This window comes from Macaca fascicularis, chromosome 7, assembly GCF_037993035.2.
Source record: "Macaca fascicularis isolate 582-1 chromosome 7, T2T-MFA8v1.1".
Classification (NCBI taxonomy): Eukaryota; Metazoa; Chordata; class Mammalia; order Primates; family Cercopithecidae; genus Macaca; species Macaca fascicularis.
The window spans coordinates 165761515-165833603 of NC_088381.1; positions in this window are offsets into that span (position 1 = coordinate 165761515).

Genomic DNA, 72089 nt, shown 5'->3' on the forward strand with positions numbered 1-72089 from the left:
CTCTCAGGCTTGGGTGATATGACTACATCTACCTTCCTATAATATTCAAGTATGGATCTCGACACGTGGCCTGCAGTAATGAAGTTCAACTATGCATGCTGGTACATTCTACTGTCTGCAGTGGAGGAGATATGACAAGTAAACGAGAAGGTAAAACACAGGGTAACAAGGCCATGCTAGAAGGAACCTAGGGAGCTTTGGGAGCTCAGGGAAAGGGTGACTTAGCCAGGTGTGGGCACCAGGAAATGCTCCTGAGAGAAGAGGCTTAAAGGATGAGTAGAAAGATAAAGAGATTGGAAAAGGTCTTCTAAGAAAAGAAAACACTATGTGCAAAAGCTTAACACTGAGAAAAAACATGGTGTGAGGTTAAGAGGATTGTATCAGTTAGCTTTTGCTGAGTAACAAGTCACCCTGACACCTAATGATGTAAAAAATAAAAACCACTTACTTGGCTCACAGTTTTGCAGGTCAGCAACCTGAGATGAGCTCAGATTTGGAATGGGTCGTTCTGCTAATTTGAGCCGGACTTAGCTGATGTTGGCCGGGCCTCACTCATGCATCTGAAGATAGACACTAGGTTTTCTGGAAACTGGCTGCTCTCAGCTGTGGTGCCTCTTATCTTCTCAGCATGGCAACCAATCATCCAGCAGTTTATCCCAGGCTTTTTTATTCTGACTTGTCAGGGTTGTAAAAGAGAGATCAGAGCCTATATGGTTTTTTTTTTTTTTTTTTGAGATCTGGACTCAGAATCTGTCCAGCACCAAGTTTTGTTACACTGTACTAGGCAAAGCAAGTATCCCAGAGTCCAAGTAGAAAATATTGACTGTGTGCCCATATTTTCTGTGTGTCTTCTGCAGAGAATTCCATCCCATGCAGAACGGTCATCTTTTTGCAATCTTCTTTGGGGTGTAATCCTGGAGAAGCAATCCACAACCATATTATGAGAGGATTTATGAAGTCTACTGAAGTTTGGATTTTCCTTCAGGATAAAGGGAAAAATTGTAAGTATTTTTAATGAGGAGTGACAGACATCAACATGTACGTGATTTGGAAGTTGCTCCCTGGGTACTCTTCTGTTGGTGTGAAAAAGACTACTACTTACCTAAGTAGACCCAGAAAACCCATCTGCCTCTGGATTCCCAGGGCTGCAATTCACCAACCCTTGGTCTAAACACAGCTAGTATGCATGTGAAGAATTTATTAAGCACCAGCATGAATGTAGGCAAAGAGATCCATAGAACTGAGATGAAAATCCAGAAATGGACACTTGCATTTGCAGTCAATTGATTATTGGCATCAAGACCAGCCAATGGGGAAAGAAGAGTCTCTTTAACAAATAGTGCTGGGACAATGGGCCATCTGCATGCAAAAGAATGAAGTTGGACTCAGTGGCATGCTTTACACAAATATTAACTCAAAATGGAAAGAAACATAAATACAAGAGTAACATTACAAAATGCTTAGAAGAAAACAAAAGCATAGTTCCTCATGACCATACACTGGGCAACAGTGCCTTCAATATGGTATGGAAAGCACAAGTAAGCAAAGAAAAAAAGGATAAACTGGACTCATTAAAATGGAAAACTTTTGTGCCACTAAGTGAAGATGAAAAAAGTGAAAGATTAACCCACAGAATGAGAGAAACTATTTGCTAAGAGATACTTGAAAATATTGACAAGAGTCTTATATCCACAATATATAAAGAACTCTTACAACTCAACAATAGAAAGAAAGACAAATACCCCAGTTTAAAAAACGGGCAGAATATTTAAATAGAAATTTCTCCTAAGGAGATCGATCAATAACCAATAAGCACAGAGCAGCTGTTCAACACCACTAGTCTTTAGGAAAACGCAAATTAAAACCATAAGAACCACTTCACACCCATGAGGATGGCTAGAATAAAAAAGACAGTAGCCTCTGTTGGTAAGGGTATGGAGACATTGCTGGTGTGAATGCAAAATGTCACGCCTACTTTAGGAAATAGTTTGGCAGTTTCTCAAAAAGGTAAACATAGAGTTACCATGAGTCTGCAACTCTACTCCTAGGTATTCCCAAGAAAAGTAAAAACAAACGTCCACAGAAAATCTTATATGAGAATGTTCATGGCAGCATTACCCATAATAACTCCCAAATGGAAACAACACAAATATATGGATATATTAAATGTTACGTAGTCAAATAAGTGGAATATAATTTGGCAATAAAAAGGAATGAAATATGACATGATATGGATGAACTGTGAAAACATCATGCTAAGTAAAAGAAGCTATATATCTCATTATTCTGTTTATATGAAATGATCAGAATTGGCAAATTTATAGAGATAGGAGGTAGATCAGTGGTGTGTAGGGCTGGGGTGAGGGTGGAGAAATGGGGGAAATGGGAATTGACTGCTAATACATTTGGGAGAACTTCTTTCAGTGGGGGAAAACATTCTAAAATTAGATGTGGCAATGATTACACAAACTTGTGAACATACTAAAAACCACTGAATTGCATACTTTAAATAAGGTGAGTTATGTGGTAAATAAATTATATGTTAATAAATCTTTAAAAAATTACTCATCACTAAATTAAGACATATTAAAGAAATTGTAACCGAAGCAATGGGGATGCCTTCCTAAATATGAAAGGGGTGTTGAGAAAAAGGAAAAGAAAGTATTTGCAGAGGTGCCCAGGTCTCAGTTAAGGACATCTGAAGGTTGGTGGTGACAGGTACATAGACCAGAAGGCTTGTTGTAGATTATTTGCTTCCCTGCTTCTGGGATGACTCACAGTGCCAAAGTCCTCATATGATCCTAAGGTCTCCTGAGTAACTTTTCTTCATAATCACGTTACAGAGAGATTCCTGGCAGATCCCGATCAGGCTGCTGTGAACCTGCGTGCAGGTTGCACACTGTGTGACTTGAGTGGCTCAGTTTCATCACAGCCCTGCAAAGTCAGGCCCCTGAGGACTCAGAGCATCCAGCCTGCCCGGCCATTTGCTGTGGCCCGGGCTGTGCATCCATCTGTAGATCAGTAACTTCGTTGATATCCACCTGATTGTCAGAGGTTGCTCATAAGAGGGATTTCTCTCAGGTCTCAAAAAGAGCAAAAAAGTATCTGCTTTTCCTGGTTTAGTCTGTTCTTAACTGGTAAACACTTAGAGTATTTAACTGATTATGCTTGTTTGGTCCCCTGAAAAGGCTACAAGTTAAATTTGCAGTTTTCTTTTAGTAATTTTCTAAAACTTTGGACAATGGTTCTCAAACCATAGTGTAAATTGTCTGGAAATTGAAACATTAAAATATGCTGTTTGCCTATTTGCCCTCAACTATGACCATTTAGCAGGTCTAGAAAGGGGCTAAGAATCTGTGTTTTGGCCAGATAGCAGGTGATTCCGATGCAGGGCGTAAATAGACAACACATTTAGAGCCCTCCCTCATGATAAGCCCTTCTATCATTTAATTCTTCCTTGTTCTATCTTGTATATATTTTTTTATCATTGTTCCTTTCTACAGATGTGTGTGTGTGTGTGTGTGTGTGTGTGTATGCTTACTTATAATTTGTTATTTTCATTTTAAATCAAGTTGTTTTTGTAAATAATGCAGGCTATGAACTTATCAATTAATTAATTAGTATATAAAATGTGCACAGGATATTACAGTTTCAAGGTGCTTGGGCATGCATAATTTTCTTTCCTGTGACCCTCACAGCAGCCTCCTGAAGTCTGTATTGTTATTCTAGTCTAACACATAAAAAAAAAAAAAAAAAAAAAAAAAAAAAAAAAAACCCTGAGGTTTAGTGAAGTAACTTACAGGAACAAGCACGTACTAACTTAAAAAACGCAAACAACTTAAAGGACTACCGGTGTGGCATGCCCAGTATGGGCACTAGGTCATGATGCTGCGAAGATAGAGTTACAGGCATTTGCAGAAATGGGTTGAGTTTCCATCTCAGAAGGGAAGTGATCTTTCTAAAATTTACCCATGGGAAAAAGCAGCCGATCTCAGCTCTGGTTTCAGACCGGAGATCAACAACCCTTGTTCGGGTTGTTCAGGTGACCTCTCTTGGTCCAGCCTTGTTTCAACCCATCTCCGGCATCTGAAACCACATCAGTTATCCTCTCCCCTACCTCCTGGGCTCTGACCACAGTGGGAGCCTTACCGAATATCAGGGTGCTGAATGCTCACAGCCAACCATGCGCATGTCTCTATGGGGAGAGGGCCTCCCCATGCCCAGGCCTCCTGGAGCTGCCGGGCTCAGAGTTCAGATGGTGGATAGAAAGGGAAGGCACAGGGAAGCAGTGATTAGATCTGGTGCCTGGGAGACATGCTAGGGAGCTGCAAAGTTCAGTGGGAAAAGCTAGGAAGCTCTTGGTCTAGATTCCAGCTTGGTTTCTCACTGGTTGCATTCTCTTAATGCAACTGATTTAATGTCTATAGAGCTTTAGATTCCTCACCTATAAAATACAGTTTCTGATACCCACATCTAAGGTTCAAGTGACAAGCACACAAAGCAAAATGTGTCGTCTGCCCCAGGTGTATCAGGTCTCACAGTAAACTAGGTCATCTTTCTTTCCCTCCCTGTGTTTATTTAATTGGCTCTATGATTTGTTTCCCATTCCTGCTGTAACAAGTTAGCACGAACTTAGAAGCTTAAAATAACACAAATTTATGATCTTGCAGTCTGGAAGTTAGAAGCCCCAAATCAGGGTGCCAACAGGCTGGCGTTCCTTCTGGAAGCTCTAGGGCAGAGATTGTTTCCTTATCTTTTCTACCTTCTAGAGGCTGCTTGCATTCCTTGGCTCATGGCCACTTCCTTTATCTTCAAAGGACATCACTTTATCCTCTGCTTCTGTGGTCATCTTCTTCTCTGACTCTGACCTTCCTGCTTTCCTCTTATAAGGACCCTTGTGATTACATTGGGCTTATTCGGATAATCCAGGATAATCTCCCATCCCAAGACGCTTAATTTAATAATATATGGAAAATTATCTTTTGCCTGGTAGGGTGACATATTCACATGTTCCAGTCATTAGAATGTGAGCATCTTTGGGGGTCATTATTGAGTCTATTACGAAGGAAGGTCCAGAAGATGCCATCATAAAAACATGTCCTGAAGCCATGGCTAAGAAGATGATGGTGGAACATGAAACATGTTTGCTACAATAATTTAAGCCACATCTAAGAGAGATGTGGAGCCACAGGGCACTATAAGAGCTTCCTACATCCTCATAGGGTGTTCTAAAGTAGAATACACTCAAATCTTTTCCTTCAAGCACTAACCCATGAAAATCCCTCTGAAAACTCCACCGCCATTTGTTCTTCAGTCTCTGCCAAGCTCCTCCAGTGATGACAATCCCCAGGCTTCCTAAGTCCAGCTTTACCTGTAAGAAATTCTTTCTAGATATGGAAAAGATCTCTCTGAAACCCACTTAGGCTCTTTCATTCTGTCCCTGGAGCCACAACGAAGAAAAACCCAGCCCCTTTGCCTTCAGAGATCTTTTGCTTTTGCAGACGGTGAGTGATTGTGAACGCCTCTTCCTGTTTACACTCTGGTAAGAGTTTACATCTCCAGAATAAATATTCTAATTTTCTTAACGATTTCTTGTACAAAACAGTTCGGAATTCCCCTTTCATCTTGATTACTCTCCTCTGATGTATTCTATTTGTTAATGACTTATTGAAAAATTTTAAAAAATCAGACTGTAAAAATAATTTACATTCCCTTTTGAAACTTGGAAAAACAAAGAAGGAAATCAGTTACCCCTAAATCCATCACCCAGTGAGAACCACTGAGTGTGTATTTTTCCAGTCCTGGGATAGGCCTGGATTCTAATCTAACTGCTCTCACAGAGCCATTGTGTGACCATGGGCAGGTCCCTCTCTCCTCCAACCCTCACTTTATTCATCTCCAAGCTAAGATGCTGGCTTTGAATTCTTTTCCCCTTTATATATCTGTGAAAGTCATTTGTTTCAAATATTCACACTGGATTCTGGCTAGAATAGAAGAGCCTCGCTTATTATTAACTTTTTAAAAAGAATATTACTTCTGAAGGCCCAACTTATAAGGAAACGTATGATTCGTCCGTGGCGATGTCAGCCTGCATTCTGCTGAGTCATCTTATTACAGTTGCACAGTCCTGGGTCTCAGTGTCACCCCATTGAGTGGATCTCGTTCCAATCCTTAGCACTGGGGTCTCCAATAGCCTCAGAGTTCGTTTTCTGCCTTGTATCCATTTCCTCACAATTGCACCTCCCCAGAGCAACTCCATGTTTATTAGACAATCATGAGGAGATGGAGGCATTCTCTGAGGAACAGAGAAGTAGGGGTTCAAATCTGGAACTCTGAGTGGCATGTGATGCCAACCTTTTCTTGGTGGTAAACAGCCTGTGAGAAATCAGACTTTACAAAGTCCTTTAATATACATCTCATTTGAACCTCACAACAACCCATTAGGTTGTATCTTTATATAACCTTTTTAATAGAAAGCAAAGAAAGAAATCTAAACTTTCAGAGAGATTCAGAGAAGTGAATTTAAAGTTTTTCAACCTTAATGCATAGTAAGATATGCATTTAACTACAATCCAGTCCAAATATGTGTATGGAATGATAGACAGACAACAAACTAGGTACAGACACATAAACAGATAGAGAAATAGCCAGATATATATACAGGCAAAGTGAGAAACAGAAGTTTTACAAAACATATTTACAGCTAGCTAGCTATGTGACAGATAAACTAAACAAAAGTTGCCCAAAACAACATTTCTTCCAAATGTGGGTGTTTAAATCTGATATTTTCTATTTTATAATATTCCGCTTCATTGTTTTAAAATGCTAGTTGTACTCAGTTGATTTCATGAACCTCCAGCAGGTCGTGACCATAGTGTGAAAACACTGGTGTTGAAACCCCTAGTGGTACTCAGTTGATTTCATGAATCTCCAGCAGGTCATGACCATAGTGTGAAAACACTGGTGTTGAAACCCTAACCAAGAGTGCACAGCCAGTGTGCAGCAGAATGAGCCTCCAGTCACCAGCCCAGAGCTCTCAGACAGAATTGAGTTCCCATACAGTAGGACTTTCCACTCATGTCTGCGGTCTAGGAGGAGACTGGGTTGAGCATCCACCAGGCACGATGGAGCAACAATTAACCCTGGAGTTGTGGAGGCAGGTGAGGTGTCTGGAAAAAAGCAGGGAGGCTGGAATGCCACAGAGGTGGGGTTCTGACCCGCAGAGGCCGGCTTCTCTGTTCAGGTCATCACTTCCTGCTCAGTCTCAGGCCCTAGTAAATGAAATGTCTGCTCAGTAGCATTGTTGGAAGAATTAAATAAATGGAGTGGTTTACATGAAGCTTATGACCAGCACTGTGAGCTTCACTGATCTTAGCCTCCTTTTTCTAAGGACATTCCACATGCAGCATATTGCTGTAGTGGGGTGCTCTGAGGCAGAGCCCCGATATTTCTGAATTTCGGGGATTTGAAACATGGAAACATATATTTCTTTTGGGTAGAGAGTGTTTGTTCCAGGTGAAATCACATTGGAGATCCAGTTAAACATGCATTACATAAGGTCAATATCTACCAAAGTTGTGTATGGGGGAAGCGATGTAACCTTGGGAAAAATTCAGAATCTATGAAATTATTCAAGTGCTTAATGTTTCCACTAGGATGTTTAACATCTGCTGAGTGAAATGAAAGTCTACCTTCTCAGGTCTCTAAGGACCACGTAGGGTCTGGCTGAGACTTGACATCAGGGCAGAGCTGGCTCTTCATAGGGAAATGACCACAGCTCCTCAGGCCATGGTAGGTTGAGAATGAAGGAGGAGGAGCATAGGGACCCTTGTGGGGGCACGAGGTTTCTGGGTAGAAGGAGCAGCGCTAAGTCGCTATTGAGGTTGAGCTGCTTCTTCTTTGGGTGGTAGATTCACTCTGCCCTTCCCACTCCCTCAGTGGGATCTGCAACCACAGCAGACCCATGAGGGAAGGAGCAGAGCTCAGTGTGTACATGTGTAATGTTCACACATGTGTGTGAACATTAAAGTGGGCAGGAGATGGTATCGTGGTACAGAGACGTCGCAAGAGAACCAGAGGAGAAGGATGGAGAAGGTCAAGCATGAGGTCAAGGTATGAGAGAGGCAAACAACCAGAATGTCTGAGAAGGCAGAAGGATGGGTTTCAGTGAATCCTGTGGCATGAAGCGTTAGATTATTAACATGGGGATATGTCAAAGATGGTGCAGCGACAGCGCAGGAGTGAGTTTATGATTCCATGCTTCTGAGACCTGAGCATCCTGCTATGTTCCAGCACCATGTCAACTCTCTCAGTCATTCATTTATGCTCCAGAATGAGCCTGTAGGCGTGGTACTATCGTTATGCCTATTTTACAGTAAACAGAGACACAGAGATGAAGAAACTGGACCATGTTAGTAAGTGACAAAAGGCAGAAATGAACCCAACAGGGTTGGCTCTGCAGCTTGTCGTTGTACCTGCGATGCCCGGGCGCTTGCCTCTGCTCCGTGTTTCTACTCCACTGCCACTCAACAGGCAAACTGCAAAGACTCCAGTGGCTGTTAAAGTGCAGATACTCTTTTTAAAACTAATCACTTCCCTTTTGCTTTTGACTGAAACTCATTGTAGGACCACAAGCCGAGAGAGGGCAGCAGTGGAAACCCAGCCAAACTATTAATGGAAGGCTGGGTCCCATTCTTTATTATCCTTCTGTGGTCTCATCACCAGCGGGGTGAGCCAAAGCCGAGGGCAAGAACACGCTGGGTGACCTTCCACACCCCAAATGCAAGATCAAGTGCTGTGGAGAAGGTGGTAAGCCATGGCTCTTCATTAAAGCAAATATCATTAGACATATGTTCAAGATAACAGAGTGTTTTGACCCCAGCAAGCATTTGAACTGCAGTGAAAATTCATTTTCCTTCTCTAGGGGAGAGGAAGCAGAGAATTTTTCTAGGACTAAAGCCACCATTGTGAATATGTATTCCTCAATAATAAAACCTGTATTAATAAATAGGCATATGTACTTATATGATTACTAATTCAACAAATATTTTGGCAGGCCTACCATGTTTTTGGTTGTGTGTGTGTGTGTGTGTGTTGTGTGTGTGCATGCACACCTGCATAGAAAGTCCTTATGATTTGCTTCTCATCACGTTTTTTCTAGTAACTGCCCACCTTGACTGTCCATATCTTTACTGTTATTTTAAAATCCACTTTAGTGGTAGAATGTTACTTTGTTGCCTGGCTATTTTATTGGTCTTGTGTTGGTCATCCAACCCCAAATAAGCCAATCTAAGGCTTATCCGGAAATGTTGAGACAGAAACTGGGAAATGGGGTACAGTTTTGTTGAGGAAGTCTGGAAGAGCGAAGGGATATGTGAAGACTTTGGCTGAAGTGTTGGCTACCACATTTCTTATCAAGTGGACATGAAAAACAAAAGGAGAGAGGGAAGGGGGCATAAAAGGATGGCGGGAGGGAAGGAGAGAGAGAGCAAGCGAGAAGAAGGGATATGGGCAAAAGTTGAGAGGGCCTGAAAACACCTGACATGAGGATCTTTTCCTCTATCCATTCCTGAAGACTACCAGTGTTCCTTCCTTAAGCTCCTTGTGATGTCTCATTATCTTTAGGATAAACTTCCTTTTTTGCTTCATTTATCTAAGTGGAGTTATCAATGCTGCTTCTTCGACCTGGCCACCAAAGTTGTACCCTAGCAAGTCCTCATTAATCCCCACCCATATGCCACTGGCATGCTGGGCACTGAGAATGCCCAGAACTCAGATCCTGCTCCCAAAGTTTCCTAGTCTTCAGAAGGTGATGTTGTTCAGGGATATTAGTTAGCACATGGGGAAAGGATACTCTACTGGAAGACCTCCAGGAAGAGAAGAATGAATCTTGAGCTGGGCCAGAGTCTGGAGGTCCCTCCCAGACATCATTTTTTCAGAACTGTGTCTTAGAGGATGTGTCCGTTGCCAGCTCAAATAATCAGTGGAGGCCCAGAGGTGCAAAATAGGAAGGAACAAGTCAGTGAGCATGGCTTGGTTTGGTTGTATTGGGGAAATAATGGATTAAGAATGGGTTAGGGCAGGAAGGGAGGCTGGAAGGGAAGTTAGGAGCAGAGTAGGAAGGACCTTGTAGGCCAGTTTAAAGAGTGTGGGCTGGACCTTGGTGAAGGTTGTTAAGCGGTGATGATCCCGTCCCATAGCAGACATTCCTGGAGATAAGGGAAGTCCACTGTAGAACAGCATATATATTTTCTATTGCCCCAGCTGGAATGATTTTTTGATTTGTACATTTTCTAAAAGGTTCATCTTGAAAAACTTATATAAATATGCTCTTCCTTCTTCTGCATTTGATAAACCAGAAATCTTCAAATTGAATGATTCCTTATATTTTTTTCAAACAAGTATAAACAGGAGAAAAAGCGCTGGGTATAAGAATCCACAAAAGGTGATGTAAGAATAAATTAGGAGTGAATAGTAATAGTAGCAGCAACAACGATGGCTGAGTGTTGAGTGTCTGCCACAAGCCAGGTACAGCGCCAAGGGCTGTCTTCAAGAGACAGGCACCGTAACAAAACCAACTGATGGGGACTGCGATGGGAGGGGTGGACAGAGGCTGCCCGGATGCACATCCTGACTCTGCCACTTGCTGACAATGTGGGCTTGCATATGTCACATTAGATGGGGACGGCTGTAACAATTTCTTCATAGGCTGTCAGGAGGATTCAGTGCAATAATTCAAGTTCAGTGCTGGGAACACTGTTAGTGCTCAGCAAGTGTAAATTATTTGTTCCTTGAAATTAAGAAAAAGAGAAATGATTGATAGATAGGACAGAGATAGCTAGAGAGAGAGAGATAAACATTGATATATTTAAAAATACATCTCTCCACCATATTCCAATGCAACTGCAATTCTACACATTTCTTTCACTGCAAAATTCAGTATGTTTATATGACATAAAATATCAGTTGTATACCACCTGAGGGGAAACCAAGAAAGAGAAAAGCTGACAGTGACTCTTCCTGACTGATATTAAGTCTAAAAATGCTGTGATTTATTGACTATTCTTAGTGAGTACAGATGGCTTTGATAAAATGATTTGTATTTTAATTTATTACTTCAATAAATACATATTGGATAACATTTGGAAAAATAAAATGATTTTAAAATCTGCTTCTCACGTTAATATTTTAGGTATTTTTCTTCTCATTTCATTTCATACAGTCATTGTACAAAGGATTGTGAATGCACACACAATTGTGTACCTTTCAATTCTATTTCATTGTTTGATAACTATTTTAAAACTTTATATACTTTTGTAATAATGTTTCAAATATCTACATATTATGACTTTATACGGATGATAAATGATTTACCTAACCTTTGCTCTGCATTGGATATTTCTGTTCTTTCTAAACGGTAATGATTTTGAATAGACACATGTTCATGCCATTAAGAATAACAGGAGATTGAGGTTAACCTACCCCAGTACCTTTACAAACACTCAAACCCAGTCCTGGTATCACCAACATCAAAATTTGTATTACCTGAAGACAATTTTAGGGACAGCTGCAAACACCATAGCAATCCTTGTTTCTATCCTCCTGAAAGAAGAAAGTACCTAGGCTCTAAGCCACACACATACAGGTTCAGAATCTGCTACCTTCTAGCTGTAGCCTTGGGCCACTGCTTGACCTCTCTAAGCATTTACTTTCTCAGCCATAAAACTATAAAATGTGAGTAATATTGCAACTCTCATCAGGTGATTGTAAAGATTAAATCACATTCCTTTGATCCCTATGCATACCAAATCCCACATACATGATATTCATTGTACTAATCAGGTGTGAGAGCTATGAGCCCAAATCTGATCTCTTTCTGCAGACAGAAAACCTTACGCAGGCAGGAGTGATGTCTCCTTCGCTGCTTTAGTGCTTAGCATGGCGACTGTCACGTAACAGGCACTCGGGGAGCAGTTACTAAACAAATGACTGAGTATCCCTCAATATGAAAACTTGAAAAAATGTAGTAATCATTTGACCTTCCAGGGAATGATGTGAACTTCATTTTCTATGTCCAACACTACAATTATGCACACGACTGAACTTCTATCGCAGAATATTTTCCACTGGGATGTAACTGTATTTATGGAAATGATAATATATCTTCAGCAAAACAAACTTCGATTCCATTGTCCTACGTGGAAAAAGTCTAGAGAACAATAGACTTTCCTAGCGGAATGCCCCCTCCCAGACATTGCTACAAAATCACAAAGAAAAGGAAAAAAAGGGAAAGTGATTTTCCAAACAAAGCATCTCTACATGTGGGTGGTCAATGATGTTTACCTAAAATGGATTTGTGGCTGAAGAGAAAATTCTTATTTCCCGAAAGGTGAATCTCACTGATGTTGATTACAGAAATAAGTTGTACTGCTTGATGTAAAGAGAGGAAAAAGTAACTTTTTAATTTATCTCTGCCCTATACAAACAAGGGCCAGGAAAGATTACATGTTTGCCTGTGATTCAGTTCTAGAGAGGCAAGAGACTCTATCAATATTGAAGCTGTAAATACCGGAACATTCGATTTGCTTTCTGCCCATGAAAAGCAGATTTTGTTGCTTTTCTCTTCTCTCTGCCGACAACATGCATAAACAGTGGTCCAAAGTGTGATTATTCCCTGTGGATGCCCAGGTCCTTCCTGTTGCCTCCCCTCCACAGTTTGGGGGAAGGACTGTCAATCCCGGTGAGACACCGCAACCTGGAAGCAGCTTCTTGTTAATACTTTCCCCATGAAACTTTGAGCATTTAGGCAAAACCAACACAATCACTTTTTCCCTCCAGATAAATAATTAGATCTCTAAGGCTGCTTATTATCAGATGCCCGTTATGTAAGGAGCAGAATGATGGTTCTTTCATCACGTCGCGTGAGTGGCTGTGACACACACTGGGCACACGTGCGTCCTGACCTGGGCTACAACAGCATCTGTGGCAGGTATTCCTAGGGTTCCAGAAATAGACTCTGCAGACAAGCAGAATAGGGCGCGGGAAGCATCTTCGTCTCTTCGGGGCCATGGTCTCCTAGTCTGCAAACACCTACCATGTGACCCTCATCACTGCCTTTTTGTGGGGCCTCAGTGCCATCGGCTGGGCTGTGAAGACCCTTTTTCTAATCACACAACTCTGTACTGACTATTTTCAAACCAAAGAATTGGCAAACATTGTTGGTAAAGGCTGAGACCACAGAGCACTCTCTTGAAATGGAAGTTCATGTTCTCATCAGGAATTTAGTAATTCACAAGCAAAGGAAAGTCAGTAGATAATAGAGAAGCAACTATTAGCCTCTTTCTATGCATTTTTTCTTTTTACTCTTCATCAAAGGGCTTTGACTTATGTGCTAGTATCTTTCATACTTAAGCTTCATCATGGCTCAAAACTTTTATCTCTTTCACCTGTTAAAAGGAAACAGTATCCTTTGTAATTTAAGTGATGTAATTTATGTGGAATTGCCAAGCAATGTTGGGAGCATAGTGGGTGCTTAAGAAATAGCAAGGAAAGTTGAATCTGAACATCTATTAATCTAAATGTCCCTTCAGACTACAAGGTTCTGGAGGGCAGAGACATTCCTGGACATGACTTACCAGGAAAGGAAGATGATAAAAGTCTTTCATCACAGCTGCGTTCCAATGAGATTCTGGGTACTTTCTACACGTTAACTTAGCTCACCCTCTCAACCTCCCAGCAAAGGAGGTTTTTATACCCCCAACTAAGGGGAAAACAAAATCAGAAAAGTTTCAAACTTGACCAAAGCCGTGGAGCTAAGGAAGGGGATATAGCTGGGTTTAGAACTCAAGTTTGTCTGTCTTCAAAGCTTGTGTCTTCCCCCAATAGGTTAATAAAGCAAACATAAGGTGGGACTCTTAGCCCAAAGTTGGGACCTTGTGGTGAAAAGACTAACCAATGAATCATACCTCCAGGTTGGAGCCTAGCCCCACCATTTACTCCCTCTGTGACTCAGTTCCTCTCTATAAAATTGGGATAACATCACCATTACGCTGCATTGCCTGTGATGTGCCAGGTGCCGTTCTAAGTGCTTACGTGTTCTGACTCATTTACTCCTCACCAAAACTCTAGGAGGTACATAGTGTGATTATTCCCATTTTATACATAAGGAAGCTGAGTCACAATCGACATTAAAAGTAAGTGTCCTACAGGTAAAAGATAGTATGTGTCTGAGCTTGGTTTGAAATCCAGGTAGTAGGTCTTGTAGTCTACACTCAACTGCGCGATTGTTTTTAGTAGCTGCCCTCACAGGATTGGCGTCTGGCTAAAGTAATATGATGCTTAAAACCGCTTAGAACAATATATTGTCCATAGAGTCATTTGCTTAACGTAAACAATTATTTAGTATTGTTGCTACTATCATGATTGCTATGTCTGGAATATCCAATCCCTATAAAGCTCAAAGTAACTTCAGCAAAGCAAGTTCAAGATAGATGGGCCAGGAGGTGCTGACTGTCAGTAAGTGAAGAAAAAACATGACCCACAACGCTGCCAGAATGCTTCCAGGGATCAGTGTGAAATTTTTCTGCATTTTTAAATACATTTTTGAAATTCAACCATTTCAAACAATTCCATAAAAAGAATGTGTATAATTTCATTTTCAACTCTTAGGCAGAAAAGAATATGAGTAAAGCTGTGGTCTAAAAATTAGAAATCTGGCTACTCAATTTCAGATAATTGCAACAAAAAATAAAGTTAATCAGTGTTTAAAGAAACAAGAAATGGCTGGGCGCGTTGGCTCAAGCCTGTAATCCCAGCACTTTTGGGGCTGAAGTGGGTGAATCGCTTGAGCCTACGAGTTTGAGACCAGCCTGGGCAATACGATTAAACCCCATCTTTACAAAAATAAATACAAAAATTAGCCAGTGGTGGTGCACACCGGTAGTCTCAACTACTCAGGGGGCTGAGGTGGGAGGATCACCTGAGCCCAGGAGGTCAAGGCCGCAATGAGCCATGATCATGCCACTGCACTTTAGGCTGGATGACAGAGTGTGACCCTATCAGAAAGAAAGGAAGAGGGAGAAAGAGAGGGAAAGGGGGGGGGAGAGAGAGAGAGAGAGAGAGAGAGAGAGAGAGAGAGACCGAGTAAGAAAGCTGCATAGGTAACTCTCTAATAGGCTCAGATATTTATAATAACTTTTTCCCTTAAAATGTGTCAAGTAAAACTATTCCTTACATGTGCTTAAAAAGTCAAAGAATATAACAATTTATGATACAAATCATCAGTCTCCAGGCTCCACTCCTACCCTAATCCCCTAAATAAATCACTTTTACTGCTTTTTATTGTTGAATTGTTAAAGTAATGGGATTATTATACTCTTATTTCTCACTTTACCAATATCAGATATTTATTGATTTTGTAACACGATAAAACACAATTTAGGTCACTTACATTACTTCCAATGTACTTATATTATATTACATTACATTGTTTTAAAACTCAATGATTTTAACTCAGTGAATTTTATTGGTTAATTTTATTTTACTATTTTAGCTTATCTGTTGCTTCCCATCGTAATTTTTTAAAGTGGACTCTTTTTTTTTTTTGAGAGAAGTTTTAGGTTCACAACAAATATGTGCAAAAAATACAGAGCGCTCCCTCATAGCCCCTGTCCCCACACATGCACAGTCTGCCCCGCTATCAACATTCACACAGAGTGGCACATCCGGTAACAACCAATGAACTTGAAATGGTACATCATCATTATCCAGAATTCATAGGACTGAACATTAGGGTTCACTCTTTGAGTTGTAAATTCAATGAATTTTGACAAATGTATAAAGAATGACATTGATCCACCATTACAGTGTTATACATAACAGTTTCACTGTCCTAAAAATCCTCAGCTTGGCCGGGTGTGGTGGCTCACCGCCTGTAATCCCAGCACTTTGGGAGGCTGAGGCGGGCAGATCACGAGGTCAGGTGTTCGAGACCAGCCTGGCCAACATGGCGAAACTCCGTCTCTACTAAAAATACAAAAATTAGCCAGGCATGGTGGCGCATGTCTGTAATCCCAGCAACTCAGGAGGCTGAGGCAGGAGAATCGCTTGAACCAGGAAGGCGGAGGTTGCAGTGAGCTGGGATCATGCCACTGCATTCCAGCATGGGCAACAGACCAAGACTCCGTCTCAAAAAAAAAAAAAAAAAAAAAAAAAAAAAAAAAAAAAAAAAAAAAAAATCCGTGGCTCTGCCTAGTCATCCTTCTCTTTCTCTAACTCCTGACAGCAACAAATCTTTTTATTATTTATTGCCTTTTCCAGAATGTCATATAGTTAGAATTATACAACACATATTCTCTCAAATTGGGTTTTTAAAAGTAAAATGCACTTAAGTCCTTAATGTCTTCGCATAGTTTCATCTCTCATTTGTTTTTAGTACTGAATAATATTCCATTGTCTGGATATACTACAATTTAGTTACTTGTTTGCCTTTTCCTATTGAAAGACATTTGGATTGTTTCCAACTTATAAATAAAGCTACTAAAAATATTCATGCATACATTTTTGTGTGGCCATTAGTTTTCAACTCATTTGGGTAAATATCTAAGAACGCAACTGCTGGATATTATTAATATGTTAGGAATATGTTTAGTTTTGTCGGAAACTACCGAACTGTCTTCCAAAGTGGTTGCACTACTTTGCAATTCTACCAGCAATGAATGAGAGTTCCTGTTGCTTCACATCCTCACTAGCATTCCGTGTTGTCAGTGTTTTTATAGATACCGGCCATTTTAACAGGTATACTTTGGTATCTCCTTGTTGTTTTAATATGCATTTTCCCGATCACATAAAATGTGAAAAATCTTTTCATATGCTTATTTGCCATTTGAATATTTTTTTGGACTACGTATCTGTTTAGATCTTTTGCCTGTCTTTTCACATGGTTGTTCATTTTCTTATTGTTGAGTTTTAAGAGCTCTTTGGATATTTTGGACAACATATTTTATCAGATAAGTATTTTCTAAATATTTTCTTCTATGGCTTGTCTTCTCATTATGTTGATGGTATCTTTTGCTGAGAACAAGTTTTTAAGGTAATAAAGATCAACGTATCAGTTATTCTTTATATGGATTATGCCTTTGATGTTGTATCTTGTATCTGAAGACTCATCTTCAAACCAGGGGTAATCCACATTTTCTCCTATGTTTTCCTCTAGTAGTTCCACAGTTTTGTGTTTTATATTTAGATAAATATTTTAGGTGCATTTTGAGTTGATTTCTGGGAAGAGTGCAAGAACTGTGTCGCATATATATGTACATATTTTTGGCAAATAGATATTCAGTTTTTCCAGCACCATGTGTTGAAAAACTATCTCCTCTCCATTGTATTTCCTTTGCTTCTGTTATAGATCTGTTGACTGTAATTGTTATAGATCAGTTGACTGTAATTGTACAGGTCTAGTTTTGGGCTTTCTATTCGGTTTCATCAATCTATTTGTCTATTCTCTCACTAATACCACACTGGTTTGATTACTGTATCATTATAGTATGTCTTGAAGTTAAGTAATGTTAGTCTTGCAAATTTATTTTTCTTTAATACTGTGTTTACTATACTGTGTCTTTTGCCTCTCCATATATACTTCAGAATCAGTTTGTCAACATTCACAAAATAACTTGCTGGTTTTTTTTTTTTTTTTTTTTTTGAGGTGGAGTTTCGCTCTTGTTGCCCCGGCTAGAGTGCAATGGCGTGATCTCGGCTCACTGCAACCCCTGCCTCCCTGGTTCAAGTGATCCTGCCTCAGCCTCCTGACTAGCTGGGATTACACGCACTCACCTCCATGCCCAGCTAATTTTTTGTATTTTTAATAGAAATGGAGTTTCACCATATTGGCCAGGCTGGTCTCCAACTCCTAACCTCAGGTGATCTGCCCACCTTGGCCTCCCAAAGTGCTAAGAATACAGGTATGAGCCACCATGCCCGGCCAACTCATTGAGATTTTTATAGAGAGTATTTTAAAACTATAGATCAAGTTATGAAAAACCTACATCTTGACAATATTGAGTCTTCTTACCTATGAACATGAACTCTCTCTCAATTTATTCAGTTATTGGATTTCTTTCATCAGATTTTATATATTTTTCTCATAGATCTTGTTTTGTTAGCTTTATATCTAAGTATTTCATTTGGGAAATACTAATGTAAATGTTATTATACTTTAAATTTCAAATTTCAATTGTTCATTGCTGGTATATAAGGAAGCAATTGATTTTTGTATATTAACTTGATATCCTACAACTTTGCTCTAATTACTTATTAATTCTAGGAGTACCAGTGTCATTTTAATGAAATATTTATCATATATTTCTATTTTATAAATTTAGTAGTGCTTTCCTACCCGTTATCTTCCCCTATCTACCCCCCCTTCTTGCCTCTGCTTTTCTGTTGGTTGTAATATCCCTGTAATCTTATCAGGTGGATCCCACTGATTTTCTGTTCTTTCACCTCACATATCTCTTTCTTGGATTTTTTCTTTTTTGGTTGACTTTATAAGTTAAAACCAATACATGTACTTATCTTGTTATAAAACATCTCCTTACATGTATTCTTGAGGCTCGCTGATTTCCTCCTATACTCAGTTGGACATACTGTAGAGTTACCATCTTGATTTGTGTTTTTGTACAATGGCACCCTGGAGTGGATCTTTTTCTCTTCTATGTTCTCTCTTTTTTTCTCTATGATTCACTTATTTGGTTAGAGTGTGTTTTCCAGAAACTTTTCAAGATGGGAGATTTTGGAGGTAAAATTTTGTGTCTTTGAAAGTAAAAACAAAAATAAACCAAAGGTAAAAAAGCATTATTATATCTTCACACTTGAGTTATTTCTACAAAACACTTAGAAGACCTTGTTTCCTGGTTCTCTGTCATTTCTATTCATGGTTGTCAAATTTTAATTTTTGATAGGTAATACATTTTCTATGTTTCCTTTTGTAATAATTTGATTCTTCTCTTCATCATTGAAGTTGTGATGTATACAAATAAAGATAAGTGGATTTTGGATGATTGAATTTTTATCTCCAAAAAACATTGGTTAAAGAAATAATACTAACGCAGGAAGACAACCATCTATTTTGTTCCATCCAACTGCATCCCCCTTGTTCCCTTGTTGGAGGACTTGATTGAAGACATATAAACATGAAAATCAAATCTGAGACAGCATAAAGGGACACCATGAATGATAACATCATGATATACAGGGTCTAGATAGATTTTAATACACTGAGTTATCTCTAATAAGTAGCAATGTGAACACAAACAGGTAGACCATCTGTGAGAGCTGCAAAACGATTGCATATATGCATTTCACATTTTCCCAAATCTTACACACTTTGTAATCTCTGGTGTCATAATCTCCAATTTAAAAGCCTATGAAAACATTCACGTATGGCCAAGGAGTGCCATTTCCCTCTCTGCTGATGGGCCCCTGCTCTGTTTTCACACTTTCTCTTTTCTCTCGGACATTGTCTTTTTCTGTCTTTCACTATCAGTTGATTCCCATCCCACCCACCTGAGGAGAGGCCAGGAGATCTCACTTTTTCTCCTCTCCTTTCTTTCTTCTACAAACATATTTGAATGCTACACACTATAGATGCAGAGTAAGCATAAGCCATGTCTTCACAGAGATTAGAGTTGAACTAGAAATAGAAGCATGAGACACAATGTTATTGGGAAGTACAGGACACCATGGGTCAGAGAACAGGGTGGCCTAATGCATGCCTGGTGGGTTGGAGGCTAATCCAAGATTTCTCTGAGTCAATGATCTTGAATGGAGACAGGACAAACAAGTTGGGTTTACTTACCTCTTGAATAGTTTCTCTGCAGTTTTTCTTCCTGTTTAATCTTGGCACTTCAAAGCTAGCATTTTACCATGAAAAATCTGGATTCTTAGAAGAGACTTTGCTGAAACAAAGTATCAGAGACTGGATGGCTTATAAACAACAGACATTTATGTCTCTCAATTTGGAAATTAGAAGTCTGAGGTCAGAGTGCCAGTACGATTGGGTTCTGATTGAGGGAGCTCCTCCAGGTTGCAGATGGCCAGCTTCTCACTGTATCTGCACATGGCAGGAGAGAGCTCTCTGCATTCCCTTTCATAAAGGCATTTATCCTACTCGTAAGGGCTCCAACCTCAAGTCCTAATTCTCTACCAAAAGCCCCACCTCCTCATACTTCACAGTGGAGGTTGAGATTTCAATATATGGGTTTTAGATACATGAAAATATTCAGTCCATTGCATTCTGCCCCTGGGTCCCCCAACTTCATATTCCTCTCATATGCAAAATACTTTTATTCCATCCTGAGAGCCCTAAAATTCTTAATTCATTCTTTTATCAACTCCAAGTCTAAAGTCCAGTCTCATCAAAATATTGTCTAAATAAGATATGGGTGAGATTCTAGGCACAATTTATCCTGAGGTAAAATTTATCTCCATCTGTGAACCAGAGAAATTAAACAAGTTATGTGATTGCAAAATACAGTGTTAAACGGGTGTAGACAGACATTTTCATTCCAAAAGGGAGAAATGGGAAAAAAAAGTGGTGGGTCTCAAAGAAGTCTAAAACCTAGAAATAAAGCTCCATGAAATCCTTTCTTATAAACTTATTTTAAAATAAATTTTATTGTGTGTATTTAAGGTATACAACACGATGTTATAGAATATACATGGATAGTAAAAAGGTTGCTATAGTGAGACAAGTTAATATATCCATCATCTCACCATTACCATTTTTTTTTTTGTTTTAGTGGCAAAAGTAGTTAAAATCTACTCATTTAGCATGAATCCCAAAACCAACACAATTTTATTACCTATATTCCTTATGTTGTACATTAGTTATCTAGACTTGTTCATCCTACACATCTGCTACTTTGTATCCTCTGACCTACATCTCTCCATTTCCTCCCCATCATCCCCTCCCACCCCGACTCCTGGTAACCACTGTTTTGTTCTCCATCTCTGTATATTCGATTTTTTTTTGATTTTACATATAAGTGAGATCATGCATTCTTCTTCTATTTTTTTTCAATGTCTGGCTTATTTCATTTAGAACAATGTCCTCCAGGCTGATCTATGTTGGGGAAAATGGCAAGATCTCATTTCTGTTATTTATTTGTTTTTAAGGCTGTATGGTACACCATTTTATATGTGCACACACACACGTGTGTGTGTGTATATAAATATATAGATAGATAGATAGATAGATAGATAGATAGATACATACATACATACATACATACATACATAAAATAGTTTCTTTATCCATTCATCTGTTGACAAACTGGTTGTTTCCATAACTTGCCTATTGTTAATAAAGCTACAATAAACATGGGAGTGCAGGTATCTTTACCTTTGGAAGGTGGTCATTTTGTAACCTTTTGCTTTATGCCTGGAAGAGTAGTAGCTGGACCAAAGGACATTTCCATTGTTAATTTCATTAGAAACTTCCATACTGTTTTCCATAATGGCTAAACTTATCTACACTTTCACCAACAGTCTACAAGAATTTGTTTCCTTTTCTCTCACACTTTCTCCAACATTTGTTATCTTTTGAAATTTGATAATAGTAATCCTAATGCATGTGAAGTTGTATCTTGTAGTGGCTTTGATGTACATTTCCCTAATGATTAATGATGTTCAGCACTTCTTAATTTATCTATTGTTCATTTTTATGCTTTCTTTAGAGAAATGTCTAGTCAGGTCTTTTACCCATTTTTTAAAAATTGGGTTATTTGGCTTTCTACTATTGAGTTGTATGATATTAACCTCTTATCAGATACATGGTTTGCAAATATTATTTTTTGACATGTAGTTTGCCATTCCTTTTTTTTTTTTCTGTGCAGAAGCTTTTAGCCTGTTATAGTCCCATTTATTTATTTTTGCTCTTACGGCCTGAGCTTTTAGTGTGATATCCAAAAAAATCATTGCCAAGGACAATGTCTAAAAGCTTTCCCCTTATGTTCTAGTCTAGAAATTTAATAGTTTCTGGTCTTACTTTTGAACCTTTCATCCATGGTGTAAACTAAGGGTCTAATTTTATTATTTTGCATATGAAAACACAGTTTTTCCCAGCACAATTCATTGAAGAGACTGTTCTTTTCTCATTATGTCCTGTTGGTGCCTTTGTCAAAAATTAGTTGACCATATGTTTTTGGGTTTATTTCTGGGCTCTGTATTCTATTCCTTTGGTCTATGTGTTTGTTTCCATGCCAGTACCATACTTTTTTTGTTTAGTATAGCTTTGTAATATAGTTTTAAATAAAAAATAAAATGCTTCCAACTTTTTTTTCCTCAGAGTTGAAACATAATATTTCTGGAGGCTGGAAGTCTGAGATCCACATGCTCCCAAAGGACCCACTTCCTAAAATCATTATTTTGGAGGCTAGGATCTCAACATATGAACTTTGGGGGATGGGGACAGAAACATTCAGTCCATTGCAGAGGATGAATCTGGGTTAATATGAAAGAGTCAGAAAAGCTTCTTTAAAAAGCCAATCCTTTGCTTTCTGTGAGTGGAGACTAAGCAGAAGGAGCAGTTTAAGGCAGCAGGAAATGCTAGGGTGAAGACTCTTGAAGGAAAAACTGAAGGCCAGTCAGTATGGCTGGAGTGAAAAAATTCAGGAAGATACTACACAAGTTGAGGCTGGTGAGGAGGCATGGCCATGGCGAGAGTTTTGGCCTTTATTGTAGGAATGAAGGGAAGCCCCTGAGAGGTCCCACTTCTTAAGAAGGGGAAGAGTGGAAGAGACAACAGGACTGTTAGGGAATGTCCGTTTTAACAACATCACCTTGCTGCCATGTGGATAATTGATTAAAAGAGGGCCACGGTGTGTGGGAGACTCACTGTGAGCACCTTGCATTAATCCAGACATGATGGCAACTTGAACTAGGATATTTGCTGAAGAAATGGAGAAAAATAGATGACGTGAGTGATGTAGGGATATAAAGGCCATAGGAGGTGGTGATTGATTTCATATGAGCAGTGTGGCCTCACAGGCATCTTCCAGGTTTATGGCTGGAGCTCTGGATGGACTGTGGTGCTGTTGAAGCCAGAACCAGACCACGTTTGTGGGAAAGACAATAAATTGAGCCAATTAGGATGGGGAGGGGTGTTCAATAGAGCAGAGATAAACCTTTATTGAGGAAAAGATGAGAAAGCTACATTTAGGAGGCAGGATTTGAACCAAGCCTTGAATACATCCAGAAATCAGAGCCAGGCATAGTGGGAAGATTACAGGGGAAGAGAAGTTCCCAACAGAGGGAGCACCCAGAGCCTTATAGGGGATCTTGGCATTTTCATTCCTTTTTTTTTCTTAAAGTAAACTTTACTTTGAAATTCAGCATACCTATAGAAAAGTGCATAATTTATAAAAATACAAATCTATAAAAACTGAATAAAGCAGATCATCCAGTTTCTTTGGGAAGGGGTTGATTTTTTTTCTGAATTTTCTATTTTAACTGCATCTAGTTTTCTGATTGAAAGTGCCATTGTATTCCTGGAAGTAAGCTGGGGAGAAAAACTCATTCTATGAGTGAATACGCTTGGCGAGAAGTAGTGGGGCTGTAATTGTGATAGTAACAGTGTTACTAGAGAACATTGGTGACAGCTGTTGTTATATGTTATGTTGATCATAATTTTTACTGCATTAGAAGAACGGAATCAGAGAAGACTTGGAGATGTCAAGTCTTGGAGTATGACTGATAAATAAATAGAAGTAATGCTAGATTGTACAAGAAAGAGTTCAGTTTTAGAAATTTTAAGTTTCAGGTGTTTGCTCAAAAGTCATACAGAGCCGGGCGTGGTGGCTCAAGCCTGTAATCCCAGCACTTTGGGAGGCCGAGACGGGCGGATCACGAGGTCAGGAGATCGAGACCATCCTGGCTAACACGGTGAAACCCCGTCTCTACTAAAAATACAAAAAACTAGCCGGGCGAGGTGGCGGGCGCCTGTAGTCCCAGCTACTCAGGAGGCTGAGGCAGGAGAATGGCGCAAACCCGGGAGGCGGAGCTTGCAGTGAGCTGAGATCCGGCCACTGCACTCCAGCCCGGGCTACAGAGCAAGACTCCGTCTCAAAAAAAAAAAAAAAAAAAAAAAAAAAAAAAAAAAAAGTCATACAGAAGTGGAAATGTCTGGAAGAACAAAAGGACAGAAGAATGCATGGGTGAAAAATCAGAGGAGAGATCTTGACTCCAGGAGAGATGTGTGAGTTCTGCTGTGGAGCTATATTTTGTCATGTCAGAGTGGAGATTCTTGCTTTAGCAGCAGTTGCGTAGAATGAGATGTTCAGGATTTGTCTTTTTCTTTTATTTTACCCAGAAAGAAATGGAAGTAACTAGAGTGTCTGTTATACAGTTGCAAATGCAGTTCTGGAACAACAAAGATTGATTAAAGCTGGAAGCAGGGCTTCGGGTGTTGTCAGTTTTTAGAGAGTAATTGAAGCCACAGGGTGGACAAGGTGGTCTGGGGAGTGAACGGGGAGCAAGGTGACCCCAGTGTGACAGAGGCTTCCAGAGCTCAGGACGGGAGTCCCAGCGGTGCCACGGTGGTGGCAGCTGCCCCACTTGCCAAGCCCAGGTGGATGAGGTGGGCAGTGGGTGGGGGGCACTCATGCACCATCCACAGAGAGGGTTAGAAGCCAGAGTGCTTTCCAGATGTCAACAGTCGATTGCAGACAATTAGGAGGCTGCCTTTTTTTCTCTCTCTCCCAGGACCCCTAAGACAAACTGTCTGAACCACAACAGTTGATTCTGAGCATATCAAATAAGTAAGGCAAAGAGAGACCCCATGGAATAACTGTGGTTAGTGGCTTGCGGGGCTGCGGATGGGGTGTGGGGGCGCGGGTTGCTCAAGAGAAAGAAACTTGCTTTTAATCAATGTGCTAATCCAGGACATAAGGTCTCCTTTCTCTCCCTCCTTCATTTCATTTCCCAGGGCTCAGTCCCCATTCCCACCCCCTGCTCCCTCCCCATACTGGTTGAATGGAAATTTGGTCCAGTTTTTTTTTTTTTTAATATAGATACATTAAAAAACAGACACTGATCTTCAAAGAAGCCTGCAATTTCACTGGCGACGGAATGTTTATAGCCACAATTTGTTTGGTTCTGATAAAATGCACATGCCCCGTTATTCCATTTTATTTTGCATCCCAAGCCAGGCTTGCTTCATACATTGGCCTGTGCCTCTCCTCGTCAGGAAGACAGAGGGAGACAGAGAGACAAAGAGAGACAGAGAGACCTTCCTTGAGCTGTGGCTACATCTGCCTGTGGGTGTCCTGGACTGCATGGGTCCAGAGGTCATTGAATGTGGCGGAAGGAGACACAGTCCAGGAGAGAGGATGACTGGCCAGAGGGAATTTCTGGCACTCCCAGAGATACATTATGCCACATCAAGAGAAACACCAGCCTTCCCAGGTCTAGCTGAAGCTAGAAGATAATGCTCCCAGTTCTTCTCGGGAGGTTGTGCAATGGAGGTGAAAGAGTCTTGAAACTAAAAAGTGTGGACTTAAATCTTAGCTTAGTCACTTTCTTGTGGTATGATTTCAACACAGTTTTCTCTGAATTGGCTTTCCCTGTTTGAAAACCAACAGTGTCAGCCCTACAGAACTGGTGTGAGAGTAGACAGATTGGGACCAGGTCTGCAGGACGGATCATGTCCAGAAGACAGTAGAAAGTGCAGTTTTGCCAAGGAGAGGGAATTGAGAGGAGTGTTCTAGCCGGGAGGGCAGTGGGCACCCCAGCATACGGGCATGAGGAAACAGCATTGCTTGGGGAGAAGTCTGAAGTGACTGGGTGTTTAGTTCAGAGACAGAGCAACAGGAAATGAAGCTGGCAGAACAAGAGGTCAGGTTGTGAGCCACTCTGAGGAGTTTAAGTTTCCTTTTGCTGGCCGTGGGAGAGCTTTAGGATTCTAAGTAGAGAACGACACATGTTTAGATTGTGCTCTGGAAAAAAAAAAAATGACCATTTGCAGCAGGGTGGTCCACTGCAAGGGTGGGAAGAAGAAAATAAGTTAGAAAGCGTAAGGGCAGGTAATGCTTCTCAGTTTTGTGTATGCATTACTGCTTCACTGTGGCAGCGAAGGACACCCCCTTCGATGGTCAAGGGTTAGGAATCTGGGTTCAGATCTCAGCAGATCTCTTCATGGACCAACTGTGGAATCTGCATCAAGTCACTTAAAGTCGCTGTGCCTCAGTGATCCTATTTATAAAATGTGGATGGCAATAATGTTTATTGCCAATATAGATACTGTGAGGATTACATGAATTATTATTATTATTTTTTGAGATAGGGTCTTGCTCTGTTGTCCAGGCTGGAGTGCACTGGTGTGATCTTGGCTCACTGCAACCCTGTCTCCTGGGTTCAAGCGATTCTCCTGCCTCAGCCTCCTGAGTAGCTGGGATTACAGGTGCCCACCACTACATCCAGCTAATTTTTGTATTTTTAGTAGAGATGAGGTTTTGCCATGTTGGCCAGACTGGTCTTGAAATCATGACCTCAGAAGATCTGCCCACCTTGGCCTCCCGAAGTGCTGGGATGACAGGCCTGAACCACCACACCTGGCCGACATGAATTTTAAACACAAAAGAAAATCACTGCAAAACACTTAAAGAGTGTGCATGGCAAATACAATACATGCACTCAATAAATGCTGCATATTATTTCCAGCTAAAATGTCAGAGCACTATGTGCTCTAACTCAGCACTTCATGTACGTCATTCCATTTAATCTCTGCATTTTCCCTGAAAGACAATTGCTACTTCTGTTTCTTTTTCTTTGCCTGATGAAAATTAAAGTTCAGAGAAATTGAATCCTTGCCCAGCATGATTAGATGCTACCTGGAGGAGCGGGAAAATAAAGCCAGATTGCTTCCAAAACCCATGGGCTTCAATATTGCCTATTGAAAGAGGAAGAACAGGAATGAAAATCTCCAGCTCTTCAATCTAGAGTTGGACGGAGTATATAAAAAAGCCAATGGAGATATTGCTGATGGGAAGGCTTAACTTTATGCTTTTGGTAAGTGTTCCCTGCAGCCCCACTGCTCTCCATCAGTACGTGTGTATGCGTGTGTGTGTGTATGCGTGTGTGTGTGTGTGTTGGGTGTGTATGTGTGTGTGTCTGTGATTGGTCAGGCTGACTCTGGCCAGAGCTAATAAGTGTTCCCTGCAGCCCCACTGCTCTCCATCAGCACGTGTGTGTGTGTGTGTATGCGTGTGTGTGTGTGTGTTGGGTGTGTATGTGTGTGTGTCTGTGATTGGTCAGGCTGACTCTGGCCAGAGCTAATAAGTGTTCCCTGCAGCCCCACTGCTCTCCATCAACACGTGTGTGTGTGTGTGTGTATGCGTGTGTGTGTTGGTGTTGTGTGTGTCTGTGTGTGTGTGTGTGTGTGTGTGTGATTGGTCAGGCTGACTCTGGCCACAGCTAATAATTCTCTGAGGAACTCTAAATGACGCATTGCTGTTGATCAGACCAATCAGTCAAAGGGCAGATTCTACATTTTTACTCTCACTGAAGTCTTCCTTTTTTCTTTGTTCCTTCATCAGTTTAAATCTGATGAAGACAAACTCTTCTTAAAATCTGATAGGCTTTATTTAAGATTTGTATGATTTTATTTGAAAAGCTAATTTTTAACTATAATTCAAAATTTCTCTGTATGTAAGACCCTGTCACCAATTTTCAGTTCCCAGTGACAGAAAGCAAAAGAATAATGAAATGAATAATGGTCAGTGAATAATGGTAAGTGAAAAATGAAAAATGGGGGGGGGAAGAGCCTCCATCCCAACTACCCACCTGGCCTGCAACCCTGCCACGTTCCCTGGGTCATCACTCCATCACTCCCAAGACACAGAAGCCTCTGTTCTTGGGAATTCCTTTCTCTTGGAACCTGACACACTCTGGCTGTTGGAAAATTGTCTCTCATAGATAAAGTGCCTTTCTCTGGAGCCCCTCTATGCCCCTCTGAATCTAAGTGGTCTCAAAAGCCCTTCTCTGGTCTTCGCTTCCCAAAAGTGCCCTTCTGGAATCTGTGAGCATTACTGTGTGTCCCTGAAGTCTTTTCTTCCATGGGCAGACATTCTGAGTTTGTACAGTCAGTCACAGAAAGGACACGGCTTCCATAGTCTTTGGGTAAAGTTGTGCCCTGGAGCTAAGTCAGGTCTACACAGATGGCACTTCTACTATGGAATTTGTTTTCAAATGGTTTTCAGTGTAGTTGACACTCTATCCTAAAATCCTTGCCAGGAAGTTGTAGGGGAGCTGCTGCATTCTTGACATAAAGGTGATTCTCCAACAGTTCCCCGTTACATCTGAGATAAGATTTGAACTCCTCCTTCTTACCAGCAGAGCCGGCTAGGTTGCAGCCTGTGCACTGGGCCCCAGCTCATCTTACAGTTCTGTCCACTCACTCTCTCTCCCTTAGTCAAACTGACATTTGCTTTACTCCTTGAACTTCTGCAAACTTGTCCTGACTTAGAGACTTTGCAACTGCTGTTCCCTCTTCCTGGTCCGCTCTTTTCCCAGATCTATATATGGCCAGCTCCTACCTGTTCTGTAGGTCTCAGTCTCTGTGTCAAATCAACCAGGATTTCTGGAGCTTTCTATCTAATATGCTTCCTTTCCCCTCAGCCACTGTCTTAGTCACTGTATCATTTTATTTCTTCATAGCCCCTTTCAAGAAGCAAATTACCATATTTAACCACTTGCTTACTCTTTGTTTTTTTTTTTGTTGTTTTGTTTTAGGCAAAGTCTCGCTCCGTCACCAGGTTCGAGTACAGTGGCATGATGTCGGCCCGCTGCAACCTCCACCTCTTGGGTTCAAGCGATTCTCTTGGTCTCAGCCTTCCGAGTAGCTGGGACTACAGGCACCTGCCACCACACCCAGCTAATTTTTGTATTTTTAGTAGAGACGAGGCTTCACCATGTTGGCCAGGATGGTCTCGATTTCTTGACCTTGTGATCCGCCCACCTCAGCCTCCCAAAGTGCTGGGATTACAGGCGCGAGCTACTGTGCCCAGCCCCCCACTTGCTTACTCTTTGGTTTACTGTCCTTAAATAAGCTTCAGGCCACACTAGTGGAAATGATGTGCTTTTTTTGGTGGGGGAGGAGGTTTACGTCTTTGTTCCTATTGAAATGAAATTGCATCTGGAACGTGGTGTAGCCCACTGGGGCTATTTGTTGAATTAATGCCTTTGTGAATGATCGAATGGGCTGAGTATGGGGAGAGCTCAAAATAAGTATGTAGAGTCAAGGCATCTTAGAGGCTGTAAAATATTGGAGAGATTGATTCGAATCCATTATGCTTATTCCATAGACAGTGAATCTGTGTCCAACAAGGCCAAGACATGCACCCAAGATCACACCCTGAGTATATGCAAAAACTAGTCCAGGAGTCCAGCTTCCTAACAGCAGTGACATTTTTTCTTCTTTTGACAATGAAAAGTAAATGCATCAGCATACACCAAAAGTGTGAAATCAGTTAGGTACTTTAGATCGAGGATTTTCCAAGAAGATTTTCTAAGATGATGTTTTTGATGCAGAGAAGATCTGAATAGAAAGCAAGGAGGTTAAAATGCAGGTAGAATATCTGAGAAAAAATCCAGGAGCAGGAGTCAGCAGATGAGATGCAAGGAAAAGCACAAAATGAGGCCTGGCAGGAAGACTCCAAGGTACGGGTGGGGAGCCTAGTGGTGGGCAGGCCTTGGCCATCCAGAAAAGAGCCTTGATTTCAGCTCCTGCACATTGGTGGTCATGGAATGGGCAGGTGGGATTTGAGGAATGCACATAGCAATGGTGGATGGAGGAAATGGAAAGAGGAAAGAATCACATAGAGGAAGGCCTATCCAGAGGTCACTGATGGGCAGAGGGTCGTCCAGGCAACGACCACACCAAGCAGCAGAGGGATGAGGTAAGGAGCTTGTGTCCAGAAAAGCAGAAAGGAAGGTGTGCACATTTATGAGACGCTCCCAGGACTTCCGGCAGGAAGAGTGCACAGGGCTCCATCAGTCCCTGCTGCTTGTCAGCTGTGAGCTCTAACAATCTTCCCAAAAAAGCTGGCAAGACCTGGGTGCCATCAGTGACCTCAGTAGCCCCCTCCACACACCCTTGGAGGCACCTGGTAGCCTAGCACAGGCAGAAGTTTTGGAGCCAGACAAGCTGGTTTTCTAGGAAACAGCAAGGTGATGTTAACATTTTTGTTGTTATTCCCTTTTTGGAATCACAGTTTCTCATCTCTACAAAGAGAAAAACAATGCCTACCATTTAGCATTATTATAAAGCTTATGTGAGAATTTATGTGTAAAACGCTATGGCAATACAAAGTGTTCTACATATTTATTCCCCTATATTTTTCCTTTTGCATGTAACCTGGACCTCTGGCTAAACCTCTCTGATTTGGGATTTATTTTTTTATTTTTATTTTTGTTTAATTTTTATTTTTTATTATGAGTATAATCTTTAAGTTCTGGGGTATATGTGCACAATGTGCAGGTTTGTTACATAGGTAATACATGTGCCATGTTGGTTTGCTGCACCCATCAACTCATCATTTACATTAGGTATTTCCCCTAATGCTATCCCTCCCCCAGCCCTCCACCCCACGACAGGCCCTGGTGTGTGATGTTCCCCTCCCTGTGTCCATGTGTTCTCATTGTTCACCTCCCACTTATGAGTGAGAATATGCGGTGTTTGGTTTTCTCTTCTTGTATTACTTTGCTGAGAATGATCATCTCCAGTTCCATTCATGTCCCTGAAAAGGACATGAACTCATCCTTTTTTATGGCTGCATAGTATTCCATGGTATATATGTACCACATTTTCTTTATCCAATCTATCATTGATGGGCATTTGGGTTGGTTCCAAGACTTTGCTATTGTGAACAGTGCTGTAATAAACATACGTGTGCATATGTCTTTATGGTAGAATGATTTATAATCCTTTGGGTATATACCCAGTAATGGGATCACTGGGTCAAATGGTATTTCTAGTTCTAGATCCTTGAGGAATCACTGCACTATCTTCCACATGATTTGGGATTTATTGATTTATTGATTTAAGAATGTTCCCAGCTAAGAATTTTGAAACTCGCAGTTTCCTAGTATGTTATAAAGAAGAATTTAAGGTCATTTAGTCCAGAAATTAAATTTTTTGTTTACATTTATGTTGTGGAGGGTTGGTAGCATTGTTTCAAAGTTTTGACTTACTTGCCCATTTTGAACTGGAATATTTCACATAGTGGGAGACTTTTAACATCTCTTGAAAAGTCTGAAAGTCCAACAGCCTGCTGTCCAGCAGTGACATTAGCTGAAGCTGGGTGTCTCCTATCCCACCCTCTAGTTGGATTGGTCTGTTAGGGCTTTCTTAACAGAGTACCACATACTGGTTGGCTTAAACAACAGAAATGTATTGTGTCACAGTTCAGGAGGCTAGAAGTCCAAGATGAAGGAGTCCGCAGGGCTGGTTCCTTTGAGGGATTTGAGAAGATCTGTCCCATGCCTCTCTTCTGGCTTCTGGGGTTGCTGAAATCTCCAGCATTCCTTGGCTTGTAGAAGCATCACCCTGACCTGTCTTTCTACTCATGGGGTGTCCTCCGTGTGTGCTTGTCTCTGTGCTCAAATTCCCTTCTCATAAGGATGCTGGTATTGAATTAGGGTCCACCCCAATAACCTCATCTCCACTAATTATATCTGCAGTGACCCCATTTCCAAACAAGGTCACATTGTGAGGTACTGAGGATTAGGACTTCAACATATGAATTTGAGAGGAACACAGTTTAACCCATAACACCAGCTTACGAGCATCCCCTCCCCCAGGCTTCTGGCAGGCATCTGCAAATTCCACCTGGCTACTGTCATTTTCAGCATGCAGTCCACAACTTTTGGTCAAAAACCTCCTTTCTATCACAGTGGACCTGAGGCCCACATTTCAGTAAAGCAAGAGGCAACTACAAGGTCTGCAGTGTTTGGTTAGGTTGAAGGCTCCATCAAGTGACTCTCCCAAGGTAGCACAGCTAGTGACAGTTGGTCCTTTATGGATTCTGGTCCTTTCATCTGTGTACCTCTGGTTCAGCCTGAGAGGAAGTAGTGAGAAACAATACCGTTTCAAATGTGGTGCCTCTGAGATGGGTGAGGAGTTGATAAGTCAAGAGGGAGGGTTGGTTTGGGGAGGGCAGGTGACAAGTAGGTGGAGCAGTGATAGGTGAAGCCTGAGGTGACATCCTAGGGGAAATGTGTGGGAGGCAGGGAAATGTGAGATTGATGTGCTCCTGTCTGCCCTTCAAACAGGTCAAATAAGAACCTTCTCATATTTGGTGAGGACGTCATCGGGGTGATAATTTGTTAGGAATTCTTGTACTCTTGTCATTTTTCAGCTAATGTAAGTTGATAATTAGGAAACATTACACATATTCACAGAGTAAAGGTCTTGAGATAAAGCACAGTTTCTCAGTGGTTTTTTTTTTCAGATGAAAAATGTTCCTTTGTGTGTTACTCTTATGAACAGCAAGTATTTCTTCCCTACCAAAATGGCAGTTAAATTATATTTTGATAATTTTCTCAACGTGTCAACTGCCAACAGCACTTTAAATAATAAGAATTAGATCCCTCTTAAACAAGGCTGTAATTTGATTAAAAAATGCTGGAGGCCCCATAGCTCAAGGTCTAAGAACTGAACCACAGGCTTGCAGCAAGGTTTACAAAATTCTGAAAACTTGAACACAAATTTAGCATGCTTCTCTAGAGATCGGCCCTACTCTATAATCCTAATGAGGAATAGGCATGCAGCTCTCAGGAGATCCCTAGGAACATTCATATGGCTCTTTTTATTTGGGCATCTCTAAACTTCACACAATCAGGTAAGAATTACCATTGATCCTTAAACAATGTGGAGGTTAAGGGCCCCCATTCATTGTGTTGTCAAAATTCCACATACAACTTTTGACTCTCCAAAAACCAAACCACTAACAGGCTACTGCTAACCAGAAGCTTTACTGGTAACTTAAACAGTTGATTAACACATAAATAGACTGATATTTAGATATATTTTTTGCATCCATGACATATCTATTTCCTCATTTTAAAAATATTTCTAGGCCATGTGGTTTGTCTGAGGTTTTTCAAACTGTCTCAAATCTCTAAAGAAATGTTCCAGGGCATTTATTGAAAAAGATTCACATATAAGTGCACCTGCACAGTTCAAACCCTTGTTGTTTACTGGTTAACTATACCGTCTTCCCTTTACAGTAGAGAAAGCTGAGACTTAGGAGAAGACAAGACTCATTCAAGGCCATACAAAAAGTGAATGGCTGAGCTAGGAGTAGCCATGGCAACCACAATCTGGCGTGTGGTACTCCTGGGTCATATCTGGGGACCAGGGGCAGCCAGGACAGCCATAACCAAGTGCCTTGACTATGTGATTCCAATACATTATACATTTTGGGGTATTGAAAATGGCCACCAGAAGAAATGGTTTGACATCGTACAGCATAGGCACTGATGCTTAATGAAAGAAATAGATACAAGTAAAGTACAAAGTATTCATGCGTGATTACTCGGTACCACACCATACTCTCAACTCTTGAGCTAAAGTCAGACATTAACATCACACAACTCTATCGTCATTGTTGTCATGATCATCCTCATTCATTCATTTTAGAGCTGAGCAAACTGAAGCTCAAATTTTATACATATATATGTGTGTGTGTGTTTGTGTGTGTGTGTGTGTTTAATTACACTTAATATATAGTGAGTTCTTTTGAACAGGTTCTGTACTTATACACTCTGAATTCCTTTCTGCTACAACTCTGTGTCGCTATGTACGTGCATGCCATTATGCTCCTATGAAAATGTTGAATTCCCCCTCTTTTTTCACTACACATCTAATTAAACAAAAAGTTTGCAAAATGAGGAACCCAAGTTACCAGGAATGAACAACGTGTGCTAAAATTTTGGGAAACTTTTGGGAAGTTTTTTTCTGACTCACTTAAAAACAATTGTAATCAATTTTAAATAAGTCAAACAAACTAACAGATACAAAAATACTATGACAAAACATAATTACCATATTTACCCAATATCTAGAATTCACAAATGTAAACCTTTTGCTACTTTTCACTTTGATTTTTTAAATTAACCACTTTGGAGAGAGTCAAAATCCCTTATATTCTTCTGTGACCCTGTTTCTCTTTCTCCATCTCCAGAAATCTCCAGGATTTAAAAATTGATCTGCACCCTTCTCTTTTATGTTTTATACTTTTGTTACGCAGGCATTTGTCTACAACACTTTGTAGCCTAGTTGTAGAATTAACTGATATGATACTAATTTCCAAAAAACTTTTAAAGTATCTATATTTACAAAATTTATCAAATATAAAAATGTACAGATAGTATAATAGACACACATATTTACGTAACACAAAATTGACATGTGCAAATATTGTTTTACTTTCTTCACATATTTTGTCTTAAAAAAAATAAAACATTAATCCCAACACTTTGAGAGGCCGAGGTGGGCAGATCACTTGAGGTCAGGAGTTCGAGACCAGCCTGGCCAACATGGTGAAACCCCATCTCTACTAAAAACAAAAAAATTAGCCAGGAGTGGTGGTGGGTGCCTGTAATCCCAGCTACCTGGGAGGCTGATGCACGAGAATCACTTGAACCTGGGAGGCAGAGAATGCAATGAGCCGAGATTGTGCCACTGCACTCCAGCCTGGGTGACAGAACAAGACTCCATTTCAAAACAAAAACAAAAACACAAAGAAACATTACAGATTTGGCTAATGGACCACCCCCTAGCATACCACCTCCTACTCCCCATACAACTTTATTCCTTTTTCCTTTTTTTGAGAGAAACTTTTCTAAGATTAACACAAGAATAACTGTGATTATTTTCTGTTTTATGCTTATATCATATTAAAGTGTCCTAAGTTATACAGAATAGTGTGTGATGTGTTCTTTAAGATTTATATACCTGGTATTCTTACCTCTATCTCTGTATCAATCTATTCCTTACTTGCCTTTTTGTTTAAATCAACTTTTAGAATTGTCCATGTTGATACATGACACTTTATTCATCTTAACTCTGATTTAACCTATTATTTGTTTGTTCATTCTTATTGTAATGGACATGTACATAGTTGTCTTATTTTATTTTTCCTATTACAAACAACACTGTAACAAACATCCTTACATATGTCTTCTTGCATATTTCTGTCAGTATTTAATTCGGGTATGAATACACCCAGAAGTGTAATGGTAGGTCATTGAGTAAACACATCTCAAAGTTATCAAATTTTGCAAAATTGATCTTCAAAGTGGTCATAACAGCTTACATATCTATTAGTGTATAGGAGATTTCTGTTTTCTTCATTTTCTCATTAACACTTGGTATTATTAGATTTTTTTAAAAAATTAAAGATTCTTAATGTTGTAGCAACACATTCTTTAATGGTATTACATTGTTTTACTTCGCATTTCCCTGATTACTAGTTAGTGGGAATATCTTTCTCATACTTATTATTTGAATTTCCTTTGAATTTTCTTCTTTATGAATTGTCTTTTAAATTAATTGCCAATTTTGTATTATGTATTTCTCCTTTTATATTCTTGATGAAATTATGTATTTTATCTAATTGCTAAGATCTATCTGTCTATCTACCTATTCAGTCCTTCTGGTTATATGCTTTGCAAATCCATATACCAATCTATAGCTCATCTTGTAAGTTTGTCTACAGTATTTTTTAAATCACAGAAGTCTTTATTTTCAGTGCAGTTATATTTATTAATTTTTTCTAGATTCTTTCAAAAATGATCTATGAACAGAATACTAGTTTAGTCTGTGGGAGTTATCATTATTAATTTAACAATATTGAAAAATAATTTGGTTGAATAAAGAATTCCATTACACAGTTTCATTTTCTCACAACTTTGAAAGATTCTTCTCCTTCTTCCTCTCACTTCTTCCAGTCCAAACGAATTGATATTCCTCATATAGAGTCCATATATTATTCTCTTGCAAAGTTGTCTAGGTATAGATTTGTGACACATCATAACAAATTCAGTGTGCTCCATCAAACAAGATATTTTATTCATTTGCAGTTATTTTCATCTGTTATCTTTTTGATAATTCTCTTCCTCTTGAACTTTTGTTAAATATATGTTGGACATTCTAATTCTACTTCTTTCATAATATTTATTTTTTTCACACTGTGATGCATTTAGGGTAATACTCTCCGGTCAGTCTCTCTCTCTTTTTTTTTTTTTGGAATGGAGTCTCACCCTGTCACCAGGCTGGAGTGCAGTGGCATGATATCATTTCACTGCACTCTCTGCCTCCTGGGTTCCAGCGATTCCCCTGCCTCAGCCCCTCTCCCTAGTACCTGGGACTTCAGGAGCTCACCTCCATGCTCCACTAATTTTTTGTATTTTAGTAGAGATGGGGCTTCACCATGTTGGCCAGGATGGTCTTGATCTCCTAACCTCGTGATCCTCCCGCCATGGCCTCCCAACAGTCTCTCCTTTTATCTATTCTTTTTCAGCTATGTCTAATTTGCATTTTGAGTTATACATTTAGAGGGACTTTTGTGTATACATGTGTGTATTATGGTGATATGTATATTCACCTATGACATGTATACAAATATGTATTTCTTTTTATTTATCTTTATTTTAAAAATCACTGATTTAATTCTCTGATTCCAACCAAACACAACACTACAGGTTAGAATCTTGTTTCTTCTTTTTCATGTTTGAAACTCCTTTCACAATAGTGAGAGAAATCTGTATTCCATTATTCTCAATGTATTTACTCATTTGCTCTAGTCTAGCAAACACAGAAAGCAGTTTCAGAATTGCTAACCCATACCACTGGAAAAATCAAATCTGCTAACTAAAGTTTGATATTTATTTACAATTCTTTACATGCAATTTACATACTTGGAAATGGAGAATCTTTAGTGTACTATTCAATGAGTTTTGACAAATGAGCCCTGTAAACCACACCGCTGTTGAGATATGGAACGTTCCCATCGCCCCAGAAAGTTCCTTGCAGTCCTCCCTAGTTAATCTCCCTTCCTTGCTTCCAACTGGAGACAACCACTGTTCTGATTTTTTGCCATCGTTTTGTCTGTTTTAGCATTTCATAGAAAAAAAAAATCTGTATTCTTTTTGGTACAGCTTCTTAGCATGTTTGTGTGATTTATGCAGTTGCATATATCAATAATTCACTCAATTTTATTGCTGAGTAATATTTTATTATATTATATTTTTCTTATCTGTTTTCCTGGTGATGGACATTTGAATAGTTTCAGGTTTTAGCTATTATAAATGAAGTTGTCATAAACATTTTGGTACACATTTGTGTAAAGATGTATGTCTTTATTTCCACTGAGCAAATTCCTTAAATTGGAATTATGAGGTCAAAGGTAGGTCTATAATTAAAAATATAAACTGCCAAACTTTCTCAAAGAAGTTATGCCATTTTTCTTTCTCACTAGCAACATAAGAGAGATATATGTTCCATATCATCACACCATTTTATTTTAACAGATATTATTTTATGCTTTCTAGGCGGTATGTAGTGGCATCTCATCATGGTGTTAATTGTGTTTCTCTGATGACCAATGATGCAGAGAAATTTTCAGGTACTTATAGGCCATTTTCATGTCTTCCTTTGTGAAATATTTGTTCATCTATTTTGCTTATTTTTTGCTTTTTAAAAAAAATTTACTTTAGGTTCTGGGATATATGTGCAGAACGTGCAGGTTTGGTACATAGGTATACGTGTACCATGATGGTTTGCTGCAGCTATTGATACCTCCTCTACATTCCCTTCCCTTACTCCACACATTCCAGCAGGCCCTAGTGTGTGTTGTTCCCCTCCCGATGTCCATGTGTTCTCATTTTTCAACCTCCACTTATGAGTGACAACATGTGGTGTTTGGTTTTCTGTCCCTGTGTTAGTTTGCTGAGGATGATGGTTTCCAGCTTCATCCATGTCCTTGCAAAGGACAAAATCTCATTCATTTTTATGGCTGCTTAGTATTCCATGGTGCATAGGTACCACATTTTCTGTATCCAGTCTATCGTTGATGGGCATTTGGGTTGGTTCCAAGACTTTGCTATTGTAAGTGGTGCTGCAATAAACATACATGTGCATGTGTCTTTATTGTAGAATGATTTATATTCCTTTGGGTATATAATGAGATTGCTGGGTCAAATTGTATTCCTGATTCTAGATCCTTGAGAAATTGTCATACTGTCTTCCACAATGGTTGAACTAATTTATATTCCCACCAATGTATAAAAGCATTCCTATTTCTCCACAGCCTCCCCAACATCTATTGTTTCTTGACTTTTTAATAATTGCCATTCTGACTGGCATGAGACAGTATCACATTGTGGTTTGATTTGCATTCCTCTAATGATCAGTGATGTTGAACTTTTAAAAATATGCCTGTTGGCTGCATAAATGTATTCTTTTGAGAAGTGCCTGTTCATATCCTCTACCACTTTTTGATGGGGTTGTTTGTTTTCTTGTAAATTTGTTTAAGTTACTTGTAAATTTTGGATACTAGACCTTTGTCAGACGGGTAGATTGCAAAAATTTTCTCCCATACTGTAGGCTGCCTGTTCACTCTGATCATAGTTTCTTTTGCTGTGCAGAAGCTCTTTAGTTTAATTAGATCCCTTTTGTCAATTTTGGCTTTTGTTGCAATTTCTTTTGGCACTTTTGTCATGAAGTCTTTGCCCATGTCTATATCCTGAATGGTATTGACTAGGTTTTCTTCTAGGGTTTGTATGGTTTTGGGTTTTACATTTAAGTCTTTAATCCATCTTGAGTTAATTCCTGTAAAAGGTGTAAGGAAGGGGTCCAGTTTCAGTTTTCTGCATATGGCTAGCCAGCTTTCCCAGCACCATTTATTGAATAGGAGATCCTTTCCCCATTGCCTGTTTATGTTAGGTTTGTCAAAGATCAGATGATTGTAGATGTGTCGTGTTATTTCTGAGGCCTCTTTTCTGTTCCATTGGTCTATGTATCTGCTTTGGTACCAGTACCATGCTGTTTTGGTTGTCTATTTGTATCTGTTTTGATATCAGTACCATGTTGTTTTGATTACTGTAACCTTGTAGTATAGTTTGAAGTCAGGTAGCGTGATGCCTCCAGCTTTGTTCTTTTGCTTAGGATTGTCTTGGCTATAAGGAGTCTTCTTTGATTCCATATGAAATTTAAAGTAGTTTTTTCTAATTCAGTAAAAAATGTCAATGGTAGTTTGATGGGAATAGCACTGAATCTACACATTACTTCAGGCAGTATGGCCATTTTCACAATATTGATTCTTCCTGTCCATGAGGATGGAATGTTATTCTGTTTGTTTGTGTCCTCTCTTACTTTCTTGAGCAGTGGTTTGTAGTTCTACCTGAAGAGGTCCTTCACATCCCTTGTTAACTATATTCCTAGGTATTTTTTGCCTTTGTAGTGGTTGTGAATGGGAGTTCATTCATGATTTGACTCTCTGCTTGTCTATTCTTGGTTTAAAGGAATGCTTGTGACTTTGCACAGTGATTTTGTATCTTCAGATTTTGCTGAAGTTGCTTATCAGCTTAAAAAGTTTTTGGGCTGACATGATGGGGTTTTCTAAATATGAAATGAAGTTGTCTACAAACAGAGACAATTTGACTTACTCTCTTCCTATTTGAATACCCTTTACTTCTTTGTCTTCCCTGATTGCCCTAGCCAGAACTTCCAATACTAGGTTGAATAGGAGTGGTGAGAGAGGGCATCCTTGTCTTGTACCAGTTTTCAAAGGGAAAGCTTTGAAAGTCCATTCAATATGATATTGGCTGTGAATTTGTCATAAATAGCTCTTATTATTTTGAGATATTGTTCCATCAATACCTAGTTTATTGAGAGTTTTTAATATAAAGGGTTGTTGAATTATATCAAAGGCCTTTTCTCCATCAATTGAGATAATCATATGGTTTTTGTCTTTGGTTCTGTTTATGTGATGGATTACATTTATTGATTTGTGTATGTTGAACCAGCCTTGCATCCCAAGGATGAAACTGACTTGATCGTGTTGGATAAATTGTTTGATGTGGTGCTGGATTCTGTTTACCAGTATTTTATTGAGGATTTTCAGACAGATGTTCACCATGAATATTGGCCTGCAGTTTTCTTTTTTTGTTGTGTCTTTGCCCAGTTTTGGTACCAGAATGATGCTGGCTTCATAAAATGAGTTAGAGAAGCATCTCTCTTTTTCAATTGTTTGGAATAGTTTCAGAATGAATGGTATCAGCTCCTCTTTGTATCTCTGGTAGAATTTGGCTGTGAATCTATCTGGTCTTACGCTTTCGTTGGTTGGTAGGCTATTAATCACTGCCTCAATTTCAGAACTTGTTACTGGTCTATTCAGGGATTTGAGTTCTTCCTGGTTTAGTCTTGGGAGGGTGTATGTGTCCAGGAATTTATCAATTTCTTCTAGATTTTCTAGTTTATTTGTGTGGAAGTGTTCATAGTATTTTCTGATGGTAGTTTGTGTTTCTGTGGGGTCAGTGGTAATATCCCCTTTATCATTTTTTATTGTGTCTATTTGATTCTTCTCTCTTTTCTTCTTTATTAGTCTAGCTAGCCGTTTATCTATTTTGTTAACTTTTTCAATAAACCAGCTCCTGGATTCACCAATTTTTTTGGAGAGTTTTTCATGTCTCTATCTCCTTCAATTTTGTTCTAATCTTAGTTATTTCTTGTCTTCTGCTAGTTTTTGGATTAGTTTTCTCTTGCTTTTCTAGTGCTTTTAATTGTGATGTTAGGGTATTGATTTGAGATCTTTCTAATTTTCTGATATGGGCATTGAGTGCTATATATTTCTCTCTTAACACTGTTTTAGCTGTGTTCCAGAGATTTTGTACATTGTCTCTTTATTCTCATTGGCTTCAAAGAACTTCTTGATTCCTGCTTTCATTTCATTACTTACCCAGGAGTCATTCAGGAGCAAATTGTTCAATTTCCATGTAGTTGTGTGGTTTTGAGTGAGTTTCTTAATCCTGAGTTCTAATTTGATTGCGCTGTGGTCTGAGAGACTGTTTGTTATGATTTCCATTCTTTTGCATTTGCTGAGGAGTGTTTTACTTCCAATTATGTGGTCAATTTTAGAATAAGTGTGACGTGGCACTGAGAAGAATGTATATTCTATTGATTTGGGGTAGACAGTTGTGCAGATGTCTATTAGTTCCATGTGATCCAGAGCAGAGTTCAAGTCCTGAATATCCTTGTTAATTTTCTGTCTCATTGATCTGTATAATATTGACAGTGGGGTGTTAAAGTCTCCTACTATTATTGTGTGGGAGTCTAAGTCTCTTTGTAGGTCTTTAAGAACTTGTTTTATGAATCTGGGTGCTCCTGTATTGGGTGCATATATATTTAGAATAGTTAAGTCTTCTAGTTGAATTGTTGCCTTTACAATTATGTAATGCTCTTCTTAGTCTTTTTTGATCTTTGTTCATTTAAAGTCTGTTTGTCAGAGACTAGAATTGCAACCTCTCCTTTTTTCTTTTTTGCTTTTGATTTGCTTCGTAAATTTTCCTCCATCCCTTTATTCTGAGCCTATGTGTGTCTTTGCATGTGAAATCAGTCTCCCGAATAAAGCACACTAATGGGTCTTGACTCTTTATCCAATTTGCCAGTCTGTGTCTTTTAACTGGGGCGTTTAGCCCATTTACATTTAAGGTCAGTATTGTTATACGTAAATTTGATCCTGTCATCATGATGCTAGCTGGTTATTTTGCACACTAGTTGATGCAGTTTCTTCATAGTATCATTGGTCTTTACATTTGGTGTGTTTTTGCATCGGCTGGTACCTGTTTTTCCTTTCCATATTTAGTGCTTCTCTCAGGAGCTCTTGCAAGGCAGGACTGGTGGTAATGAAATCCCTCAGCATTTGATTGTCTGGAAAGGATTTTATTTCCCCTTCACTTATGAAGCCTAGTTTAGCTGGATATGAAATTCTGGATTGAAAATTATTTTCTTTAAGAATGTTGAATATTGGCTCCCAATGTCTTCTGGCTTGTAGAGTTTCTTCTGAGAAGTCTGCTATTAGTCTTATGGGCTTCCCTTTGTAGGTGACCTGGCGTTTCTCTCTGGCTGCCCTTAACATATTTTCCTTCATTTTGACCACAGTCTGCCACAGCTGGTGTGTTGAGCTGTTGAGGACACATCCTGGGACCAAGCCGTCCAGCCTCCCTGGCTCCAGCAGGGGAAAAGCATGACCTGGAGCTATAGAGATGGATGCCACCCTCCTCCTGCCCAGGGAGCTTAGTGTGTTAGGCAGTTATGAGTTCCAGTGCTGCCTGCTGGCTCTCCCTCAAGGAGCTCAAATGGCTTAGACAGCAGGCACCCCCCAGCTGTGGTGCTGGTTGCCCCTCTCTTCAGTAGCTCGGCAAGCTTAGGCGGATTCCAGCTGAGAGGCTGTTGAGAATCTGTGCGGCTCTAGAGTTGGGACCCTAGGCCCCAGTGGTATGGTTTTGTTAGTGAGATCTTCTGACCTGTGGGTTGCACAGTTCCGTGGACAAAGCACGGTTTCCTCGGCTGGGTAGCATGCTCACTCACCACCGCCCTTGGCTGGAGGGTGGGGCCTCCCCTGCCCTGTGTGGCTCTCAGGTGAGCTACTGAACCACACTGCTTCTCCTTCCTCTCCATGGATTACGTCAGTCACCTAGTCCATTCTGATGAGAGAACCTGGATACCTTGGTTGCCAGTGAAGGATCAGCATGTTAATTATGGTTCTTTTTTATGGGAGCCTCTGATTGCTGCTGTTTCTAGTCAGTCATCTTGGCCTTGCCCCTATTTTGCTTATTTTTAAAATTAACTTGTTTTTCCTTTCTCTTTTAGATTGAGGTGTAAGAATTCGTTATACACTCTGAATAAAAGTCTTTAGTTAGATATGTATTTTACAAATATTTTCTCACAGTTTGAGACTTTCTCAATTATTTTCTTGAATGTATTTTTGGATAAGCAGGTTTTTAAATACACTTAGGAAATTCTAACTTATTATTTTTTCTTTCATGGTTATTGTTTTCTGTGTCTTGTTCAAGAAAACTTTACCCCCAACTCATGCAAATTATCTTATTTTTTTTTCTAAAAGCTTTATCGTTTTAGCTTTTATTTAAATTAAACTTGAATTTTGTGTATGGTGTCAGATAAAGGTTGAGGTTCATTTTGTTCCCAGATGAATAACTACTTTACTGAAAATAATTTGCTTTTTTCATATAATTCCTATGGTATATTTGTGGAAAAGCTGTTAACCATATAAATGAGGGTATTCCAGATTTTCTGTTCTTTTTTATTGATTTATTTCTCCAGCCTTATGTATTTTATTGATTTATTTCTCCAGCCTTATGTAAATAAGTGTGAAACATTGCCTTATTAAACGTAACTGTATGGTAAGACTTTGTAATTTCTTCAATGTAGTTTTATTTGTCAAGATTGCTTTAGCTATTTTAGGTTCTTTGCATTTCCATATAATTCATTTGTCAATATCTTTTTTAAAAGCTGGCTAGAAATGTAACTGAAATCATTGAATCTATAAATCAATTTGAGTAGAATTGATATCTTAATAATATTGAGACTTCAATCTATGAACATGGTATATCTCTCTATTCATTTAAGTCTTCCTAATGAATAACCTAAATTATTATAGATTAGCAATTATAGTAGCTATTAGTGTATACCTCTCTTACATCTTTTGTTAAATGCATAAAGCATTTTGTTATTTTAAGTAAATTTTACGAATTTTATTTTCCAGTATATATAAAGTTTAATCTTATATACTCATCTTGTATCCTGAGAACGTTAGTTCTAAATGTTGGTTTATTTATTTGTTATTTGGTGGGTCACAGAGTATTTCCTAAATAGAAAATCTTGTTGTCTGAAAAAAAGGAACAATGTTACTTATTTCTTTTCAATATTTATGTTTGTATTCATTTTTCTTCCTTTTTTTTTTTTTGACCAGGATCATCTTTGTCTTGTTTATAAAGAGAAATAATAATTTAATGTTTCTCCATATTGCTGATATCTCCATGATGTCAGAAGTAGGTGTTTCATACAATCCCTTTATCAGATGGGAGAAGTTTTATTCTATTTTTATTTATTTATTTAAAAAATCATGAATAGATGCACAGTTTTGTCAGATGCATTTTCTCTATGGTGGATTTTTAGAACTTAAACATTTTGTTCCTCAGACAAAGCTCATTTGGTAATAATATTTATAATTTTTTATATATTACTGGATTAAAAATGCTGGTCTTTTGTTAATAATCTTAAAATTCATATTGATGAAGAATATTACCTTATAATTAGTTTAATATTGTTATAAAGTTTAGATAACAGGGTTTTCTGGTCTCATAAAACAAGCTGGGAAGTGGATTGGATTTCCTCTATTTTCTGAAAGTGTCAGTGTAAGTTTGACATTATTTAATCATCAAATATTTTATAGAATTCAATAGTGAAACCATCTGGGTTTGAACTTCTTATATTTAGCATATATAAGAAAGAAAAAGAATATATATATTTGACCTTTGAATGATATGGTAGTTAGGAGTGCTAGCTCCATATGCAATCAAAAATGTGTATATAACTTTTGACTCCTCCAAAACTTAACTACTAATAGCCTGCTGTTGACCAGAAGCCTTATAGATAACACAAACAGTCTACTAACACATATTTTGTATGTTTTATATATGATACTCTATATTCTTACAGTAAAGTAAGCTAGAAAAGAAACGAAAATGTTATAAGGAAAATAAAATATGTTTACAATACTGTACTGTATTTATTGATACCATAAGTTATGTTGTCTGCTTACAGGATGAATCCAATGTTTGAAATTGTGGGCAACCACAGCTGCAGACCTCAAAGTACACATCAAGCAATTCAACTTTCTTGTAATGTCATGACTTTTCTCTGTTTCTTGGGAGAATTTCCAAAATCTCTAGTGGAACTTTGTATGGGTCCCATCGTGTTATTCAAGTTCATGGTATTGCATGAAACAAGATGAAAAATATGCGAGACTCGAGAGAGATCACTTTTTACTGCTATGTGCAATTTACTGTAGAGATGAACTGCTCAAGCGGAGATGATTAGCATTACGTGATATTGTAAGCAGACACTAGGAACACTTGAGCTCACTCACCTCAATGGCAACAGGAGGTGGCTAAAAAAAGTATTACTATAGTACAGTAGGTAGTACAATTAATTTTATGCAGCTATGATTTAATGCTGCATCTTTACATTTGTTTACATTTCTCTTCAAATGGCGCCATGTAAGGTCTCTAAATGTTTGTGTACATAGGTTTTGATAAATTTTAACTTTTTGTATAGATTTGTGCATATTTCATGGTAATAAATGATAAATTAGATCACTATCTCCATAAATTTTATGCATTAATGGCATACCTTTTTCTTTTCTTTTCTTTCTTTTTTTTTTTTGATATTTCTTAGGCTGTATGGTTAATCTGCCAGTTTTTTCAAATTGTTGCAAATTTTTAAAAATTTCCCAATATATTTATTGGGAAAAATTCCTATATAAGTGTACCTGTGCAATTCAAACTCATGTTGTTCAAGAGTGAACAGCATAAATATTTAAATTTTTCATTTTGTCTTATGTCAGTTTTTTTAAGTACTTTGTTCATTTTATTTAGATTGTCCATAATATTCTCTTATTAACCTTTCAAAGTCTGTGTGATCCTTAATGATATCCTCTCAGTCATTCTTGGTTTTGTTTCTCTTTTTTTTAGTTTTTAAATTAACTTTCTTAAGACTTTACTGACAAGCCTGACAAAAACAAGCAATGAGGAAAATATTTCCTATTTAATAAATGGTGTTGGGAAAACTGACTAGCCATACGCAGAAAACTGAAACTGAACCCCTTCATCACACCTTATACAAAAATAAACTCAAGATGGATTAAATATTTAAATGTAAGACCTAAAACCATAAAAACCCTAGAAGAAAACCTAGGCAATACCATTCTGGTCATAGGCATGAGCAAAGACTTCATGTCTAAAACACTAAAAACAACAGCAACAAAAGCCAACATTGACAAATGGGGTCTAATTAAACTAAAAAGCTTCTGCACAGCAAAAGAAACTATCATCAGAGTGAAGAGGCAATATACAGAATGGGAGAAAATCTCTGCAATCTATCCATCTAACGAAGGGCTAATATCCAGAATCTACAAAGAATTTAAACAAATTTACAAGAAAAAAACAACCCCATCAAAAAGCAGGTGAAGGATATGAACAGACACTTCTCAAAAGAAGACATTTGTGCATCCAACAAACATAAGAAAAAAAGCTCATCATCACTGGTCATTAGAGAAATGCAAATGAAAACCACAATGAGATACCATTTCACACCAATTAGAACGGCAATCATTAAAAAGTTAGGAAACAACAGATGCTGGAGAGGATATGGAGAAACAGGAACACTTTTACACTGTTGGTAGGAGTGTAAATTAGTTCAACCATTGTGGAAGACAGTGTAGTGATTCCTCAAGGATCTAGAACCACAAATACCATTTGACCCAGCAATCCCATTTCTGGGTGTATACCCAACGGATTATAAATCATTCTACTATAAAAACACATGCACTTATATGTTTATTGTGGTACTATTCACAATAGCAAAGACTTGGAACTAACCCTAATGCCCATCAGTGATAGAATGCATAAAAATAGTGTGGCATATATACACCATGGAATACTATGCAGCCATAAAAAAGGTGATTTTGCGAATGATTTTAAAGAAAGCACTTTTGTATTTGTTCATTTTATTTGATGTTTGTCTTACACTTTATCAATTACTGCCCTTTATTTCATTTTTTGCTTATTTTGACTTTAGTTTGCTCTTCTTTTTTAAACTTCCTATAATAAAAACTTAGATAATTTTTAGACCTTTCTTCTTCTATGATATAAGCATATATATCTAAACATTCCTTTCTGTGCACTGCTCAAGTTGCAGTCTACACATTTTGTTAAATTATGATTTCATTATCATTCAGTTCAAAATATTTTTTAATTTTCCTTATAATTTCTTTTTTACCTGATCAGGTATTTAGAAATGTATTACTTAATTTCTAAATATTTGGGACTTTTCTGGATATCTTATAATAATTAATCTCCAATTGAACTTTACTGTCCTCAGGAAATAATGGCTTAGTATATGATCTATTTTGGTGAATGGTTCACTTGCACTTAAAATACATAATTTCTGCAGTTTGGGGGTTTTATATTTTGTAAATGTCAATAAGCTCAATGTGGTTGATTTGCTTGTTAAAAATCTCCTATATCTTACTGTTATTTTTATCCAGTTATTTTGTAAGTTCTTAAATTTTGCATTTCTATCATAAAGTCCCTATGCATTTTTGGTTTTCCTAATAAATTGACTGTTAACATAAAATGCCCATCTTTTCTCAGATAGTATTTGTTGTTTCAAAATGTATTTTGTTTGTTATTAGCATAACCATTTCTTCTTTCTTATGGCTAGAGTTTACATGGTGTTTATTTTTTCATTCTTTTACTTTTAATCTAATTATCTTTGTATTCAAAGTTCATCTCTTGTAGCCATCATATAGTTTAGTTATGCTTTTAGGTCCAGTCTAGATATCTCTTTTATGCAAAGTATTTAGTACATTTCTATTTAATGCAATTATTGATACTAAAAGGGTCTGTCATGGTGATAATTAATTTCACTATTATCATTCTTCCATACCAGTCCATCATTTTTTTTTCCATTTTCTTATTATTTTAGGCTTTATTGGCATAATTGGAAATAATTGATAACTAATGACAAAACAACCATCAAGACCATGGAAGAGCCAAATATTTTAGATATATAAAAAAAAGAACCTCTAATATCCTGTCATATATTTTAAATTTATAAATGATTTCAATGAATTCTTGTGCTAATTGCAAGATGGAGTGGGTTTTATTGGATGAAAATATTTCAAAATGCTTTGTTTTATAGAAGGTTTCTAAGATAATAAAAGCCGTACAAAACTGATACTACTTTTCAGAACAGAAATTTAAAAAGTAAAATGTCACTTAATAGACCCAAATTTTGAATCAATGTTTAAAATATTCATTCGTCAATTCGATAATCTGGGTCATTTCTGAGGCAGCTTATATTTACTGCTTTATTTTTTCTGGACTACAATTACATTTTCCTGTCTCCTGGTGTATCTAGTACTCTTTGATTATATCCTAGATATTTTAGTGATGCATTGTAGAGACACTAGATTTAATTATGTTCTCATAAGAAGCGGTACTTTCATTTCTAGCAGGTAGTTAATTTTTGGCTGGAATAAAACTCTCAATCCTTTTTTCCCGTAGTGATTAGCATCTCAAATGTCCCTTCAGTTCTTTTGTATTTCAACTGCTGCTTTAGCCAGACCTCCTGGAATCTCTCTCAACTGTGCATAAACAGTTCAGGAGTTGGCCAAGGATTGAGCAGTCTCCCTGCTTTTCAGGATTTTCCCCCTTATTATTTATAAGCCATGCTGGCAGTCCTAAAGCCTTCACTCTTACACATGAAGCCAGGAAGACAATGGATTTCTCCTGGCCTGTGCTTCACAGACTGGAGAATTTTCCCAGGCAAAAAGCCACAAGCATATTAATCTCACCCAATTCGGTTTCTATCTTTCAAGAAGAGATGTCTTTCTAGTTTTTGCTTGTTATTGGTTGCTCTCCAGTGGCTTCAAATGGGTTGCTTGTTCTTTCTCTTACAGGTTTTATCATTGTGATTGTGAGAGCTCAATCAAGCTATTCCACCGTTACTGAAAGCCAAAACATAGCTGTTTGATATCTAGTTTCAGAAACTCAAATTTTTATTTCTGTAAGTCCTATATGGTTACCTTCTAATATTGTTTTATCACAAGTCCCCATTGTTTTCTCATAATTTTAGTGTTTCTGTGACTCTAATATTTTCAAACACCCTTATTTTACGAATGTTTTGACGCCTATTAAAAAGGCTGTGGCTTTACATCTTGCCCCAATGTGGGCATTAAATGTCTAGCCTCTCAGGCCTATAGGCGGGTTCAGCCCGTGTAAGTCACCAGAACTTCAGCTCCAGCTCATCATTGGCTTTAGGTTGCCGCTTCATTTCTAAAACCTAGAAATTTCTCTTCCCTCGAACTATGCCATGCACTTTTACCTTTCATTTGTTATGCTTGATCCTGCGTTTGTGATTTCTTGGTAGGAGGAGGGAGGTGGCTTCTTACCTTTGTATGAAATAAGGCTCCAAGTGTATTGCTAAGAACAAAGCAAATATTGAATATAAGAATTAATGGCTATACACTTACAAATATAAAAATTCGGAAATTTTGTGATATAATACATTGCAAAGATGAACCTTTAAAAAGTAGATACATTTTCTTGCTCTAGGGGGAATCCGTTTTATCAGTCACATCTGACTCTAAGAACGTTGTTAATATAAAGCTGCGTGGATTCCTAATTTTATTTCTATCGGTGGTGAGAGAAGAGTGCAGTCTAGTCTCTGCTGACTGGAAGTCTTATGGCATAAGAGTTACAAAGACTGTGCTGTCTGTTTCATGGGCAACTTTACCAACATTCCGTGGCAACCACAATGGGAATGACTCTGACTCTACCACAATTTGCAGAGCTTAAGGGAATCCTCATCGATGCTCTACTGATACTTCTGTACCCTACAATTCCTTGTTTTCAATTTCTCCAATTCCTTTGGAAGATTGGGCCAATGGAATGTTGAAATTTCCAGTAACCCAAAACCTCCACAGTCTGTCACACTTGAAACCCGGGGCTGTGCATCCAACCGAGAATTCAAAACATTATTTTCACACTTCACTTCTGACCAAAGGAAATGTGGTATGCTGGCTTAAGCTTTGAATTTCAATCAATTTAATTCAAAATATATGAAATCAAAGTGTATTTCCAGGACATCTGAGAGAGTCACCAAGTGCCTAGCTGCTTCTACTCTGTCCTGGAGAAGCTGGTTCTTATTTTGCATGTTTAAAGTCCCTGTTTGAAGTTCATCCATGGGGCTCAAATTTTGGCTTGGCTTTCATTCCATGCCACATTTTACACTCACTTTTCATTTCACATGAAAACCAGGGGCAGCAGAACAAATGGGGATTGCGGTAAAAAGGGGTTAGCATCATGTCCCCAGTGAACGAAGCCAAATCAGAATTTTCTCTGTAAGTTTGAAATCAGACGCCAAGGGATGAAATAGATATTTATTGGAAGAAACATCATTTATTGAGCACCTATTATATGCATCATGTTAAGGTCCCATGTTAGAGGAAAATTAAATTGCAGGTTTTGTGCCTAAGCAAGAACTAGACAAGTAACCAGTAATTAGGATAAAATGTGCTGAATAAAAAATTCTAGGAGCACATGAATACAGCAGAACATTGAGGAAGACTTAGGAAAAGACCAAGCATTCCAGTTGGGTTTTGAATCATGAGCAAAGGTTTGCCTGGCACTGGTAGGAGAGGAGGCAGCAGAAAACTAAAGCCATGGGTGCCCAGGGTGGTGATGAGTGGCTAGATCTGACCTAGATGCTCAAACCCATGAGTCAGGGTTAGGACTGGTCTTGCTTGGCCAAGACCAAGGTAAAGGGATTTTAGCTAAGCAAAACCAGGCACTGAGAACCAAACATGCAGGACAAAGTAAAATCTGTCATTTTTTTAGATAACAATAATAGCGACACAGTTAACTTGTTATTGAACACATGCCATGTGCCAGGCAGTATTCGAATCCTCTGCATGCATTAGCTTATTCAATTTTTCTGCCTATCCTGAAAGGTATGTACTAACACTCTCATTCCCATTTTAGAGACAAAGAAACAGAGTCAGAGAAAGGGTGAAGGCATCCCCAAAGATCACATAGATTATCAGTGGCAGAGACAAGATAGACTCAAACTTGTGATGCCAGAGTCAATGCCTTAATTGCTACCTTACATTGTTTCCCTGGGGGGCACTCTGAGTTAGAATATTCTAGGATGAGAGCCAGGCACATGGACCTTTAACAACCCCACAGGTGAATCAGATGTGCAACTCACTCTCACAGAGGGATCTGAGTTCATATAGTTGGAAGAGAGCTCACAAAAAGTAAAAACCAAAGGAGTCAAGGGGAGGGTAACCAGTTGGATGAGAGAGCCAAGAGGTCAGAATACCACAAGGATGGGATTGGAACAAAGGGAACCACGGATGTTTACGGGCGATGGAGGGTTATTTGTTCTGAGTGCTCAAACGTAGCCTAGTGTAGTAGGCTGTGTTCAGGATGCGGGCCTTTAGTAAAGATTCTGGGAGCTAAGAGCTCCTGTGGGTGACGATGACTAAGCTGCCGTGGAGAGGCTCAGGGACAGGGCCTATTCAGAAAGTAGAGGTGTCAAGTCTCATGGAGATGAGATCCACTTCCCAGGTTATGTACTGATGTGGGAGGTATGGGGGGTGGTGACAGACCCAGGTTATGGAGGCTGCTGGATGAAGAGGGCGTTCTAGTCTCTGCTGACCTTAGATGCTGGTTCTAAGTAGTTCATTCATAGTAGAAACTCTGCTGTTTTGGAGCTGTCCGATCAACCTAGGGGAAAAGGATGGAATATAGTCCTAGCATAGAACCAGCGTGTTGTGCTCAGAAACTGAGACCCAGTCTCCTAAATTCAGATAAGATGGCATGAAGGAGGGAAGGGATTTGGTGGGCAGGCCAGTCCTAGGGATCCATTCAGGAAAACCAACTCCCAAGGCCAGTATGTACAGCTGTGTGAGTGCATAATTCCAGGGATAAGAACGTGCATGCTGTGCTTGGAGTTGTGCAGTGAATAACCTGCACAACTGTATATGATGACCCTCCTTGGAATTCATGCTACTACAGTTCTGGTACCTACTCATTGGTAGGAATGATGACTTGATAATCCCAGTGAAAAGCCGGTTCCAATTCTACATTCTCCAAGGCTGATCTCAAGAACTGGAGAAGCCTGAAGTCATGATGGAGAATTGACTTCTTGACAGGGTGTTTGAGGGATGAATAGCAAAGATTTCTTATCTCTGCAGCTCTTGAGGGTGTGTAGCTAACTTTGTAAACCCAGTGGCAGAACCAACTGTATAATTTAGTTCCTGGTGCAAAATAAAACTGTGAACCCCTTACTCAAAAAGCAGGAAAAAAGTATATTAAAGGTACTAAAGCACAAGCCGTTTTCATTTTCTTTAGTGGATTCTCTCTTTTTTGTAGTGTTTTTTATTTGTATTTTTCATGTTTTTCTAACTAAAAAATAAGCTTTAAATTATTAGCATGAATTTTACTGTTTATCTTTATGTTGTGCCATGACAATTGTAAATTTGACCATAGTAGCAATTAACTGTTACATGAAATTACCCAAATTCCACAATTTATTTGTTGCAGTTCCTGTGTGTCCATGCATTTAGTTCTTACCAGGACACTGGAAATGTTGCATGAAACAAGCTCACCTGTTTTCCTTTCACTTCTTGATACGTGCATGTTTCATCCATACTCTTTACCTTCCTCTCACAGGGGGTGAGGGCAACTGAAAGAAACAGGCAATCTGGGCCCTGCCCTCCCCTTTCCTCCTAAGCACCATTTTCAGTGGGCATGATTGGCCAATTCAGGGAAGCAACACAGGTAAGGAAGGTGTGATGGAGTCCCTTGTCCTGGTGCCTGTTAGAATGCCATTGCCTTCTTTCTGCATTTGATGCAAGTCCTGGTTTGGAAAGAAAATGTGACCTCTGGGTGGAACACACTTACCTTGGACTCACTTTGAGCCTCTCTGAACTCCCATGCCGGTGGGTCCCTCACAATTGCATGTTCATGGGGCATCTGGGGCATTGTGAACATGCTGCATTAATGGGCAGCGAGGAAAGGTGGATGCACATATTGCACTTACCTCCTCTGCTCATGGACACGCTCCAGTGTCCCATCAGATTTTACTTGTAAAACACAAGTTCAAAGATCAAATTGCTGTGACTTTCAAGACAATGACAAGAGAGCATTAAACCAAGTGCCCAAATGCAGACCCTTCTGAGCATAGGACCCTGTGGGTCGGCCAGCCCAAGTCATGTGCCCATAAAGCTGGCTGTGTCCAGAGGCACCCAATCCCTCACCTGTCTGCTCCATGACCTTCAGAACCACATCACAAGGACCACCTCACAGATTGCAGCTCCTCGGCCATTAAACTTCTTTTTGAAGGTGGTAAGAAAGATATTCGTCCTGTTGAAGGATGAATCATGCACTTTTGAAGCAAAAATTCCCTCAGTTATTATTTGCACCAATAATTTCCAAAGTGTTTTGGTTTTGTTCATTTGTTTATATATGGGTGGACTTTTCCTTCACATCAATTCTTACATTATTTCAATGTATGAAATAGAGGAGGTGATGCTTCCACTAGAGCAGAGTTGAAGCCAGAGCCTCCCTCGTTTGCTCATTGATCCCGAAGCCACCTCCTGCAGTTGTGCATGACTCTGGCAGATACAGTTGGAAAAAAAAAAAAAAAGACAACAACAGAACTGATCTGATCCATGCAAATTCGTAATCATATGTAATACTAAAGAAATATTAAACTAGACAGGAAGAAGTTACCTGGCCAAATCCCACAGCCATTTATAGACATACTGCTTCTTATAGTCAGGTCCCCCACATCCATGGTTCTGAAAGTAAGGTCCCAGAGCCAGCAGGACCAACAGTACCTGGGAACTTGTTAGAGATGAAAATTCTTGGACCTCTTCCAGACCTAGTGAATCAGAAACTCTGAAGTGGGGTCCAGTTACCCGTGTTTCAGTAAACCCTCCAGATGATTATGACACACACTCAGGTCTGAGAACCACTGGCTTTTACATTCCACTTCACTAATGCCTAATCATCTCTGGGATAGACAACATGCCAGGAGCTGCTCTGGTCCACTGAGGGACGGTTCAAATCACAGACCATGCACAGCTGCCAAGACCATGTGCTGTGAATGTGGCCATTGTTCTGTGAGCCCCTACCGAGGCTCCCACTCCTGCTGCATTTCCAAGAAACATGCTGGACCTGGGGAGAAAAGCAGCAGGGGCAGCCCATGGCCACATCTCACTGTGTGCGGTGTGAGCGGGATCCTTCTCTTTAGCTCCTGCACTGAGGCCACAGAAGAACTCGCACCCTGCTTTTGTGAAGGAGAGGAGGGGTGGGGAGTTCCTCAATATACTCATTGCATTTCAGTCTGTCCTTACCTAGCCCTCTGGCCAAGTCTAGGTGAATAAAGTGGGTGACATAGCGGTGTTTCCCCCACTCACTTTTTTGAGCTTTAAATTAGGAGTCAGTGGAAGGCTTGAATCTCAGTAGTAGAAAGCCCAGGGCTGAGGACTATCACTCCTCCTTGATGACTCTCACTGGACCCACAAGAAAAATGGCAGATGCAATCCATGTGCCTTCTCAGAATAGTCCCTCAATACAGCAGAGGTCTTTTTTCACAGAGGACATTGTGTGGGTGAGACGAGACCAGGAGACCCTCATATCCTCACCCTGAGTAAGTAAGGGTGGGTGGGACGGTGTGGGAAAATGAACCCGTGTGTCTCTTTGGCTGTTTTCTTTCCCATTTTTAAAATTGTGTTAAAGTGCACATAACATAACTTTTATCATCTTAATCTTTTTTTTGTTTGTTTTTTGATTTTGTGTGTGTGTGTGTGAGACAGAGTCTCACGTTATTGCCCAGGCTGGAGTGCAGTGGTGCGATCTCAGCTCACTGCAACCTCCACCTCACCTAAGTGATTCTCCTGCCTCAGCGCCTCAGCCTCTCAAGAAGCTGGGACTACAGGCACGTGCCACCATGGCTAATTTTTGTATTTTTAGTAGAGACAGGGTTTTGCCAGGTTGGCCAGGCTGGTCTTGAACACCTGACCTCAGGTGATCCAACCAACTCAGCCTCCTAAAGTGCTCGAGTTACAGGCATGAGCCAGCATGCCCTGCATTTTAATCATTCATAAGCATGCAGATCAGGGGTATTAAATACATTCATGCTGTTGTGCGACCATCACCACCATCCATCCACAGAAGTCTTTTTGTCTTATAAAACTGAAACGGTGTCCCCATTAACAGTACCTCCTCATTTCTCTCTCTCCCCAGACACCGGTAACCACCATCCTACTTTGTAGCTCTATGAATTTGACCTCTCTAAGTACCACATGTAAGTGGTGTCATACAGTATTTGCCTTTTCTGGCTTATTTAACTTAGCATAATGTCCTTGAGTTTTACCCACGTTGCAGCACGTGTCAAAATTTCCTTCCTTTTAAAGGCTAAGTAGAATTCTATTATATGCATGTATCACATTTTGCTTATCCATTCATTTATCAATGGACACTTGCGTGGTTTCCATGTTTTAGTTGTTGTGAATAATGCTGCTATGGACATGGTTATACAGACACCTCTTCCAGATCCTGATTTTGATTATTTTGTGTACATACCCAGAAATAGAATTGCTGAATTATATGGTAATTCTACTTTGAGTTTTTTTGAGAAACTGTCTTTGGCTGCATTTTAGAGTCAGCCAGAAACTCCTGTTTTAAAAACAAATATTCACAACTATACATACTTACAATGTACCCACAAAAATTAAAAATAAAAAAAACTGAAAAGCACAAATATTTTCTCTATAAGATGCTGATGGAATCTGTGCCCCATTCATCACTTTGTGTCTCCTTTTTCTCATTCCGTTTACGGTGGGGCAAGTCACTCCAGCCGCTGCAACCGACGAGTCACCAAATCTCAATCCTTTGGTTTTGTATGTAGGAGAGAAAGAGACAGAGAGGTGAAGACTGGATGCTTGCTCCTAACTTCCTCAGACCGTAAGAGGCAAGGTCACTTCTGTTCACATTCCGAATGGTGAGACTCTCAATACACAGCCCTGATGTAATCAGAAAGAAGGTTGAGAATCATGGCCTTCCTGCATGCCCAGGGCAGAAAATGGAATGGTCTGGTGAACACATAGTGTTAGTTCTACCATGTTTTTCCATTGTCAAGGGGCTGAGAATTCAAAGAAAAATTAACAGAACAATTGCAAATAGTGCATTTGCAGGCTTATGGTTGAGCCCTTCAGAGATGTGCTGTTCTTGGCAGACTGTATATTTAGGCAACGTTAACTTTTGCATTAACTTACCATTGTGGACCCATTGATGGTTATGGATGCAAGAGAGGAAGAGCCTTTCAGAGGAGGACTGCCTATGGAACCAGAGCTGCTATTTTGATTAATGTGGCCAGTTAAGCTAAACAAAGAGATTGGCTGTGACTGGGTAAAATCAGTCACTCCAGAAGCCCCAGAGAGACCACTTTCTGGATTCAAAGCAAATACAATCTCCAGGTTGAGGGGGACAACTACGGATGGGGGCTCTACAGAGAAAGCAATCCCTCGCTCACTGTTGCAGGAGTGGAACATGTTCATGAAGGTGAAACAGCAATACATATTCCTAACTTGAAATTCTCCATACTGTCTGACATATAAAGATCCCACCTCTCCTCTACGAATCAATGTGGTCTAGAGACCATGTGAATATCTGAGAGGAGGGGCAAAGGGTGTACACAAGCCTATCCCATTTTTACTTAAGGGTGGCAAAGATCAACAACCACTTAGCTGAACATAGAAGCAGCTGAATATATTGTTAGTGTAGCCAGTTCATGGAAGAGTATGCGGAATTTAACATTATTTTTTCAAAGACTTTTTAATTACAAAGATGCTTTTGTCACATGTGGAAATTCTTTCCACATAATCATACATGGAAAATTGTACATAACAATATATATTTGTAATCCCAGTGGCATTATAGGTAACATTATAGAAATAAAAATAATAACAACAACAATAATAGCTCTCATTGAATATGGTCTTTCATGAATTCATTTCATTTCGTTCTCAACCAAATCTAGGAAGCAGGTGATCACATCCCCCTTTGATGCATGAAAACACAGAGGTTCAGACAGGGGAGTATGTCACTGCTGTACACACAACTACAGAAGTGAGATTCACATTCTCGTCTTCCTCCAAAACTCATGCTTTCGATGAGTTAGTTCATTGGTGCAAATTAATTTATACTCAAGAATTTGATAAAGGAAAGAATGAATATGAGGACATCACTTCGCAAAGGTTATCTATGTGGTAAGAATGGCAATGATTTGGGAGTTTTCTTCATTATATTTTCTTTTGTTTTCGCCAATTTCTGCATCAAGCATGCATTGCCTTTAACATCAAGAATAAAAAAAATGAATTCACGATGAAACCTTGTAGCTTAAACAAATAAACTTATTCATGAATTGTAAACAAGTGACTTATGGACGAATGTAACCACAGAGTAAAATGTGGGATGATTGAGTTGTGAGATCTAGTTATTTTCCATTTCTTATTTCTGTGCCACATTTTGTTGAGCACAACTTTTAGACTAGGAAAAAAAAAAAGAGAATTGACCACATTGACAGGCCTATCTTAATTTTATTTCTCTGTGCTGACAGCAAGACACACATATCTCTCTGTATTTGAGGGACAAAAGCCAAACAGGGCCATATCACAAAAAGAAAGAATTTTTTCTTTTTTTACTCATTAGGAAAGAGACCTTCAGACAGTGACCACTTCTGTAACTGAATCAAAATGATTTCAACTGGGTGTTTGTGGTCTGGGCTCCAGACTGGGTGGTGTAGCCATGTCCTGCCGATTTCAGGCAGCATCTGAATTGGCATTCTGTTATCACGGAGGAATGAATGGGACCCGTGAGCTGTGTCGAAATTCTGCCCAGGCTTACTGAATGGGACCTCTGGAAAAGGTTCCCTGATGTTTGCTGTGCCCCTGAAATCAGGTCTCCACTTAACAGGGAGTTTTCAGAAATAGAGAATGAGAGAGAGAGAAAGGCAAAGAAAAAGAGGGAGAGAAAGGACAGGGGAAGAATACAGCTGACCACTGGCAGATCGGACCTGCCTCGTCTTTTCTTCCAGAGAATATGTCTACTTGGGCTTGTGAGGATAGAATTTTGGGGCACCAGGAGCTGGGCAGTCCAAGCGGTCTTTCCTGGGGCTCCTGGTTTCCTGGAGTGGGGTAGAAAGGGGATGTTTGCTGCTGTTGCTGTTCCTGTTGTGTTCTGAGTATGACTGCGTGGTGGAACCAGTTTCTTTCCCTCTACTTTTTATTTATGCCCCTGTTTTATTTGTTGGGCATCACTTTTAGAAGAGAGAGAGAAAGATTGAGACAGAGAGAGAGAAAGATATGCCATTTTTACAGACTTTACAGACTTAACATGCAATTTTTAAAATAAAGCTTTCTAGTGATGGGGAGGCAGAGGCTGAAGTGCCTTCACTGGCTTAGGCTGGTTTTGCCAACGGTCTCTGCCAAGCACATCCAGAAGTCCCCCTTTCCCTTAAACTCCTACCTAAGATTTAGTGAGAGGCCAGGGACGTGGAAACATTTCAAGGGTGTCTTCAGGGACGCTGGGGCGTAAATCCAGGTGGCCTGGGGCACAGATCCCATCAGATCCTTCCTTGGAGGCTCCATTAGAGTGTAGGGGAGAAAGCCAGAGCCTTCAGCCTCCCCAGGATCCCAGCAGTGCAGCCAGAGACAGGTGGCTCCTGGGGAACAGCCTGGGAACATGAAATCAACAGTGGTAAATGGCCAGCACTTCAACTTGACAGCAGTGGCTCAGCCCCGCATGGCTGATGACTTTGGGTCAGGCATTTAAGCTCCTGTAACCACAGCTGCTTCCTGGTGATGCGGCATGAGGCATTTATAAAGGGTCCTGATGTAGAGCGGCTTCTGACAAACATTCCTTCCAGTCCCCTCCTCTCCTAAGGAGTTCTCAGCTCATGGGCTCCGGTTAAATTCCACTTGAGATCATTTTTCTCTGTCATCCCCAAAGTCTCCCTCTTAGCTCAAGTGGTACTAAAGTGAAAGATAACTGGTCAAATCTCCTGAATCCTTATTCTCATCTCTATCAAACAAAGCTGGATTTGAGGATTACTGAAGCTGTGGTAACACGTTTTCGCATCTGAGAGTGGGAGTACGTGTAGGTGGAGGTGGGGAAAGACACCTGGCCTGCAAAGGAGAGTTGGTCTCCTGGCCGTGAGCCCCCCGATATGTTGATTGCCCTGCTGGGCCTCAGTTCCTATTATGCTCAAATGAGAAGGGGGAGAAGCATCCCTGTTCTACTGACCTCTGAGTGTGGTATGAAAGATAAAATAAACCCATGCACGTGAATGCAGTTTGCAAACTGTGCAGCCTTCATTCTCATCTCTGTGTGCTTCTGGGGTCCAATTAGTATAGTTATTGATAACTTTGGTAATTTTGAAAGCACCAAAATGGACATTTTCCTCATCTTGATTTTCTGAAATTTGGCTGAAAAATAATGAACTGCTTCCCCAGTGTTTCTGAGTGTTTGGAGGAGCCACTGACTTCTCTCAGGTACCTTTTTTCCATCTATCATAGGAAGATCAAGTGCCATCCACCTAGAAGTTTCCAGGATGCCCCAAGATGACCCAGTGTGGGAGTGTTTCGTAATCCCTAAAGCTCTCTACAATGTAGGTGAAGTGAGTATCAGTGACGACGATTAAAGTGGGCACAGATTTAACAACTAGGGAATGAGCACAGCATCTATGGGGCTCCTGCTTGGCACAGGGGCTCTGAGAATATTTGAGGGCAAGGCCGGCACTTTCCCCATTACCAGCACACACATAGTGGGTTTTTGCAAAAACAGATCTTTTAAAAATGCTCTTTGTTCCAAATATAAATGATCTGGTCAACTTAATTTGTTAGTCTTTCTCCTACTAGTTAAACTGCTCATGTTTTAGGTCAACTTGAGTGCCTTTCATGGTCTGCCTTAGTTTTACTATAACTTGGCAAATCAGTCCCAACATTTTATAAACCTCAGAGAATTTGGCCGTTGCAAACTGATGTTTTTATTTTGCTTGAAGTTATTCCTGTATGCGTTTTAAAGAGTAGAAATATTAGCCCATAACAATCTAGGCAATGGAGTCCCTTCATATGGGTGACATTGATCAGGCTTGCTCACCTCCAGGATGCTAGGACTGGTACATTTCACAGCCTTGGTGCTGAAAATAATCTTTCCGGGAACAACAACTACCACAACTTAATTCGCTTTTATCTCTACCTTTCATTAACAAAATGATTCCCAGAGTTTGTTTTGCCATAAGTATATAAATAATTATTTCTTGCTTCAGGATTATTTTAGAGAAGTCTCAAAACGGAAATTGATCTGGGAAGCAAATTATACATACACATACATATATGTGGTGTGTAGTTTGGGACATCATTTACTATAATATGCAACACAAAGTATATACATATAGGACACATACTCTGATGCTTAGTATATATTTACGGGACTTCCATTCTATGCTAGGTACTGTGCTGGCTTGGGAACAAGCTCCCAGCTTTTTGTTCTAAAAGCCTGTATTTGCACCCAAGTTCTACCAGTTATCAGATGTGTGATGTTAGGCAATTTACCATAGTTTATTGGCCCTAAGGTGATATTTTAAGAAATATTTTAACCTCCGAAATGAAATGCATCTTACAATTGATGACATCTTACAATTAGAATTGTCAGTATACATTTTTCTCTTTGTGGTACATAAGGTAAGGATGCATCTTACAAAAGATTTCACCTTAAACTTGACAACATCCAGAAGCTTCACTTTCTGAATTTCAGTTTCAGTCTCTGCAAAATGGAAAAATTGCTAACACAGAGTTGTTGTGAGAATTAAAGTAACTGATGAATTTAGAAAATTTTCTAGTATAGGCACTCAATAAAGGACACACAGTTGCTATTCTCACACTAACTTATTTAAAGAGTATTCATTCTGCTGGCAATGCTTACCCCCATTACATAGATAAGAATATTTAGGATTATAAGAGTTGGGTTCTTTACCTAAAGCCAAGACCAAATTCAAATACTACATCTGTCTGACTCCAATGTTCACACTGACTCCACTAATGCTACCTCATTATACATACATACATTTTGTATTTCATACGTTATTCACATACAATGTGTAGCCCATTGTTAACAACCCACAAATCTCTGCTGCAAGGAAGGAATGAGATGGAGTCTCCAATACTCAAAGACCCCCCTTCATGGCATGTTACTGACTCTTCCTGGGCTTTTGAATAAGGATATTTATTTCCAGGTCTCTCAAATTCTGTGGTTATTTAATCACCTCCGATACCTCCCAGTAATCACTGTGTATTGCATTATGCAAGTCAGCAAACTCTGCTTACTTTAATATACATGAGGAGGAGGGAGGGATATTTCTCACTGAAGGTTTTATGGAAAATTTTGCATTTATTGATTTTTTTCCTTAAATCTTATTCTTTAAAGACACCTCCCATACACATACACAAATGCACACGCATATATATGATGAAAATAATGGCTATGGCCGTGTTTGTTCAACCTAACAAACATATAGCATATTGACAACATTATCTGTCATTCCCACATTTCACCTGGAGTAGAAAACTGTTTGATCTCAAAAGTCTGTTGGCTACATCAGTTCACAAGAATATATTTTATTCATGCACATTACAGTAAAGACAACCATATGCAAGGGTTTCTACAACTTGGGGCAGGAAAAAAAAATAAAACATGTTTCTGCTTGCAAGATTTGCGTGTTGGTTACACTAGCAGTGTTCATGCCATTTACTTTTCTGCAGTTTTCGGTTCTCCTGTATTTTCAATGATCAGCACAGATTTGATGGCTTGTTGATGTGGCAGTGCCCTTAGAGGTCATCACCCCCCAAAAGAGATAACTGAGAGTCCAATAAGTTAGGGATTTCTATGGGGTCACGTGTTGCTTTCTGTATAGGACAAGACTAGAACAAAATGTTACCTGTCTTGCAATTCTCAGCTGGAATCCGGGTACTGAAAGATGGAATCTTAGGGAGAAAATTTCATCTCTCTCTAACTTCTGTTTTCTCTTCTGGAAAATGGGGACGGTAGTATTGACCTCACAGGGTTGTTGTAAGAACTAAATAAAGTAATATCTGTAAGGTTGCTGGCACTATGGTTAGCACTGTTCCATATGCCTGTTTGTTTTATTTTAATTTCCTTATTTTCATTTACCTGCTGCAGGTAACTTAAAATGTTATGCAGGGGCATAAATGACATGGTTATTATAGATTTCAGGTGACTGTGTAGACTGTAAAAATACCTGCTTGTCAGCTGGGAGCAGTGGCTCACACCTGTAATCCCAGCACTTTGGGAGACCAAGGAGGGTGGATTGAGAGGTCAGAAGATTGAGACCATCCTGGCTAACATGGTGAAACCTCGTCTTTACTAAAAACACAAAAATTTAGCCAGGCTTGGTTTCACGTGCCTATGGTCCCAGCTACTTGGGAGGCTGAGGCAGGAGAATCACTTGAACCTTGGAGGTGGAGGTTGCAGTGAGCTGAGACTGCACCAGTGGACTCCAGCCTGGTGACAGAGCAAGACTCCATCTTAAAACAAAACAAAACAAAGCAAAACAAACAAAACAATAAAATCTGGTTGTCTCTTTGCATTCTCTTTTATTCAAAAGGAATGATCTATTGCTGTTGTATGACATTTTATCTTCAGCAATCTTGGGAACCAAAAGTAGTATCCCTGTCTGGGGGCAACATGGGAAATCCGAAATATGGCAGTTTAGAGTCTGGGGTAGTCTCAGAAGGCAGTAGGTTTCATTGCAGTCTTGTGCTTTCTGGATTATCAGAGTAAATGTTTCTGCCTCAGAGTCCTTAGCTCTGTGTGACCAGTAAAGCGAGTCTAACTCAGCCAACTTGGAAACCATGCTTTCGTATATTTCTTTTGGTGCTCTCCTTTCAGGGGAGAAACATGCTATTGGCAATTGTTCTCAAAGTGGAGAGTGTTATGTTTTACTTTGATGCCCTGGGCTCCTTGATAGTCCACAAGCCCACACAGGGTACCAGCAGATGCTTAAGTCTTATTATTTTTTTTTTATTTTTTTTTACCACCTGCTAGATGTTTCCAGCCAGATCACTCATTCCAAATGGAACTTGAATGTCATTTAAAAATCATTTTGGGGGCCTGGCTCTCTAGTCTGTTGAGCTAAAAATATGTAAAACACTGCCATTTATCAAGCCCAATAGGTTAGCTCATTTATTTCTCACAGAGAACTTGTGATGGAGGGAATATGATGCTTCATTTCTACAAGAGGAGACAGCAGCTCAGAGAAGTCTCATTACTAGATTTGGTTGGCCAACTAATAAGGAGCAGAGATGCAATCAGAATCGAGGTATAATGGAGGCCCAAACTGACCATTTAGTATACTGTGCTACCCCTACATACTACCAGGTTTTCAATATGGAAAGGAAGATACACTGCCTTCTTTAAAAAATAAAATCTGTGAAAATATTGGGTAAAGGACCTGTGGCAATAAACATGGCGTTGAGCAGAGAACTCAGCCCAGAGCAGAAGTTCAGTCAAATCTTATTATGGTGGTTATGTACTTACTGGCTCCCTGCCCCAAGGAAACACTTCTCTACTCTATTATCTGATGCTGGTGTTGCCCTCTGTGAAATCCATTTCCCAGGCGGCTGTATCCTCGGCTTCCTGTTGAGTTGCACCAATGGAAGTCACAGGAGGGAGACAGGAAGGTAGGAGGAGGAAAAAGAACCTTATTCTTGGTATCTCTTGTTCCTTCTCAGTGTTGCTCCAGCAGCAGCAGCAATTGACTCTATCTCTACCTTCTTTCTCCATTCCCAGAACCACACTTCTCACAGCTTCTTAGACCCACAATGATGAGACCTTCTTTGCAGGGGTCTGCACTCTTTTGAGTCTCAGCTCTGGTATCCTCACTTCTCTCTTGTTCTCTGATCTCCCAGTAGTGACTGCTTGTTGTGCGAATTATTTGGTTATTATCTCTGGGTAGTATTGATTTCCTATTAGCTCTTTTAGTTTGTCAGTTTCTCATATGGAATCCTGTCTGTTTGAAACACCTAGTGTGGTTTCTGTTTTCTTTTCTGAACCCTGAATGATACATGTGTTGAATGATACAATGCCCAAATAAACACAGAAATCTGAACAAGATCCATTTGGTCATCTAAAGGAGTTTGCAGCCAAACAGAAAGATGGACCTAAATCCCAGTGAAGTGTAGAAGGGTGGATAGGAGTGTTAAACAGAGGCATGAGCCAGGTGCGGTGGAACAGGACAGGGAAAAGACGATTTCTAGACTGGAACAATTCAAGTATAAAGCTTGATTTGATTGAAAGACAGTGTGGATTCTGATGAGAAAGAAGAACTAACATGAATTCTTTCAGGATCTTCAAAACAATTTATCATGGGTAACAATTTCCAAAAATTTTCTAAAACCAATTTTTGGAGTGACATGGAATATATATATATATATATCCCTAAATAAGTAACTTTCTAGTAAAAGCTAATGTTTATCTGGCACTTAATACAAACTCCATGCCATCCTTGGATGTGACATGGACTAGTCAATTTGGGGCTCACTCTGGCCATCCTCTGTTTTAGAGGAGACACTATTGAGGCTTGAATAACAGAAGTGCCTTGTCCAGAAGCTGAAAAGGAATTCTAACCCTGGAAGTCTGCATCTAGAGACAATATAATGTCACCTGTACAGAAAGGGGTGGATTATTATCAGAGGGCTTTGATACAAATTTCACCTATATGCCTTTAGGTAAGTCACCAAGACTTCTCTGACACTTGCTTTCTTCCTTAGAAAAACAGAAATGCTAGTGGGCTATGAGGAGGTTCAACATCTCAATGGATGCCCAGCATAGACCCATCAGTGGTTGTTAATTTGCAGGAATAACTTTATGGTACCAGATTAGGATGAAAGCCCTACAATTTCACGCCCAGTCACTTACCTTGAGCTCCCTCCATGAGCAGAGACAAGCTGTAGGCGGTGTGGGTGTCTCCCGTCCTCTCTGTGCATCTCTGAGCCATTCTGTGACCATCCCGATGCTGACAGGGCTGTAACTCACTTTTATTCACATGACAGATGACAAGAGATCATTGCAGTTAACTCTGACCTAGGTGATACAATGTATCAAGGTCAACCTCCCCGCTGCCCAGATGGCATTGAGTGGGAACCACGGTCCTAAGAAGATGTTTATGGGCACTTGGGTGCTCTCAACAAAATCACTAGTCACCAAGTAAGCATGATGGAAATCCACAGTGGGAAGGAGGCCTTCTGTAGTTTTCTGAAGGGCATTGGTTTCCTATGTCTGCTGTTAACAACTTAACCACAACTTTTGTGGCTTAAAATAACACAAATATATTCTCTTAATAATTTCGACCTAGAGGTCAGAATTCCTAAATGAGACTTTGGGGGCTAAATCAAGTTGTCAGTGGGTTGGTTCCTTCTTCAGGTTCCAAAAGTGAATCCCTTTTAGCACCTAAGCCTCACAACCGTCTTTCACATTTGCATTATTAGTTCAATTTTACAAAAGAGAAAACTGAGGCTCAGAGAGCAACCTACCCCATGTCTTACATCTATTAAGGCAGAGATAAAACTAAAACTTGGGTCCAGTTGGCCACCAAGCCTTCTTTGTCATTTCTATTCCCCTGTCCTATGGTGTGTGGTGACAATAGTAAGAGTGCTGAATTCTGTGTGCTTTGCAGTAAATGTCCCAAGATCCCAGACGTAGCTTCTTCTACTCTCTCAACATGATTTCACAAAAAAAGGGCTGAGAAGGAAGCAAGGAAGGGGCATGACCTGTATGTCCCATAGTACATGCCCTCACTAAGGTGATAGTTTCTTTCTTGCTGGAGCCTATTAATTTTCAGAACAAATCCATGTGGCAATCAGTATGATTTGTAACTCCTGGATGGGCAAATCCAGGCTAAATCAAGCACCCAGTGTCCCGACTAAATAAATGGAGGGACTTGTATCTAATTGTCTGAATTTAGGAAAGAAGGAAGACGCTGGTGCACAGTTCAGACCCATGCAAAATGGGTTTCCTGCAGGAGGTGGGAACCTCAGATAGATTAGGAAAGGGTCAGGGGTCCTCAGGGTCCTATGGGCAGCTTTGCCCACCTTCTATCATTCCAGGCTATGCCCAGGGTCACTGTTCTGCCAGTGGGGTCTCTAGTAAAAATGCTCCTTTGTGACCAAGTTGCTACGTCAGTCACCCGTCCTTGCTGGATCCATTTTTTAGTGTGTTTGAGTGCACACACACAGAGAGCCTACTCTTAAACAACAGAATGATTTTGATACATCATTTAACTAACCAAAAGTAACATCTTGACAATTTTAATCGACTAATTATACACTCACGGTCATTTTGAAAAGTACCCATTTTGGTTCTTTATGTCTCGACAACTGTAAGAGTCCTCAGCTGGAAAATTGGGATACAGACAGAGAATTTCAATTACTCTGACCTTGGGAAGTTGAAAGCTGGGATTTCCTTCCCAATGGGGCACAGAGAAGCAGAGAGGAGTCCTGTGAAGACTGGGTTGGCCACCCCCAGAACTAGACTCTGGGTCTGCTCTGCTCCTATCTGGAAATAATCAGAAAGAGACCAGGGAAAGGCATCAGGACTTGGAGAACAATGCAGATGGTACAAAAGTAGGCATCCTAGAAACTAAAACAGACTGGCGTTTCTGTTTTCTTTCCTCTGTCTATGCCCTTTCTTTTCTCCTTCTACTTCCCTCTCCTCCCTCCTTCACTCTTCTCCCCTTCTCTCCTCCTTTTTCCTTTTTAAGATGGATAAATGAACATTTCATCTTTCAAACTTAAACGCGGTGTTGGTTTGCTAACACGTGCTAAAGACCTATTTTGTGCCAGGTAATTTACAGTTATCGTTTCAGTAATTTCTTACATAAACTCAAAAGATACCACCCCCATTTAACAGAGGCAAGCCTGAGTCTCTGAAGCAAATAAAATAACTTGTTGAATATCACTCAAGTAGTAAATCATGATGCCCTGATGAATCCAGCTTCAACTGCCCCCTAAACCCTCCTGGTGAGTATGTGCAGGGGTCTCACGATTTCCTGGCCTCTTCTGTCAATCCAGAGAAAGAGGAAGCTCTGCTGAGGGTCAGAATCAGGCCAGTCCTCCAACTCCATGTAACTGGCTACCAGCATCCTGGACGAAGCGGTGGAGGGTGTCCCGGGCAGTCCCAGTTTCTGCCTGGAACAAATTTTTAATGCCAGTGGCTGATCTTGGATCTGGGGTCTCACCTGCTCTCCCAGGTTTCATGTTTTGAAGGATCCCTGGGAAGGGCTGAAAGCAAGCAGTGCAGGCTTAGAGGGCTCCTCTCCTATATTGGGGGAGCAGGAAGGGGCACCACAAGCAAAGAAGGCCGCACAGGTGAGTGAGTCTCAGATGTGTTCCACCAAGGCCAAAGCCAACGTGTGTGTCAGCGTCAGTGGGGATTCTTTTCAGGAGTAGATACTTCCCTTCTCGAACTTGTGGAAGTCCCACAGAAATGAATCAGACAATGATTGGGTGTCCTTGAACAATGTGTCTCTAACATTAAGCGGCTGGATCTGTAAATTAGGTACAGTTATGGTAGCCTCAGAGGGTCATTTTCAGAACTAAATCGAAGAACGCATTAAACAAAAAAGGTCCCCTTGTTTCCCTTGCTGGGTGTGCAATGCGGAAGTGACTTGCTTCTTCAGTGCTCCGCTGCTCAGACCTCTAGGGGAGCACGCAGATGGGCAGGTTGTGGGGCTCTGACCATGACAGCGTTTAGGGCTGGATGTTTACAGCTCCTGAAACCCCAGTGGGTGTGTGCTACCATGCACTTTTTTAGTTTTGCCGTCTACAGGCGGCTTGTGTTGTCCAGCTCAACTAGACCCTCTACCTTGTCAGAAAGACAGAGGACTTTCTGTATCCTGGGTTCTTGCCTTGGTGCACCGGAAGAATCAGATCACACATGGGCTTGGAGAATGAGTGCAAGGTTTTACTGAGGGGAAGTAGCTCTCAGCAGATGGGGGAGCCAGAAAGGAGATGGTTTTCCCCTGGAGTTGAGCCGCTCACCAGCCTGGGCGCTCTGACCACCCCAGCCAAACTCCACGTTGTTCCACCCATTGATGGCCTGCTGGCCTCCTGGGGCTGTTGGTGTGCTCCTCTCGACTTCCTCTTGATGTCCAACTGCTTGTGTGTTCTTCCGTTGATGTGTTCCTCATGGCGTCCATCCAGTTTGTGTCTCTGTCTGCTAGGGTCTCAGTTTTGTTTTATTTTTGAGATGGAGTCTCGCTCTGTCACCCAGGCTGGAGTGCAATGGCACAATCTCAGCTCACTGCAGCCTCTGCCTCCCGAGTTTAAGTGATTCTCCTGCCTCAGCCTCCCAACTAGCTAGGATTGCAGTCATATGCCATCATGCCCAGCTAATTTTTGTATTTTTAGTAGAGACGAGGTTTCACCATGTTGGCCAGGCTGGTCTCAAACTCCTGACCTCAGGTGATCCACCCGCCTCAGCCTCCCAAAGTGTTGGGATTACAGGCATGTGTCACTGTGCCCGGCTGGTTCTTGGGGTTTTTATAGATACATGATGGGGGTGTGGCAGCCCAGGGTGGTCTTGGAAAATGCAACATTTGGGCGCAAAGGCAGGAGTGCCTGTCCTCACCTAGGTCCATGATGATAGGTCTGAGGGTGGAGCCCTACCGAGGGACCTGCCTTCCTCTACCCAGCACTTCCCTGCCCCCTTTCCATATCCATAAGCTAAGCACTTAGCCCAGAATCTGATGCATGTATGTGATAATGCTGCTTTTCTTTCTTCCTTCAGCAGTGATTATTGTGCCAAGCTTTGTGCTAGCTTAAGGTTGCCAGATAAAATACAGACACCCAGTTATATCTGAATTTTAGATACTCAGTAAGTTATTTTTAGTATAAGAATATCCCAAATATTTCATAGGATGCACTTATACTAAAGGAGTTCTTATTCATCTGATATCTAAATGGATCAGGTGTCCACCATGTACATTCGCTACATCTGTTGACCTTATCTAGGCATCAGGAAAGCAAGCGTGGTGGACAGGAGAGAAGTCATCCTCCCCAGGTTAGCATATTAATGGGATAGAAGTCTGTTATTTTTTTTTTTATTCTGTCAAGCTCCTCTGTCTTTCTCCAGTGTTTTGTTTCTTCTTTTTTTTTTTAAATGTAATTCCTGAATAAGTCGAGCACCTTCATTGCTGCTGATTTTCTCAAAGTCCTCCTGTTGCAGAGACTTCTTCTCCCCCACATGCCTGTGCCTTGCTTGGGCAGCCCAAACTGTGGGTCACAGGCTGCTGCCTCCCTTAGACAGTGACCAGCAAGATACCCTGGGTGGCTCACTGCCAAGGCCAGTGCTGTCTCTTGCGCTCTGTGACAATGACCTTGAGGGAGAGGCCATGTTGGCTCTTGAGAAGTGCCCTGGGTCAGGGCCTGGTGCAGGTCCTGCTGATTCCAGCAGGCATCACTGCGGCTGGAGATGGAGTGGGCAGAGACCATGCGCGCTCTGATAGGGACTGGCTGAAGGACGGTCGTGTGGGCCACTGGAGGATGCTGGGTGAGGCAGGCTGAGGAACGTCCCCCAAAAGATCCCCCTAGTAATCCCCAGTCTCTGTACATGTTCATTTACATGGCAAAAGGGCCTTGAAAGTGCGATTAGGTGCAGGATTTTGAGATGGGGGGATGCTTCTGGATTATTTGACTCGGCCCTGACTGTAGTCATAAGCATCCTTATAAGAGGGAAGAAAGGTGTGAAATGAGGAAGGACATGTGGGAACAGATGCTGAGGTTGAAGTGATGAACTTTGAAGATGAGGAAGGGGCCAGGAACCAAGGAATATCATCGTCTGACCAGAAGCAGGGAAAGGCAAAAAGGAAAAAAAGAAAGAAAGAAAATAAGTGAAAGGAAGGAAGAAAGGAAGAAACTGAGTCTTTCCTACAGCCCCCAGAAGGAACATCAGTCTGCCGACTCTTTGATTTTAGATTTCTGACCTCCGGATCTATAAGAGAATGCATTTGTGTTATTTTAAGCCAACATTAATTTTTTTTTTATTTCTACAGGTTATTTGGGGAACAGGTGGTATTTGGTTACATGAGTAGGTTTTTTAGTGGTAATTTGTGAGATTTTGGTGCACTGACCAACTGAGCAGTATACACTGATTCTGATTCATAGTCTTTTATCCCTCACTCTCTTTCCACCCTTTTCCCTAAGTTCCCAAACTCTATTGTGTTATTCTTATGCCCTTACATCCTCATGGCTTATATATTTTGTGGTACTTTGTTACAGGAGCCAAGAAACTCACACATCAGGGGACTTTGAGAACAACATCTAGCCAAGGGCTTACTTTGGGTGAGCTGTGTGGAGATGGGGGATCACGGGACGTGCTGTCCATCACCATCAGTCCTCTGCTCAGGCTGGGAGGATCAGGTGTACTCATGAGAGTTCTCCAGGCAGACAGAACAGTAGAATTTACGGCGAGGAGAAGCGGGGAACAGATTTATTACAATGGAGGCTGAGAAGTCCCCTGACAGGCTGTCTGCAAGCTGGAGGCCAAGGAGGTCAGGAGTGTGGCTCAGTCTGAGTCCGGAAGCCTCAGAGCCTGGGAAGCTGTTGATGTAGCCCTCAGTGGGAGGCCAAAGGTCAGAAAAACTGAGGGGCCACTGGGGCAACTCCTGGAAGCCAAAGTCCAGAGAACCTGGGTTTTGATGTCCAAGAGCAGGAGAAGAAGGGCCTCTCAGGTCCAGGAGAAAGAAAGGGATAATTCACCTTTCCTCTGCCTTGTTCTTTCTGGGCCCTCAGAGAGTTGGTTGGTGCCCGCCTCCATTGAGTGTGAATCTTTACTCAGTCCACTGACTCAAAAGGCAGCCTCTCCTGGCAACACCCACGTAGACACACACAGAAACTCTGCTCTACCAGCTGTCTGGGCCTCCTACCATCCAGTCAAGTTGACACCTAAACTTCACCATCACACCAGACAAGTGTTCTGGACGTCAGAGCAGCCAGGGGCCTCCCTTGGCCGCAGCCAGCCTAGGTGGTTGAGATGAAGATGGGTGGGGGGCCAAGGGGGCAGGGCAGTCATCATACCATCCACAGGGGCTAGTCAAGTGCCCTCCTCAGACCAGGCCCAGCCTCAACACTTTAAATAAATTGTCCCTAATTGTATCAATAAATACAAAGCAGTTTTTCTATTTAGAAAGGGCACAGAAAGTTCTAGAAACTTGTCCAAACTCAGACTCCCTGTCAGCTCTGTCTGCCCTGTCATCTGTCCCTCCTCTACCCTAGCAGAACACGTGACTGGCATCCAAAGATGAGACTTGGTGCTCATGTGCCCCTTACAAGCTGTAACTCAGGTGAGCACCCGTCTCTGAGCCTCAGTGTCCCTACCTGCCACAATGGAGGTTACAATTCCTACCTTTGCATGATCTTTGGTGGACTCAGAAGGACAGTGCGTACGTGAGAGAGCTTTGAACTGCAAAGGCAATAACTGTGCAGGAGTTATTCTTAGTGCTGTTTCTGCCCACAGCGGCATCTCCCCTTATTTCTTTGTAAGAGGATAAGAGTGGACATTCACTGATGGCCCTTCGATCTTCAGAGTACATCTCTCTTATCTATGAGGTTAAGAGAGGGGAAGCAAAAAACCTGGAGTCACACAGCAAGCCAGGAGTCTGTGGGTATCTAGTCCCAGATCTGGAGACCTCACTCAGCTGCACTTCTGCAAGACGCCTCATCTCCCAGGCCTTTCAGTTGCCACCTCCCGTTCAGTTAGTCCAATCCTGCTTGACTAGACACAGCCAGTTTCTGAGGAAGGCTGCTGCGTTTACACTGCGAGCTGCGGCCCAAGACCCCAGATCTCACTCCAGGCTCCTGGGTTGCTCCTGTGGTTTTCCATGACTCGGCAACCTCACACAGAATGGGAGCCACGGGTCCCCGGCCTTGGAGAAAGAATATGTTTTGATGTGGCCTTAGCCCCACGCCCATGAGCCCAGCAGTCGTTCAGCCACCAGACTCAGCTTTTCCTCACTGAATAAAGGGATCATTGTTCCCTGGCTGCTGAACCAGAAATGCCTTGACTTGCACTGAACTGACTCGCGC